The 72,089-nt window shown below is 35.8% G+C and overlaps 7 protein-coding genes across 10 annotated transcripts; 3 read left to right on the forward strand and 4 right to left on the reverse strand.

The window, feature by feature from the left end:
• Positions 1-21,545: 21,545 nt before the first annotated feature.
• Positions 21,546-25,747, reverse strand: LOC112289112 (elongation factor 2). The gene is made up of 3 exons (XM_024534062.3): positions 25,605-25,747; positions 25,044-25,131; positions 21,546-24,279 (listed from the first exon to the last, which is right to left on the reverse strand). Exons 1-3 carry the CDS (start codon positions 25,605-25,607, stop codon positions 21,839-21,841), a joined length of 2,532 nt encoding a protein of 843 aa, XP_024389830.3. The 5' UTR covers positions 25,608-25,747; the 3' UTR covers positions 21,546-21,838.
• A 2,818-nt stretch (positions 25,748-28,565) lies between these two features.
• LOC112288781 (uncharacterized) lies at positions 28,566-31,029 on the forward strand. The gene is made up of 7 exons (XM_024533331.3): positions 28,566-28,718; positions 28,884-29,049; positions 29,331-29,421; positions 29,580-29,699; positions 29,833-29,923; positions 30,223-30,299; positions 30,492-31,029. Exons 1-7 carry the CDS (start codon positions 28,691-28,693, stop codon positions 30,615-30,617), a joined length of 699 nt encoding a protein of 232 aa, XP_024389099.1. The 5' UTR covers positions 28,566-28,690; the 3' UTR covers positions 30,618-31,029.
• A 604-nt stretch (positions 31,030-31,633) lies between these two features.
• On the forward strand, positions 31,634-32,664 carry LOC112288782 (large ribosomal subunit protein uL6c). Its single transcript, XM_024533332.3, has 2 exons — positions 31,634-32,041; positions 32,203-32,664. Exons 1-2 carry the CDS (start codon positions 31,686-31,688, stop codon positions 32,537-32,539), a joined length of 693 nt encoding a protein of 230 aa, XP_024389100.1. The 5' UTR covers positions 31,634-31,685; the 3' UTR covers positions 32,540-32,664.
• A 15,977-nt stretch (positions 32,665-48,641) lies between these two features.
• On the forward strand, positions 48,642-52,830 carry LOC112288909 (elongation factor 2). Its single transcript, XM_024533643.3, has 3 exons — positions 48,642-48,777; positions 49,158-49,245; positions 50,134-52,830. The coding sequence occupies exons 1-3, from the start codon at positions 48,775-48,777 to the stop codon at positions 52,572-52,574; spliced, it is 2,532 nt and encodes an 843-aa protein (XP_024389411.1). The 5' UTR covers positions 48,642-48,774; the 3' UTR covers positions 52,575-52,830.
• Positions 52,831-54,168: 1,338 nt separating this feature from the next.
• LOC112288912 (nucleotide pyrophosphatase/phosphodiesterase 1) lies at positions 54,169-56,471 on the reverse strand. The gene is made up of 2 exons (XM_024533648.3): positions 56,453-56,471; positions 54,169-56,227 (listed from the first exon to the last, which is right to left on the reverse strand). Exon 2 carries the CDS (start codon positions 56,211-56,213, stop codon positions 54,777-54,779), a length of 1,437 nt encoding a protein of 478 aa, XP_024389416.1. The 5' UTR covers positions 56,214-56,227; positions 56,453-56,471; the 3' UTR covers positions 54,169-54,776.
• Positions 56,472-56,830: 359 nt separating this feature from the next.
• On the reverse strand, positions 56,831-60,452 carry LOC112288910 (calcium-dependent protein kinase 1). Of its 3 annotated transcripts, none has more exons than XM_024533646.3 (2): positions 59,440-60,452; positions 56,831-59,095 (listed from the first exon to the last, which is right to left on the reverse strand). In XM_024533646.3, exon 2 carries the CDS (start codon positions 59,054-59,056, stop codon positions 57,566-57,568), a length of 1,491 nt encoding a protein of 496 aa, XP_024389414.1. In that variant the 5' UTR covers positions 59,057-59,095; positions 59,440-60,452; the 3' UTR covers positions 56,831-57,565. The 3 variants fall into 3 exon arrangements, with proteins under 3 accessions (XP_024389414.1, XP_024389412.1, XP_024389413.1); XM_024533644.3 differs by having other exon boundaries at positions 56,831-59,148; XM_024533645.3 differs by having other exon boundaries at positions 56,831-59,159.
• A 2,759-nt stretch (positions 60,453-63,211) lies between these two features.
• Positions 63,212-69,026, reverse strand: LOC112288812 (uncharacterized). 2 transcript variants are annotated; one of them, XM_024533411.3, is made up of 9 exons: positions 68,074-69,026; positions 67,367-67,886; positions 66,460-67,216; positions 66,171-66,310; positions 65,371-65,707; positions 64,849-65,008; positions 64,422-64,595; positions 63,997-64,087; positions 63,212-63,785 (listed from the first exon to the last, which is right to left on the reverse strand). In XM_024533411.3, exons 1-9 carry the CDS (start codon positions 68,599-68,601, stop codon positions 63,529-63,531), a joined length of 2,964 nt encoding a protein of 987 aa, XP_024389179.1. In that variant the 5' UTR covers positions 68,602-69,026; the 3' UTR covers positions 63,212-63,528. The 2 variants fall into 2 exon arrangements, with proteins under 2 accessions (XP_024389179.1, XP_024389180.1); XM_024533412.3 differs by having other exon boundaries at positions 66,171-66,307; positions 68,074-68,999.
• Positions 69,027-72,089: the final 3,063 nt, after the last annotated feature.

Raw genomic sequence — 72,089 nt, forward strand, 5'->3', positions numbered from 1 at the left:
ATTCTCTATTGCTTTAGAGTTGTTTGGAATATCCTTATCTACTTGCTTGCATCTCTTTCAATTTCTTATATCATCAAATCCTTTTGTAGAATAGATAAGATTTTTCTATTTTATAATACCTAGTATGTAGGATTAACAGAAGCTAGTAAACTGATGAATGAATAGTTTAGAAGACAAAATAGATGATGTAATAAGAAAAAGTAGTTGTCATCGGTTATGTAGTGGTTGGCATTTTGAGAAAAGCATAAGTAGGTTGAAGAAGAAGTAGAACGGATTAGACTGTGATACTCATGAGCTAAGGTAAGCTTAGTGCTACCTCTTTGTTCTTTGTTTTATTTATAGAAGAAGAGTAATGGATAGTTTCTGAATAATGTGAAGTAAAATTTTGGAATGAAAGAAAGATTTGATATAGATGATGTCAAATGAGAAATTTAATTTATTACGTGGTGAATTATGAGTAGAAGATTAGAAAGTTGATAATAGAAGATATTTGTGAAGTATGGATATGACTGGAAGAATTATAATACATTAAATATTGAGATTTAAGAAGAAATTTATGGAATATGGAATTGTGTAAAGTAGAATACTGGGAATGACAGTTAGTTTAGAAAATTCTAGTGATTGGATTATAGAATGTTTTATGCAGTCTTTTAAGATAGTGTAGTATTACCTATTATTGTCATAAGTTTGGAGAGAAGAGGAGACAATGAATAAATAAGATAGAATTATTGATTATAATATTTTCTTTCATAGAATGCGGAAGATATATAGCATTCTTGGGTGTTTTAGTTGATCAAGAGATAGTTAATTATGTGACCCTAATATGAAAACTCATGCGGATAATCTTTTCCATGTTCAAATCTTCATATATATGTTTAATCCGATTAGATAAGTGTAGAGTAAGTAAAACAATAAATACACCTTCTAAATCATTGTGCTATACTTTGCTACTATATGTATATTATAATTACTAGTCTTTTTCTTCATGAAGTAGTACAAAAAAAAAATTCAATTCAAAAGAAAGAATTGAAAAAAAAAAAAAAAAAAAAAAAAAAAAAAATCATTCATTTATTAATAATATATATATATATATATATATATATATATATATATATGTGTGTGTGTGTGTGTGTGTGTGTATATATATATGTGTGTGTATGTATGTGTCTTTGTATCAAGAACAAGAACTCGATGAAAAAACAATCCAGACAAGTGAGCCTTCACTCAAAGAAAGGTAACAAAATATAAATAAATAAGTATGTATATTGAAAGAGAAACTAGAATGGCTATTACCAAAAGTCAAGAAAACTAGAGACCCTTGAAGCTAGATTAGAAGCAAGAAAGGAGTTGACAAGAGTGAAGAAGGCTTCACTCTTGTCTCTATATATACTATCTAACTAGGAGCTACGTGGCGACGTTCTATAGGACCTCCAATATGTATTGACTTTATAGGACACATGCCTTGACTTACAAGGCAAGTTTTTCTACGTGTGGGCCACATAGTTAACTTGATCTTCAAGCTAACAATATGTGTAGCACATGGCTAACTTGTTGACCACGTTTCTAATCCAAAAAATCAATTAAAGATACCTATGAAGTCAAAGTAGCGTCTATGAAGCTTCTAGAAAGCTTCCATATTAAATACTATAGAATTAACTTACTTTTACCTATTTTTACTTACTTCTATCTATTTGTATATGTAATTACTAGCTTACCTCAGTATATCCGTGACATTACCCCCCCTTCTAGAGACGAGTTCCACGAGGAGCTGTCACCATATGTTGAGGAAATCTATGATGTAACGAATTATATTCGCCACATACTCTGATCTTTGTTCTCTTCAAAGATGATTGATAGGGCCTTTCAACGATTGGTAGTATTCCATATCAGGGTGGGAAGTCCACCCAATTATTTGATCATTGTTGAGGCCTTCATAACTTCCTTCGAATAGAACATTTGAAACACCATCAAGAGTTGTTCCTACCTCTAGCAAAATCACCAAATATCGGGAGTCCCTTCCCAAATCGTGATACCAAACGCATTGTATCTCACCATCTATTCGAGGAAGAACATGTCATTCTTGAAGATCTTCATCTCGATTACGTCATCTTGAAGGTTGTGACAATCATAATGTCTCGTCTGGCAGGTCAACAAATGAAGGCTCTTGAGTCGAATCCACTGGTTGTTGATTCTCCATCTCCTGAACGTCACAACTACAAAGAAGCTACAAACAAGGATTGAAAGTAGAATGTTATCTTGCCTAGATGTTATTTCTTTTATAAAGAAGGTTTTCATCTTGATTTTGATGGATGTCGTCGATGAAAAGCCTCCACCGCCTTTACTGCATTTGCAAGATTCTTTATTGGCTCCCATTTGTTTTCACTAATACCATATCCGTGCCAATGGACAAGATATTCTAATTTATTTTGGTGCCGCCTTAAATCTAAGACTTCTTCTACTTCAAACTCTTCATTATTATCCACTTCTATAGGAGGAGGTGGAGCTTGTCGTCTTTTTGGTATGTCCACTGTCTTGTATGGTTCAAAAAGAGACACGTGGAATACTGGATGGATTTTCATTGACTCCGGTAGATGTAAACAATATGCAACTGGATTGATTTGTACAGAAATAGAAAATGGTCCCAGCCTTCGATAGTCCAACTTGTCACAAGGACGAGTGGTCTTGATATTGTGACGAAGTAGCCATACCTTATCACCCAAGAAGAATGGTGGTTGTTCCTTTCGATAGACATCCGCATTAACCTTTTGTTGTTCTTGAGCCTCTTTTAACTGCGCCTTCATCGTTGCATGTAGCTCTGATAAATGAATCGCCAAATCTTTTGTAACAGGATTATCAACTTTTAAAAAGTCAAAAGTATCAAATTATGGATGATAACCATAATTAGTAAAGAAAGGTGTTTGTTTTGTAGAAGAATGTACCGTATTATTGTAAGCAAACTCTGCCAATGGCAAAAGAGTTGTCCAATCATCTTGTTGGTAGTTAATGGTACATCTTAAATATTACTCCAAAACTTGATTAACACGCTCTGTTTGTCCATCAATTTGAGGATGGAATGTCGAAGATAGTTTTATATCCACTTTTAGAATCTTGAAAAGAGTCCAACAAAATCTTGATACAAATTGAGTTCTCCTATCTGATATAATATCCTTGGATAATCCATGATAGCGATAGATATTGTCAAGAAAGAGCTTAGTTGTTTCTTCACCTGTGATAGATTTTGTACATGGTACAAAATGTGCCATCTTGGTAAAACGATCTACTATCACGAATATAGAATCATAAGAACCTAAGATTGGAAGATCTGTAATGAAGTCCATAGAAACACAAGACCATGGTTGTTCTGGAATGGGTAATGGCTGAAGAAGTCCAAAAGGTTGATGACGAGGAGTTTTTGATCTTGAGCAAACATCATATGATTGTACAAAATCTTTGACTACCTTCTTTATTTGAAGCCACCAAAAATCCTTAGATATCAACTCCAAAGTCTTATTATATCCAAAATGTCCTACTGCTCGGAAGTCGTGACGAGCTTGAAGAACACATAAACATGCTTCTCCTTTTGGAACATATAGGTGTCCTTCGAAATAGAGTAGGTTGTTCTTGAATTCAAATTTAGAGGGATCATGAGATTTAGAAGAATTATTCTTGATATCATGAACAAGAGGGTCTGAAGACATACTTAACTCGACTTGCTTAAGAAAAGTTAAATCAACAATCAACGTTGATTTTATTGCTCAAAGATGAAATTACTCCGGCTTCAAGAGAACTGTTCTTTGTTGCTCAAAAGCTGCATCTCCTTTTTTTAGTATAAGATAAGAACGTCTAGACAAGGCATCGGACAAACCTTGTTGTTTTTTTGGCTGATAAGTGATGATGAACTCGAATCTTGATAAAGACATGCTCCAACGAGCTTGGTGACGATTTAATACGTGTGTTGACATAAAATATTCAAGGTTCTTGTGATCCGTATATATAGTGACTGGACTGGAAGCGCCTTCTAGATAATGACGCCATTCTTAAAAAGAATCCACAATTGCAAGAAGTTCTTTGTCATGGATCTCATAATTGATTTCTTCTGCTGAGAATTTTCTTGAATGAAAGGCTACTGGATGAAGTTTGTCATCTCTTCTCATTTGTGATAAAACCGCACCCAGAGCAAAGTCTGATGCATCTGTTTCGATAAAGAATGCTTTGAAAAAATCAATACGATACAAGATTGGTGTAGAAATAAATGCTATCTTCAAAGATTCAAAAGTAACTTTCGCTTCTTGATTCCATTGGAGTTTGTCTTTACAAGTCAAACATGTAAGTAGAGTTGCAACTCAAGAGAAGTCTTTGATGAAGATCCGATAGTAGTTGGCAAATCCCAAAAAATATTGGACATCTCTTACCGTTTTTGGGATCTTCCAATCTATAATAGTTTGAACTTTCTTAGGATCTATCATAAGTCCATCATTTGAAATGATGTAACCTAAGAAATCGACTTGAGTAGTGTGGAATACACACTTTTCTATCTTGGCATAGAATCCTACATCTCTTAATTTTTGTAACATACGACGAACATGAAGTTCATGTTCTTCTGGATTCTTAGAATAGATCAAGATGTCGTCTAGAAAACAGACCACAAAATCGTCCAAAAAATCTCAAAAAATATCATTCATTAAATGTTGAAAAGTTGTTGGTGCATTCGTAAGTCCAAAAGGCATGACGTTGTATTCAAAATGTCCATACCTAGTTCGAAACACAGTCTTCCATTCATCTCCTTTTTGATGTGTACTAGATTGTATGCTCCCCGAAGATCTATTTTTGTATAGATCTTAGCTTGATTCAGTTGATCAAGAAGTCCACATATTAAAGATAGTGGATACCTGTTTTTGATGGTAATCTTGTTGAGTCCTCGATAATCAACATACATCCGCAATGATCCATCTTTTTTCTTCACAAATAGAATTGGAGCTCTTGCTGGAGATTTAGAATGGCGTATGAAATTCTTGGCTAGATTTTCTTCAATATACTCCTTGAGTTCAGTCAACTCATTTTGTCATAAACTGTAGATTGGTCCGAATGGAGGTTGTGCTCTTTCTTGAAGGTCAATTGAGCAATCATAGGGACGATGTTTCGGGAGTGTATCTGCATTCTTTTTTTCGAATACATCTTGAAATTCTTGATATTGGCTTGGAATGCCACTTGAAGTCTTTTCACCAGTAGGAACAGGTGTGGCATAAATAATATATGGTGATTCTTTCATAACAGCATGTAAGAAAGCTTCTGCACCTATAAATACGGGTTTAATTGAACTGGACTTATGACTCTCTACTCGATTAACTACACTGTTAGTTATACTTTTAGAGAAAGTAAGAGTTCGGAAAATCCAATCTATTTGAAGGTTGTATTTTTCTAACCACGATAAAACTAAAATGACTAGATTAGAGGGAGATCTAATGATATTAAATACCACAAAACTATTATGACCATTGATTATTACTTCTATAGGAAGGGTTTTGTGAATAATATCTCTAGAAGACAATGGACGACCATCTATGACTTCTCCATGAACAGGTTTAGTTTTCTTTACTAAAGATATGCTATATCTTTTAGTAAATTCTTCATCTAAAAAACACACTGAGGCTCCCAAATCTAACAAGGTTGAGATTTTGTAATATTTAGGTCCTAAAATAATATTTAATGTAAAACAAAGAGAGGGCTCTGGTGAAAGAATAGGACCTTTATTAGATATTGTGCAAGGTTCCAGCCGCACGGTTCCTACTATAGCTGGACAAACTCGTTTTCCGACATATTGTCTTCTTTCATAGCCATACTCCTTATTTTGTGATTGCGACATTTCTTTGGATAATGTTGAACAGTGTGCTTTGATTCTCCACAATATAAACATAATCCTTCTTGACGACGACGAGTCTTTTCTTGCTCAATAAGAGGTTTGAAACGTAGTGCATCAATTTACATATCCTCTACTTCCAAATATATGTGTTGAAGAGGTATTGGTGTTGCCATTGAATTATAGTAATGTTGAGGTCTACTTGTACGGTTTTCAGATCGAAATTCAAAAAAGCGATTATCGCACTTCATAGCAAAGTCAATTGCTTGACTCAATGTTTGTGGATCAAGTAAGTTGAGCATTAATTTTTTTACCTCATATTGTAATCCATAGAAAAATTGACTAATAAGTGCAGCATCATCCCACTTGATATCAGTTACAAGTTGTTGAAATTGTGAAGCATACAACGTTACTGATCAATTGCCTTGTCGTAAAATACGGATCTTATTGGTTGCAACACAAAATGCATCATGTTCTCCATACATGGATCAAAACTCCACCAAAAAAGCCTCTAGATTATCCAATATTGGATCTCGTCATTCAAAAAAAGATGAAAATCACGATAGTGCTGAGCTTGAAAGAAGCGTACCAATGAATCTAACTTGCGATCCTAGAGTTGGATAGCTTTGGAGTTGAAGTTCAATCACAAGTTGTACTTGATTGATAAATCCTCGAAACTTAGATCTGGTGCCATCAAACTTCTCGGGTAGGGCAATTCTTGGTTCTCTAACATTGGAAGGACATTCCACCATAGGAGAAAGGACATGGTTTGGTGCAGATGTTGAAGCAGCTCCAAGCATTTCTATATCTTCACTTCCTGCCAATCTTGTTGCTCCTTGTGGTGGTAAATTGAGTTGATGCATTGCAAGCATTAACTCCCTCAATTGCTCTTGCATTTGTGCCATTGCATTCTTCATTTCAACAAGTTCTACAATGATAACACTTAAAAAAGATAAGATGTCTAATATCGCTCACGACAAATAAAAGAGAGGACTTGAGAACAAGGAAAATACTAAGGACAATATCAGTTTAGAAGAGGGTAATCCGCAACTTCTAATATGCTTATATCTTATGAAGAAAAAGGGGTAATCCACTCTTAATCAAGATTAGACAAAGCTCTGATATTCTAGGTGTACTCTTGTCAAGCTGTTAAGGACAAGAACTCGATAAAAAAACAATCCAAACAAGTGAGCCTTCACTCAAAGAAAGGTAACAAAATATAAATAAATAAGTATGTATATTGAAAGAGAAACTAGAATGGCTATTACCAAAAGCAAGAAAACTAGAGACCCTTGAAGCTAGATTAGAAGCAAGAAAGGAGTTGACAAGAGTGAAGAAGGCTTCACTCTTGTCTCTATATATACTATCTAACCAGGGGCTATGTGGCGACGTTCTATGGGACCTCTAATATGTCTTGACTTTGTAGAATACATGCCTTGACTTACAAAGCAAGTTTTTCTACGTGTGGGCCACATAGTTAGCTTGATCTTCAAGCTAACAACATGTGTGGCACATGGCCAACTTGTTGACCACATTTCTAATCCAAAAAGTCAATTAAAGAAACCTATAAAGTCAAAGTAGTATCTATGAAGCTTCTAGGAAGCTTCTATATTAAATACTAGAGAATTAACTTACTTCTACCTATTTGTATATATAATTACTAGCTTACATGAGTATATCCGTGACACTTAATATGTGTGTCTTTAATAAGAATAAACTATCTGAAGTAAAAGTAGCACTATAATTCTAGTATATAAATTAGTATAACATGCAATCTGAGAATAGGAGGGCATCAGATAAGTTGAGTGAAATTAAAGGCAACATTTGATAGCATAAAAGGTATTGAAAAAATTATGATATTATAGATATAAGAATTTAGAAGAAATATCTTTTAGATTGAAGAAATTCTTAAGTTAGAAGAATTGAAGTTTGCAATGTACAAGAAGTTAAAGATTGCATATGATGCATTTGAAGGATTGACATCATTAAACATATTAGATATAGGTGGATAAAAGCTATTAGAAGTTGTAGCAAGAAGTTTTCATCGTCTTATATGTCTTTAAGAATTATATTTCTATAATTACATCAACTTTAAGAAATTAGATGTAAAATATGATAGTATGAAAAATTTAAAAATATTATCATTTTATGGATGTGAAAATTTAGCAAAGATATCTTTAAAATTTAAGAAATTTTCTAAGCTATAAAATCAAGTCTTTAACCACTTTTTATATTTGCTGGATAAGTACAAAAAAGACATTCATCACCAAAAGGTTTTTTTAAAAAAAAAATAATTTCTCTATATATTAAACTAGAACTAAACACATCTTCTTTTAAAGCATCTACTTCTAGCAAGGATTTCTCAAATACATTATTTTTATAACTTGATGTGCTATATATCCAACAATATCTATATTTTTTTTTTCTTATAGATATTTGTAGAATGCTCTTCACTTCAATCTTTGAAATATCAAAATCAAGAAATTTCACACATACATATTTCTTACCAATAATTTTTAGAACATATATTAAATCTATAATAATATTATCAAACTTTAGGTCATGTTATACATAAAATATTATATATATTATGCATGTAACATATACCACTTATAATTTGTAGTATAATGTCTATTGAAATTTCTCATAGAAGTAAACCTCTTTCTTCCAATATTATAAATAAAGACATTTTTTTTGTTCCTTGACAAATTCAAACAAATTTTCCTCTTTAAAAAAATTACAACAAAAATCTTGATGTTATTTTGATGATTTAATCCACCAAAAATACCAAAATAAATTTAAATAAATTTTTTAGACTTTTTAAATAAATCAAAAGTAGAAATAATCTTATAATAAATATATGCATTAATTTCTTTTTTTTTTGAGCTTCACTTAATTGTACCTTCATTGTTGCATATAAATCCAATAAAAAATTTGTTAAATCTTCCATTGTAAGATTATTAACTTTTAAAAAATTAAAAGTATCAAATTATGGATTATAACCATAGTTAGCATATTATGCACAAAAATATCTAAGAAAATATTTGATTGAATCTAATTAAGAAATTTTGAATCAACAATCAATGTTTAATTTATTGCTAGAAGATGAAATTAACTTGGCTTAAAAAGAATTATTTGTTGTAAATCAAAATTTATATTTTCTTCTTTTGATCTAAGATAAGAATGTCTAGAAAGGTTGTCTAACAAACTTTGTTGTATTCTTAGCCAATAAGTGATATTGAATACAAATTTTAACAAAATCATGCTTTAACATGTTTAATGATAATTTAAAATAAGTATTGACATAAAATACTAAAGGTTCTTATCATATATATAAACAATCATTAGACTAAAATTGTTATTTGATACAAAATATAAATATCTAATTTTAGATTTACTTTAAAATAGATTCAAAATTCTTATACTTAGATCCAAATGTAATCTTCTATTTATTTCTTTCTTTTATGTTTATTAAGTTGTATGCTTCTTAGAGATTTATGTTTATATAGATCTTGCTTTTATTCAATTGATCATAAAATCTTGATATTAAAAATAAAAATTATCTATTCTTGATGATAATCTTGTTGAATTGACAATAATTTACACACATCTATATTGATCCATATATTTTCTTTACAAATAAGTTTGAGGCTCCAAACAAAGATTTTTAATTTCATACAAATTTCTTTGTCAAGTTATCATAATCATATTTCTTGAGAATAGCAAAATTATTTTGGAATAAGATGTAAATTGGAATCATTAACATACATAATTATCTAAATAAGAAGTATTAGATAGAAGGTAATTTTAGATCAATTTAATTAAATCTTATGGACGTAGATTTGACTTTATATGTGTTTGTGTAATTTTTAGGTTGAAAACTTGGCCAAAAAGGTGGCCACATATTGCACATGTTGATGATATTTATGGTAGATTTTTATCATGTGGCGCACAAATAAGAAACTTTTTTGCAAGTTAGACATGTTTCTTATAAGTTAAACACATGTCGGAGGTCTTATAGAATGTTGCTACATAGCTCTTGATTAAATATTATATATGGAGGTAAGATTGAAGCCTTCTTCATTCTTGTCAATACTTTTTTTACTCTTAGTCTTATTTCAAGAGTCTCTAATCTTCTTGTCTTTGGCAGTAGTCATTTTTATTCTAATATTATATAATAATTGAATAAATATATATTTTTTTTTCTAGTGACAAAAGAGAGCATTGAAGATTTTATTATGTGTGATTCTTATCTATAAAAATTGAACAAGGATATTAATTCATTTTCCTTGTTTTTTTAAGAAAATAAATTACCTTGCTTCTTTTTGTTATATTTTAAAGGTTGCAAATTATTCACCTTTAAACTATTTTTTTTTAATATTATTCTTTTTAAAAAAAATTAGACTATTTTTTTTTAAGAAAAAAAAAATTGATATTAGAAGTTGCAAATTATCTTCTTATTATTTGATTTATGAATTTATTAAAATAATTTGTTATAAAGATAGAAGAAAAAATTATGCATGTTATACTTAATAAAAGTGAGAATAGATTTGTAATTATTGTAAATCTTTAAAAGTTGGTTAATACTCTTAGGGTGAAAATATCACGTATTACTAATATCAACAACAAAGTTCAAAGTTTATACCAAGAAGTTTTAAAGTTGTAAAAAGCAAGTAAATCAATTTGGAAATTTAATCTAAAACATCTTATTACTACAAGTATAAAAGAAGTTAGAATAAGTATGCCAAAGAAGTTTGATAGAATGAGATCAAAATTTCAAAAATTCCTAAAACAAAAGAAGTTTTATCTAAGATTGCATCCTTCCTAATAACTCAATGGATTTACTCAAGTTAAATTCATAAGGACAATTCTATTTAAAAATGATTCCTTTTAGTTTGCACCTTTGATAAAAAAAGGATTCACTATTTATTTATGATAAAAATTTATTTTTAAAAGTGCTTACAACCACATTTTAAAAAAGTACTTAAGAAAGGATAGCAAAGATCAAACTTCAATCTTTACAATAAGAATCGCATTCAGCTACCATATAAGTTGTTGAATTTTAAAACCTTACTTACAACATGAATTAGAATAAGAAGGCCTTTATTAATCAATGTCAATATGGATTAAAAGATAATATCAAAGATTTATTATTGACAATGTCAAAATTAGATTCATTAGAATAATTTATTATCTAAGCTATTACATGTAACAATCAACTTGTTAAAAGATGCCAAGAACAAAGTTTTGGTTGAAGAAGTACAAATCAAGTCATGTGGAAAATTTTTAAGTTTTCATAAACTTATTCATCAAGGCCAAAATCAATGCAAATTAATACAATATATTTTAAATCTCTAACTGAGTAAGAAAAGACTCAATGTTGTTAAAAAGGATTATACTTATATTATGAAGAATCTAAAGATACTACAACATAATTACAAAATGAGGATTATGGTTGCTAAAGAGGTTAATGTATTAGACAATAAGTTTTTCTAGCCATAATAGGGACCTTAGGACTAAAATCTTTTGTAACATCCAATAAAGCTCATATTCTTTCTTAAAATCTTTTATCTTATTTTATAATAGATGTTTATTCAAGACCAAATAATTACACAATTTCTACTTTATTAGATTCAAGAATTTCAATTTGTATTATTGAAACAAACTTTGCTAAAAAAATATGAAATATCCTTCAAAAAAACTAAGCATATATATATATATATAGAAATCATAGATAGTAGTTTATTATCTTTTAAATATATTATTTATAAAATTATTTATTTAAATATGGTAATTAATGGATATAATAGCTTATTGATATTTAATATTATTATATTTTTATTAATTTAATAATTTTAGATTTATTATAGCTAAAAAAATATAATTCTTAAAAAGATTAGATTTTTAATAATCTTAATTTTTTCCATAGCCTAACCAAGACTTTTGTTAGAAAATCATAAGTTTATTTCAACCAAATTATTATTTAATAGATGCAAGAGCTTTTATACATACTACAAAAAAAATGGTCATTTTTTTATTTATTCTATATTTATTTTTGAAGAAGGCAAGACTTTAAGTGGCATACGAAGTCAATATGAAGATTTTAAAGATATTTTTCAAAAGAAAAATGCATATATTTGTCTAAAACATTAGCCTTTTGATTCTTGAGTTGATATTTAAGTAAAATATCAATTGTTATTTGAACCAATCTATGGCTTATTGCCAAATGAATTGCATCCACTCAACGACTACATAAACAAAAACTTGGTTAAAAATTTCAAATTCAATTCTAAATCTCTTATAGAATTTCTTATCTTATTTGTAAAGAAAAAAGATGTATCATTGCAAATATATGGATTATTGAGGATTCATGACAATCACTATCAAAAATAGGTATCATCTAATTTTAATATCAAAAACTTTTTGATCAATTGAATTAAGCAAAAATCTATATTAAAATAGATATACAAAGGGCACATATGGTACTCATTAAAGAAGAAGATTAATGAAAGATCCTATTTCAAACTAAAAATGCTTATTTTGAATATAGTATTATGGCTTTTGAACTCACAAATACAACATCTATGATTCAACATCTTATGAATGATATTTTTTGAAAGTTTTTAAATGATTTGATTTTTTATTATCTAAAAAATATTCTAATGTACTATAAAAATATAATAGAGCATAAACTTTATATTTTTTGTGTATTACAAAAGCTTTAAAATACATAATATTATACCAAAATAGAAAAATATGTATTTCATACCACTCATGTTGATTTCATATGATATGTTATTTCAAATGATAGACTTATGATAGATCTTAGAAAAGCTCAAGCTATCATAGATTGAAAGATTTTAATAGTAATATAAGTTTTTTAATGGTTTTTTAAAATTTTCTAATTATTATCAAATCTTTATTAATAACTTCTTTTAAGTTACAATTCCACTTACACGTTTGATTTGTAAAAACAAATTTGAATGGCATAAAGAAGTTGAAAGATTATTTGAAGCTTTGAAGAAAAATTTTACTTCTCCATCAATTCTATATCACGTCAACTTTTTAAGGCATTTTACATAAAAAAAAGATACATTGGATTTTGCTTTGAATGTAATATTGTTACAAGTGAAAGCAAATAAAAAACTTCATTTAATATTTTTTCTTTAAAAAATATTTAGCAATTAAGATCAATTATAAGATCTATGACAAAGAATTTCTTATAATTGTGGATTCATTTCAAGAATGATATCATAATTTTAAAAATTCTTTAAATCCTATCACTATATATAAAAATCACAAGATTTTTGAATATTTTAAATTAATAAATCTTCTAAATCATTTATAAGTTTATTAAAGCATATCTTTGCTATTATTTGAATTCAAAAATACTTATCAATTAAAAAAATAAACTTTTTGATATATACTTTTCAAATGGTCGTATCTTACATAAAAATAAAGAAATAGAATTTTTCATCAATAAAAAATAATTTTCTTCAAGCTAAAAAAATTATATTTTTAAGCAATCAAATATATTTTGACTATTGATTCAATCTTTTTAATCAAATTTAATCAAGTATGTCTTCGAATCTACTTATTTATGATATTAAAAATAATCTATCTAAATCTTATGATACTTCAAAGTTTGGATTCAAAAATAATCAACTCTATTATAACTTAATCTATGTAATTTTGATGTTTATGATTAAATTGATTTCTTCACAAATAAAAAATGGTCTAAGTCTATGATAATCTAACTTATTATAAGAGCAATTAATTTTGATATTATAAAAAAATGACCATACCTTCTTATCAACATAGAATTAAGGTAGTTCCTTGCCATAAGTAGTTGCTTTAATCTTATGTCATTTACAAGCTTCTTTTAATTACACCTTCATTGTAATATATAACTCTCACAAAAAAATCTTCAAATCTTATATTATAGGGTTATTAACTATTGAAACATCAAAAGTATCAAATTATAGATGATAAAAATAATTAATAAAGAAAGATGTTTGTTGAACAAAAAAAATGAACTATGATATTAGTAAACTTTATCAATAGCAAGAGAATTGTCCAATCATCTTGATTATAGCTCATAGTATATCTTAAATACAATTCAAAATTTGATTCATGTCAAAGACATAAATCTCAAATAAAGAAATCCTCAATACATTCTTATGTCACTCAAAAAGATTAGAATTATTCAAAGATGATATATTATTAAACTAGAATAACTATTGCCAAAGACAAAAAGATTAGAAAGTCTTAAAACAAGATTAAAGATTAGAAAGGCATTGATAAGAATAAAAAAGACTTCAGTCTTGCCTCCATATACACTCTTAATTAGGAGCTACATGGCAATGTCTTATAGGACCTCTAAAACATGTTGACTTTAAAAGACATGTATCTTAACTTCCAAGACAAGTTTTCTATATGTGCACCACATAATTAGCTTGTTTTGCAAGCTATTAACTTATCAATCAACTACAATCCCATGTAAAGTTAAAGCAACGTCTATGAAGCTTTTAGAAAGCTTTTTTAAAAAATATTATAAAATAAATCTACTTTTATGTACTTCTACTTAATCATACAAATAAATATTAGAAAAAATATGTATGTTTGTGATATTACCTTTCTTTTTAAGAACAAATTCTACAACAAGCGGTCATTGTCTTTTATAGATCTTGTAATTCTTCATCTTGGTTTTGATAGATATTGTTGATGAAAAGTTTCAACCCTCTTTGCTAAATTTGTAAGATTTTTTGCTTACTCCTGCGTGCATTCACTAATATTATATTTTTACCAATAAACAGGATATTTTAATTTAATTTGGTACCACCTTGAATCTAAGACTTCTTTTTTTTCAAATTCTTAATTATTATCTACTTCTATAAGAAGAGGTGGTATTTATCTTCTTTTTAAGATATTTATTGTTTTATAAGGCTCAAGAAGAGATACATAGAATATGGGATGGATCTTTATAGCCTTTGGTAGATGTTATTGATAAGAAATATAATTGACTTATTTACAAATAAGAAAAGGTCCAAGCCTATGATAGTCCAACTTATCTCAAAGACAAGTAATCTTGATATTGCATCAAAGTAGCTATACCTTGTCACCCACCTTAAATTGTGGTTGTTTCTTACAATATGCATTTTCTTTGATCTTTTGTTATCTTTGAGCTTCCTTTAACTATGCCTTTATTATTGCATATAGCTCTAACAAATAATTTGCCAAATATTTTGATATATGATTATCAACTTTTAAAAAGTCAAAAGTATCAAGTTGTAGATGATAACCATAATTGGCAAAGAAATTTATTTTTTGAGTATAAGAATGTACCAAATTATTATAAGCAAACTCTGCCAATGGCAAAAGAATTGTCCAATCATCTTAATAATAGTTGATAATATCCCTCAAGCACTACTTTAGAATTTTAATTCACATGTTCCATTTGTCCATTAATTTGAGGATGAAAAGCCAAAAAGAACTTTATATTGACCATTAAAATCTTAAAAAGAATTCTCCAAAATTTTAATACAAATTAAGCCCATTTATCTAATATAATATCTTTAGGTAATCTATGATAGTGATAGATGTTGTCAAAAAAAAACTTAGCTGGTTCTTTACATGTAATAGATTTTGTATATGATACAAAATATAGCATCTTGATAAAACAATCTACCATCACAAATATAGAATCATATGAATCTAAGATTAAAAGATTTATGATAAAATCAATAGAAATAAAAAAACCATAATTTTTTCGGAATAGGTAATCACTAAAGAAGTTTATAAGCTCAATAATGAAGAATTTTTTATCTTGGATAAATATCACATGATTTTATAAAGTCTTTAATTGCCTTTCATATTTGAGGCAACTAAAAATCTTTCAATATTAGCTCCAAAGTCTTATTATATTCAAAATATCTAGTTATTAGAAAGTCATGACAACTTTGAAAAACATGTAATTATGCTTCAACTTCTAAAATATATAATTGTCTCTCAAAACAAGATAGATTATTCTTAAATTTGAACTTGAAAGTATTATGAGACTTAGAAGATTTATTCTTGATATCATAAATAAGAAGATGTGATGACATATTCGATTGAATTTGCTTAACAAAGGTTGAATAAAAAGTCAATGTTGATTTTATTATTTGAAGATAAAAATGCTTCAACTTCAAAAGAATTATTTTTTGTTGATCAAAAGCACCATTTTTTTATGTATATGATAAAAATATCTAAAGATAATATTTAATAAATCTTATTATATTTTAAGTCAATAAATGGTCTAGAAATCAAATCTTGATAAAGACATGTTCCAACAAGCTTAATGACAATTCAAAACATGTGCTAACATCAAGTACTTGAAATTCTTGTGATCCATATATATGGTGACTAGACTAAAAGTACCTTCTAAATAATGATGCCTTTCTAAAAAAGAATCCATAATTGAAAAAATTTCTTTATTATAGATCTCATTGTTAATCTCAACTGCTAAAAAAAAATTTAAATAAAAAGCTACCAAGTATAGCTTATTATCCACTTCCATTGGAGACAAAACAGCACCTATGGCAAAGTCTGATGTATCTGTTTTCATAAAGAATGCTTTTGAAAAGTTGATGCAAAATAAATGTTGTCTTCAAGGCTTCAAAAAGATGCTTTATTTTCTTTATTCTACTCAAGTTTGTCTTTATATGTCAAGTGTATAAGAAGAGCCACAACTTCAAAAAAATTCTTGATGAAGATTTGATAATAATTGAAAAATCTCAAAAATTATTGCACATCTTTGATAGTTTTTGAAATCCTCCTATCTATGATACTTTGGATCTTCTTAGGATCCATCATAATACCATCATTTGAAATAATGTATCTTAAAAAGTCAACTTGAGGAGTGTAAAATATACACTTTTTTTTATCTTGGGATATAATCTTGCATCTCTTAGTTTTTATAACACATGACAAACATGAAGTTCATATTCTTTTGTGTTCTTAGAGTAGATCAAGATATCATTTAAATAATAGATAATAAAATCATCAAGAAACTTACAAAAAATATCATTTATTACATATTAAAAAGTAGCTAGCACATTCATGAGTCTAAAAGGCATGATATTATATTTGAAATGTCCATATCTAGTTCAAAATGTAGTTTTTTATTTGTCTTTTTCTTCAATGCATATCAGATCATATACTTCTTAGAGGTCTATTTTTGTATAGATCTTTGCTTGATTTAGTTGATCAAGAAGTTTTAAAATCAAGAATAGAAAGTACCTATTTTTGATGGTGATCTTTTTTAGTCCTCAATAATCTACACATGTTCGTAGAGATCTGTTTGTTGTCTTTACAAATAAGATAGGAGCCATAGTTGGAAATTTAGAATAGTATATAAAGTTTTTAGCTAAATTTTTATCAATGTATTCTTTGAATATAGCCAACTTGTAACTGATAGGCTATGCATTAGTCCAAATGGTGGTTGAGCTCCTTTTCAAAGATCAATGGAACAATCATAAAAATGATGCTCTAAAAGAATATATGCATTTTTTTTTTTCAAAGACGTCTTGAAAATCTTGATATTGGCTTAGAATGCCACTTAAAATCATTTCTCCATCAACAATAGATGTGGTGTATATAACAAAAGTTGACCCTTCTTTTGCAACATGTATGAAAGCTCTTGCACCAATCAATAATGGCTTGGATGTATCAATCTTATAGATTTCTATTTGCTTAATAGAATCTTAGACTTAACTATGGAAAAAATCAAAATTACAAGAAATCCAATCTATCTAAAAATTATACCTTTCTAATCAAAATAATATTAAAATAATTAGTTTAGAAAGAGATTTAATCACATTAAAAATTATTAAATTATTATGATAATTAATTGTTATTTCTATAGGAATAGTTTTATGTATAACATCTCCAAAAAATAATAAACAACCATCTATTACTTCTACATGCATAGGTTTGATTTTTTTAATTAAAGATATATCTTATTTTTTACAAAGTCTTTATCTATAAAAATGATTGAGGCTCTTAAATTCAACAAGGCTAAGACTTTGTAATTTTTTGGTCCTAAATAACTTCTATTATAAAATAAAATTTTATTATAAGATATCAAAGAAAAGAAGAAAATCTTTATTAGGATTTACATAAGATTCTAGCTGCACCATCCCTATTGTAGCTAAAGAGATTTAATTTTTGATATATTGATTTTTTTGGCAACCATACTCTTCATTTTGTGATTATGTTGCTTCTTTGGACAATATTAAGTAATATGCTTGGATTCTCCACAATATAGGTATAAACCTTCTTGATAATGACAAGTCTTTTCTTGCTTAATAAGAAGTTTAAAACATACCATATCAATTTACATTGGATTTGATCTTCAAAAATAAGTTTTTGAAAACTTGGAATGTATTGTTATTACTTGACTTGTTCCTCTCTAGCCAAATCTTTGTTCTTGACGCTTTTCAAATAACTGATTGTCACATGTAATGGCTAGAGTAATAAATTGTTCAAAATATTTTGCTTTTGGCATTGTCAATAATAAATCTTTGATATTATCCTTCAATCCATATTGAAATTGATTGATAAAGGCTTTGTCATTCCAATCCATGTCACAAGTGAAGTTTTGGAATTTAATGGCATATATGGTGTCTAATTGTGATCCTTATTGTAAAGATAAGAGCTTAGTCTCTCCTACTCTTTCTTGATTGCTTTCTTCAAATGTGGTCATAAACACTTCTAGGAATGAATTCCTATTATAATACGATCCTAAATCTTTTTCTATCAAAGGTGCAAACCAAGAGAGAATACTTCTAAATAGAAGTACTCATATAAATCCAACTTGAATAAATCCATCAGCATATTAGAAAGGATATAACCTTAGATAGAGCTTGATTTGTTACAAAAATCCTTGAAATTTTGATCTTGTTCCATCAAACTCCTTGGGCATATTATTCCTTATCCTTATTATACTTATAGAAGCAAAACTTCTTAAATTTGGTTGTGATGCCAATCTACTTGCTTCTTTTAACTATATAATTTTTTGATACAGATTGTAAACTTCTTCTATATGCATAGGATTATATGTTTTATAATTAACACTGATGATGCAAGAAATTTCAACCTTAAGAGTATTGAAAAATTTGTAAAGATTTGCAATAGTTGCAAATCTATTCTTACTTCTGCCAAGTCAAGCATTTATAATTTTTTCTTTTATTTCTAGCAACTTTACAAATTTATAAGTCAAATTAAAAGACGGTAATCTCTAATGTCAAAAGAGAGGTAATTTGCTCTTTTTAAGAAAATAAATATCAATATTAGAAAATTTAATAGTTTGTTTAAAGGTGGATAATCTCCAACCTTCAAAATACAACAATAGAAGTGGTGTAATCCACTCACTTTTAAAACAAGACAAGAACAATGAGTTAGCACTCTTGTGAAATTGCCCATGACATGAATCTTGAAGAACGAAGTCCTCAATATACTCTTATGTCACTCAAAAGGATTAGAAAATCAATCAAAGATGATATACTATTAAACTACAATGTCTATTGTCAAAGGTAAGATTAGAAAGTCTTAAAACAAGATTAACGACTAGAAAGGCATTAACAAGAATGAAGAAGGCTTCACTCTTGCCTCCATATATACTTTTAACTAAAAGCTACATGGTAATGTCCAATAGAATCTCCAAAATATGTTGACTTTGTGAAACACGTATCTTAACTTACAAGGCAAGTTTTTTATATGTGCGCAACATAATTAGCTTGCTCAGCAAGCTTCCAATATATTGTTAACTTATTGACCAAGTTTCTAACCTATCAATTAACTACAAACACATGTAAAGTCAAAGCAACATTTATGAAGCTTTGAAGAAGCTTCATTAGAAAATTTTATGAAATAAATGTAATTTTATTTACTACAACTTAATCATATAGATAAATATTAAAATAAATATGTATGTTCGTAACAATTCATTAGTTCCATTTCTCTATTAGTTTAAAAATAAAAAAAATTGAAGATAGATTTATATCTACTTTCATTATTTTAATATAAAGTTTCTAAAATCTAGATTCAAATTGATTCATATTACTAAATATAATATTCTATGTTGATCCATCATAGTAATAAGCATTCTAAAAGAAAAAATTAGTTGTTTTTATACCACTAATAATTCTTCAACTTCTATAATAACAATTGGAATAAATATCCATAACATCAAAGAATCTACCAATGATCACCTAAAGTAGTCAAAGTTCATAGATCCTATTCATTAGCAATTACTAGATTTGTAAGACCAACTATCTTGTCATGCTTAAATATTTTACAACTTTTAAGATTTATCTTCTTCAATCATGATGCATATAACACATTATTATAGGTTTCTATAAGTGCAACTCACTTTTTAGGGCCCACATTGTATCTTAATAGTCCACTTTATAAAATGGCATAAAACAAATTTAAAATGCCATCAATTCTATGATCCACCTTTAATAGTATCACCAAGCACTAAAACTCTATTCCAAGATTGTAATACTACATCTATTAGATTGTATAATCTAATTTAAAAAATGAACTTGAATTTTCTTTAAGATCTTCATTTTGACCTTAATCTTGTGAAAGTTCTAATCTAAGTACTTCATATGGCATTTTTATAGAAAGTTTTTTAAGTTAATATATTAGATAATACTATCTTCACTTACCAATTCTTCAATTGTTACCATACAATCTTCTTTGTTGTTCTCCTTCTATCGACAACTTCAATAAAACATTTGATTATAGTTTTGAATTATACAATCACCAACTAATCTACTCTAGAAAACTAACCACATTACATTTGATGATGAACTAACTCCTATCTTTGAATAATAAAAATTGAGTGCATCCAATCAAATTCTCTCATATCCTTGAGGATGATCCTTAGAGATTACAGCAATTTGTTCATTTTTCAAATCAAGAAAGCACAATTTCGCCCCATCGATAATACCCTTAGATTGTAACTGCATAGACGCACGAATAAAGAAGAACTATGATTTCAACAGTAAACCTCTTGATACAAAGTCATGAGCATGTGTATACATGCATGTATATCTCCTAGAGTATACTGGAAGTATTTGCACCACTGGGCAGATGCCAAGTAATAGATTGGACTCTCAAAGTATGAACACACGCATGTGTAGGTGCTCTTGCTACACTTGTGCCAGGAATACCTTCCATTTGTATTTCATCTCAATTCAAGAAAAATGCATGCAATCTTCGCATCCTTTCTCCTCTCTACTTCTACTACGAACAGTCAAAACTGAGCCAAGTCTAAACATAGGTGGCGCACATAGGATTTCTCAAATTTGGCATGTTTGCAGACAGAGAGCCAACTCAGCTTCACAACCGATCCAACCCTATAGAGAACCGTGCATTACATGGTTCATGGACACTACGAGCTGAAACCAATCCTGTCACCCTCAACTCATTAACTCTTCCAAAAACCTGTCCGCACAGTTTATCGAGCAGATGAGCTGAAGTCGCCTAAGGACCGTGCTACGCCCTACTCCCAAAACATGACAGGCTTAACGACCGAGCGGGTGAGGATGGCGCATTCCCAAAACCCATGCTCACGAACAGGCAATCAACTTGCACAAACGTCGCCAACCACACAAACCAGCAGGACAAGGCACCAGAGTTCGAAAACATCCAGGTCCATTCCATTAGATGAAAACATTCTGTCTGGTCCAGATATCTCAGCTACCACGAAGGTCCACATTCCCGGGTCACTCCCTCCAAGAATCCACACTTCCACGCCGCAGAATCAGCCGACTCCACAACTCAATGTCCCAGCTCAAACCGCTGCTATACCCTCACGCCCGTGCCTCTCCACTGCCCCCTAGCATACACCAACACTTACCTAAACACTACACCTTACTAACAAAATCCAACCAGAATATACCCTATCACACGCCCACCGCACCATCATCCCTACAACTTGTCCTCGAAATCCGACAATGGGGTCATCTGCTCCTTCAACCCCTTCCGCTTTCTGATGTCCGACACCAGGGTCGCCGCCTGAGTACCCGCCTCCAGTGGGTCGCTGTTCATCATCTCCCAGTGGTCGAACACGCACTGCGGGAACGCCTGCCCCGACGTCGCCGCTCGCAAGGTCCCCGAAAACCCGAACGACTCGATCACCGGCAAGTACGCCTTGATGTTGTACAGCGGCGTCCCCGGCCTCTGCACCTCCTCGAACACGTGACCGCGCTTCTGGTTCAGCACTCCGTAGATTCCTCCCAATGCACCCTCCGGCGCCTGGATCTCCACCAGGTACACCGGCTCCAGCAGCCGCGGCTTCGCCGTCAGCTGCGCCGCGTACATCACCCGCCGCGCCGTCGGGATGATCTGCCCTCCTCCGCGATGGATCGCGTCCGTGTGCAGCACCACGTCGCACACCTCGAACGCGATCCCGCGCATGTTCTCCTCCGCCATCGCACCCTCCTTCGTCGCCCACTGGAACGCCGCCACCACCGAGTCCTTGATCTCGTTCAGGTACTGCACTCCCTTACACATATCCACCACCATGTTCGGCCCCGTCGTCTCCGGCCCGAAACACCAGATCTTCTTCGCCAAATCCTTGTCCCACCCGAACTCCTGCGCCAGTATCTGCGACCGCACCTTCGGGTCGTCCCGCGGCCCGATCCGCCCGTCGTCGATCGCCTCCGACAGCCCCTCCTCCAACGGCCGCGCCTCGAAGTACAGCCTGTTGTGCTTGTTCGGCGACTTGCTCATCACCGTCCGCACCGACTTGTCCAACACCGTCTCCCGGAACGACACCACTGGGTCCGACACCACGATCTCCGCGCCCCCCATGAAGTCGTCCTGTAGATCCTTCAAACAGATCTCCAAATGCAGCTCTCCCGCCCCCGCGATGATGTGCTCCCCGCTCTCCTCGATCATGCACAACACCATCGGGTCCGACTTCGCCAGCCGCTTCAGCCCCTCCACCAGCTTCGGCAAGTCCGACGCGTGCTTGCACTGCACCGCCACCCGCACCACCGGCGACACCGAAAACTTCATCGCCCTGATCGGGTGCGCGTCCGTCTCCTTCTCCCCCGTCAGCGTCGCATTCTTCGTGATGAACTGGTCCAGTCCCACCATCGCCACCGTGTTCCCGCACGGCACGTCCTCCACCGACTCCTGCCTCCTCCCCATCCAGATCACCGTCCTCTGCACCGACTTCGTGTACAGGTCCTTCTTCCCCCCGGGCACGTAGTTCGGCCCCATGATCCGCACCTTCATTCCCGTCGACACCTTCCCCGCGAACACGCGCCCGAACGCGAAAAACCGCCCCTTGTCCGACGCCGGAATCATCTTCGACACGTACAGCATCAGCGGGCCGTTCGGGTCGCAGTTCCTGATCGCGTTCGCGTACTGGTCGTCCAGCGGCCCCTCGTACAAATTCTCCACCCTGTACCTCTGCGCCGTCGCCGGCGACGGCAAATGGTGAATCATCATCTCCAGCAGCGCGCTCGCCGCCGGCAGCCACGCCTGCATCGTCCTCTTCATCAGCGCCTTCCCCACCAGGTCCTTCTCGTCCGCCTTCAGCCCGCAGTTCAGCTTCGCCAGCATCGGCCACAGCTTCTCCTTCTGGTCGTTCATGCAGATGTTGATCACCTGCTTGATCGGGTTGTACACGAACTGCACGAACCCGCGCTGGCACGTCGCCGACCCCGTGTTCTTCGACGTCCACTTCTTCGTCGCCGGGTCGAAAAAGTTCTCCCCCCACAGCCTCTCCATCATCTTCTTCTCGTCCACCCCGAACTTCCCCGCGTACATCTTCGCGAAGTTCGTCAGCGTGAACGCCCACCCGTGCAGACCCGCCGAAAACGCCACCGTCCCCTTCTCCGGATACACCTGCACGTCCCCCAGCAGCGCGTCCTCGTACGTCGCCATGATCACGTTCGCGCTCTCGATCACCCGCTGGAACGTCTGGTACGCCTCCTCGCCCTCCACCTGCAGCTCCAAAAAGCACCTGTCCATCTTGTTCACAGTCAACACCGGCCTGATCCTCTCTCCCAGTGCCTGCCGCAGCACCGTCTCCGTCTGCACGCACACTCCCTCCACGCAGTCCACCACCACCAAAGCTCCGTCCGTGATCCGCAGCGCCGCCGTCACCTCCGACGAAAAGTCCACATGCCCGGGCGAGTCGATCAGGTTGATCAGGTAATCATGCCCGTCCTTCTCGCCCTTGTAGTCCTTCAGCGACTCCTCCGTCATCTCGTAGTACAGCGAGATACCGGTCGACTTGATGGTGATGCCACGGTCCGCCTCATCCTGCCGAGTGTCCGTCAGCCTCACATCTCCGGCGGTCTCCTGGGCAATGATTCCAGCAGCAGCCACCAGGGAATCCGTTAAAGTCGACTTTCCTGCAAACCACAACCAAACCCCCACACAGTCAGATTCATCTCATTGTCGGCCGTTGTTGCTCCTCACTCGTTTCCTTTATCTTCATAAAGTGTCGTCCAGGGCGTGAACGCCATCCAATGCAGTGGAACAACTCATGCCGGGCATTCAAAAAACACTAAGCTTGAGCGCATGGCTGTTAGTTCCCCACACAAGTTCACATCGATGGCTACGTCGCACACCATGCTAACGGATAACAACATCTAGCTCGATTTCTCGGCTTGAGGATCTCCACATACATGCGGAGCAACGGGCGAAAAGGGGTGCACTCTCTCACCGCCCGTGGGGACCTAGCATGAGCAATTTAAGGTCGTCCTGGTTTTCCCATCCACCCGCGTTTACCACACTCAAAGACCCACTCACGTAGACTCTGGCACTGAACCCCAACTCGGGTGTTGCAGCCTCACTTGCAATCGACCCTTGCTGTCCTCCCCCTTCAAACGGGGCAACGGCTACACATTACTACGACCATATCAGCGCAGACCTAGGGTCGTGCCCTGGGCTTTACAATGCCCTTCCCTCGCATTTCCCCCAATCAATCCTCCGCATAAGGAGGCTGAGGCGGTTACTTCGCCCCCGCCTTCAGATCTTCGAATGGCTCGCAGAAGTGCGAACATTTCGGGTCGGTTTCAAGCAGTCGCCCTTCCGATCATCGCACACTACAAACTCAAACCCTAGTCACCAGACCCAGACTACCACACTGCAGGAGACAGGGACTTCGACATACCGTGATCGACATGGGCGATGACGGACATGTTCCTGATGTTGTGCTTCTTGTCCATGATGGCGCGGAGCTCGTCCGCCGAAAACTTCACCTGTCACAACACGAGCGCACCAATCCATCAGAACATGAAACACTTCGCCCTAATAGGAAACCCCAATCGGACCAAAAACCCCACGATACCCACACCGCCTCGCCTGACTCCACCCACATCAAATCAGGGCAACCGTCAATCCCGAATGTTGTGTTTTATTTCTTAGAACCATGTCGTGATTGCATTCACTTATGGAGTGCAACTCATGCCGCTGTGATCGACACGTCGAATTAGCCTGTCGGATAATTGCAACGGGAAACCTAATGGTAGCATTTTTTACAATAATTCATTTGTTGGCTTCATCCTATCAGCGAAGCTATACATAGCGCTGAATCCATGCCATTCTAATCGCAACATCAAGCCCTTTCTAGCCAGCGCATGCGGGAGTTTTATCGATAAAAAGCAGTACTATCATATCTTACAATCAATTTTGAGAAATCACAATAAGCTAAGCACGGGGCATTGGAGGTTACCATCTTGTCAAGTTGTTGATGTTCTCGCCCTCAACGGCGCAGCGGAAGGAGGGATAGTGAAAAGAAATGATCAGCAGGCTGGGGGAAATGTGAGCATGCCGCCCCTATGTTGCCTTGGAAAAGACCTCAGACTGAGTCGTGCTGTGAGATATTATGGTCACTGTTGTTCGTGACAGTCGCCCTGTAATGCTACAGCTGCCATTCGCCTTAATCCGACGGTGATCCCGAAGGCTTGGATTAGGGCTGAAGTTTTTGTGGCTCGACATTCTAGGTCAATTATGTGTCACCTTTCTGTAGCCTGAGGTTATGCTTTATGGTGGAGATAACTTTTCTTTTACTACTGGCACTCCCGTTAAAGAACAGATCTATTAATAGCGTGTGCTATTCGCTTCTCTGAAAAAACTTGTCCTCTCCATTAGTGCGTGTATATGTTCTCTGTTTCTGGTTTTCTTTCTGAGGAGCTTCTACGCCTCGACCGAGCTATGACAATCTCGGCTCGCATTGAGTTTTGCCTTTCTGCTACGTTTGCTCATGTTAGATGTCGTGTCGAGGTCTGAAAGTTTACAGTATGTTTGTTCTAGCTAAATAGGAATATTTGGTTTTTTTGTTACTCTTGAGTGTGTTGATACAGTAGAGTTTCTGGGATTTTGCGCAGCATGTGTTTGTTGATTTTCGTTGTATAGGAGGCTTTCTTGTGAGAAACCACAGGCACGGATGCGTGTAATAACCTAAATGTCGCAGTGATAAAATATGCGAAATTAAGCATTGGTGTGTTAATCATAGCTATATTAGACAATCGCACGAGCCACGGGTAATATAATTGCTAGTCCATTTTTAACTCGTGCACATTTCAAGACTTGTAGACATCGTTCATGCTCTCCTCTATAACAATGGCTGGGTTGGAGAGATTTCTGATTCTTAACGGTGCCCACAGTTTTTATTTTCCTTGTTTTCTACGACTTAGTTTTCTTTTCAATTGTCGCACGCGATTACCTGATATTCAACCCAGCCATCGTTCCTACTTGGCAAATCCTGAAAACGATTTCATAGCAGCGCATCTCCATGTTTTACCTCTTCAAGCTTCTGATATCTATTCCTACAAGCTTTCTGCAATTAATTCTCAGTCTTGCTGGTTATAACACAATCTATGCAGTTGCTCATGATAGTGCTTGGGGGTAGCCAGTATTCTCACTGTTGATTCTCTGTGTGGGTGAAAGTTCAACTTCGGCTCTGGTGCAAAATTTTGTTGGGTGTTGTAGTATTGTCTGTTTTTTTAACAATGGCTCTTCAACTAATTTACTGTAATAACCATGTATTTTCCTTCCTTTTATTTCACCAACATAGATAGGTGTTTATGTTTTGTGCATGGATTTTGACCAGCAGGATTCTGGCTGTGTTTCGAAATACCAGCATTCGTATGTTTCATGATCGTTGAGTGTAGCTCCGGTTTCTGCATTGCTTCTCCAGCTTTCCATGAAAATTCGAAGTCACGTACATGAGAATCAAATGCACTTTAGATGTGGAGTTGGAGTTTTAATGAAGGGTTAACAAGAAGGGTCCACGAAAATGAAAAATCGTGATTGTCGGAGTATCAGTTTCATCTGATTGATCGAATAATATGGTTAATTACTCTATCAGGAGGTCAAAATTATTACTGTCCAGTAAACATGAACATTAGTTACAAATATGTGAGTGTTAGTGTATTTACATGTATATTGTGAGGACAAAAGACTTGATGAATGAAAGAAATCTCGATACCGTGTTGATCTTTATATAGATTTAATTTATAGTGAACTTTCTTGACAATTCGAAGCAACATCACACACGAACATAGTCGTGTAAATTTTTGAAACAAAAAAAAATTGTACAATCCAGGTTATAAAATACATTTTGAACATGCTTTACTGGTATTACATGACAAATAATAAAATATGATGTTAACAAGCCCTCCAAAACGTCTAATACTTATATATATATATATATATATATATATATGTACACATTTTTATTACATAAGTATGGTTAAATTCAACTTCATATATATGTATATATATACACTCTTGTGAAAACCTATGTTGATGGACACAAAAAAGAGAGATAAAAAATAAGAATCAAAATAGGAGAAGATGTCATCCTTGAGACATAAAATGATATGAATTTGATGCATGATTGGGAGCTTCCAAGCTCGATGTCTAGTGATCTTGCAGTGCTACTCTTGGCAATTTGTGGCATGTAAATTTTGATCCATGATTGATCAAAAGTTGATCACTTTTGCTTCACTTTTGATGAAAACAATGAAATATGTAACCAATTAAAGATGGTTTTGATTCCTATAGTTTATGCCAATGGTTTATCCCCCAAGTTGTTTTAAATAAGCAATATACTTACATACATACATGTGTGAAGTTATGGAAATATATGATGTTTTTACAAGTAATGGCATTTCTAAAAAAAAAGAGTAAAATATATAATATATATAATTTTAATATTTTAATAATATATGTTTTACATAAAAGATATGGTTTTTATTTTTTTAATTTTTGGCTCAGGTTCACATAATTTCAACTATATGTTTGAGATACACTTATCAAAATTATATTTTGATGGATATTCCAATCCTAATTTATTTTTCAATGCATGTGCTTTCTATTAATATTAAATAAGATTGCAAACTTATACATATTTCATGCAGGCTTAAAATAAGTGAAAAATAAAAAATCGTATTATTTAATTTCAAAATATAAATATTTTATAAATTAAACTTACAAACATGTAAAAAAAGCGCAATAATAATGAAACGGTTAATTGAGATGAATACACTCTGTGTCATCGGAGTGACAATCTTGTCAGGACGTAACGTTGGAAAGACGATATCTGGAAGCGGCATTGTTTGGCATGTCGAATGATGGCCCCTGAAATTCAATTCCTGCCCTCATTAGGGCTTAAGCTCCAGAACCACCTCCCGTTAGGGTTTAACGTCACAGCCATTTCTGTCGAGCTCCAGGTTTTGTTGTCATCGATTCTTACTCTACGCTCTCGAGTTCTGCTGATTCTTTGCAGCTTTTTGTACTGCCAGTGTTTCCATTATGCCGAAGTCGAAGAGGAATAAGCTCGGTGAGGACAAGCAACTTGGAACGCCCATGTGTATTTTTGAAAGGAACCCGAGAATATCGTTTGGCTCATATTGTTGTTGTCGTTGTTATCGTCTCTGTCGGACTTTTGTGCGAGGGTCGTGTGTTATGTGATGCTGAATTCGGATTTTGCCTGGTTATGATTCAGTGACTCTATCCAAGACAAAGAAGAAGGACAAGGAGCAGAAAGAGTCCCTCGTGAAGTCTGTCCGCGACTGTCTCGATCAGTACACGTCTCTTTACATCTTCTCGTTTGAGAACATGCGAAACATCAAGTTTAAAGAATTCAAGGAAAAACTTAAGTCTAGTTCCAGGTATTTTTCATTTCCGCTTCATCTTCTGTTGAACTGTCTACTCCGTGGAATAAGTACGAGTTACTTCAGGTGTCTTGGCTTTTCTGTTACGAGGTTCATGTTGCAGCCTGAGTGGGAGGTAATGACCGTACTAGGTTTAGGTTTTCTCACTCGTCTCCTTCAGTTTAGCTTGGAGAAGGTTCTCGTGCTGTCTGCTTCTAACAATGGTTCAAAAGTTGAGATTGTTTCTGTTGCTCAGTTACAGTTTGTGGTTGCCTGAGTGTGGGACCTTGATTGGTTAGGTTCTTTTTAGGAGGGAACAAAGTGCTGCAGATTGCTCTGGGGAAATCAGAAGCTGAAGAGCAAAAGGAAGGATTGCACCAAGCCAGCGAGGTATTGTAAATCTGTGGAAACCTACTAACTGTATGCTATACATGAATCTAGTTTGGAGGCACATTCCTTAATTTTTTTCACTGGAATTGAACTCGACGACTTGGAAGTGGACGTCAGTGATGTGGGATAACTAGAAACGTCTCTGTGTCGGGCTGCAGTTAATACATGGATTCTGCGGACTGTTCTTCACGAATCTTCCCAAGTCAGAGGTCATTAGGGGATTTCAAGAGTTTGAAGAGCTTGATTTTGCACGGACTGGTAGCGTTGCGACTGAGACGGTAAGGGTTCGGTTCTACTTGCGTTCAGCAGGTTACTAGGTATTATATTATTCTTTCCGATCTTTTTCTTGCTAGGTTTTTGCACAAGATATGTCACGAACTTGAACTAAATTACAGTTGTCACTGATGACAGGTGGAACTTCAAGAAGGACCTCTAGAGCAATTTTCACATGATATGGAACCATTTCTTCGCAAGCAAGGAATGCCTGTTCGTCTTAACAGGGGTATACTATTTTTTCTTGTTCCTTTTACTGACCTTAGAATGAGTTGCGCACAGGTGGAGACAACAATCCTACTGTTACTATATGTTGCAAACTGGTCTTACAGCATGAAAATGATCTTGGCATGAAGGACACCCTGAAGTTTAAAAACTGAATTGCATTACCAGGAACGCGTGTGTAGTTGTTGCATAGAAATTTGTTACACCATGGCCCCTCCTTTTGTTTCTTTACGTTCCAATTTCTTCATAATCTAGACAATTATTCTTGGTTCACGACTTATGTATTTATTTATCCTTGAGCAGGCGTTGTAGAGCTTGTTGCGGACTATACTGTCTGTACGGAGGGCGAGAACATCTCACCCCAGGCCTCAAGAATATTGGTACTATCTCTTTCTATGTCTTTTGGCGGTCTTTATACATTTTTCCGTGATGATTGGACTCGAGTCATATTCAGTAAACGCATACGTTTAAATAGCCCTATTCTTTCGGCGGCGCTTCTACAACGTACTTACTGCTTCGTACTTGGAGTATTATTGAAAAGAACTCTGATTTAACTTCCTGTTCGGTTGCAGAGGTTGCTAGGTGTTCAAATGGCTGCTTTCAAGATGCACCTGCGATGTCGTTGGACACCTAATGAATTCGAAGTTTTTGAAACAGAAGAAAAAATGCAACTAGGCAATCCTTCAGATGGCTCTTAGGCTTGCATTCTCTCGGCATAGGCACTTGCTGAGCACTGCTTGATAACTCAAACGATGGGGTGTTAAAGTAGTTCACAGTTTGTTTATCCATCATCTTTTGAACAACCTTCTGATGATGCTTCTGCTGTAATTTGAGATATTGGAACTCCTAGACAGGCGCCGCGGCGAGAGGGAATGTGAACTTGTAGAAAAATGACACTGTTAGGCAGGATATGAGGGTATTATGTTTCTCTCGACTCTTTATTAACTTGAGCTACGAGAATAGAAGGGAACAAAAGATTAGTAGGTGATTCAATCTATCTTTAGCATGGACTGCAATGTACCACCTGCTCTTAAAAGAGTCCAACAGAACGGATTCTAGTGGCACTTTCATTCTATTCAGATTGACCATATCCTGTACCAGCGGGCGAAATTGATCTCGCATCCTGTATGCTCTCAATACTGAATGCTCTCAGTCCTGAAATCGTCATCCAACATTGATACCGGTCTTTCAAGTCACGATATTGACATTGTGTCGCAGTGCTTGTTGAACAATAACGGATAATTTTATGGAACACAATCTGAAAACCTCCGCAGTGGATTAGGACATTGTTGTCCACACATAGACTTTTGTTCGCAAAAGAATCCAAATGTTGAAATGGCATTTCTTCAGTAACGGTCGATGTAGTCTAAGAAGAGAGAGAAATGGAAATTTTTAACTCGTAATCTGCATAACTAGTCAATAACTGTACATTGGAAATACATCAAAAACTTGGGTCTGCTTGCTGTCTTATCGCTCATGCAAATACCAATTGCTGTGGACATTTAATGTAGTTTGGATGATTCTTTAGTGCATGGCCTCTAGCAGCTGAGAAGATAAACCTTAAGCCGGTTTTCAACCATACACAAGTTGGATGGATGAGGATATATTCGAACCAAGAACATCACTCACTTGGATGGTGATTCTGGGTGAGATGAATGTAACCACGGCAGCCATATCCACTATCTCACCATGACGCAGCAGTATACCGCTTCCTCTTGTTGCTCGGAGACGGGCAGTTGTTTTGAGTGACCCTAGATTGTGCAGCGATGGCGTCCTTGGCGTGCTCTCTATCAGCTCCTTGCAGCTCGTCTCTGCGTAGCAGCTTCCAAGGAGAGTCTCTCGTTACGGGCAATCCCTCCTCCTCGTACCAGGTGCAGCAGCAGCAGGGCAAGGGCGCTCTCAGAATCAAAGCTAAGGAGTCGAGGATCGGGAAGGCACCAATTCCCGTGCCGAAGGGTGTGACGATTAACCTTGAAGGCCAGAGCTTGACTGTGAAAGGGCCTCTCGGAGAGCTCGCGAGGACGTACCCCCGGGAGGTGAAGCTCACCAATGCGGGTGATGTACTAACCGTAGAAAGGGCTGTCGAGTCCAGGAGAGCTCGCCAAATGCACGGTCTGTTCAGGTAAGCTGAATTCATTCAATTGGGTTGCATTCCTTCATATTTTCGCAATGTACGAGTATTTTGAAATGAGGCAAGAATCGTTACCTTATTGAGCAGAATTTTAAATCTAAGAATTCTCGGAGTGGAGAAATCGAACTCGACATTTGTCTCGTTTTTTGTAGGACATTGACGGACAACATGGTCATCGGAGTCAGCAAGGGTTTTGAGAAGAGGCTCCAGCTTATCGGTGTGGGATACAGAGCTGCCGTTGAGAAGGACGAGCTAGCCCTAAATTTGGGATTCTCTCACCAAGTGCGAATGAAAATTCCCGAGGACATTACCGTGAAGGTGGAGGAGAACACGAGGGTGTTAATCTCGGGGAAAGATAAGTGCTCCGTGGGAGATTTCTCTGCGGCGGTCAGGAAATGGAGGCCTCCGGAACCGTACAAGGGTAAAGGTATCAAGTACTCTGACGAGGTTATTCGCCGTAAGGAGGGCAAGGTCGGCAAGAAAAAGTAGAGGGTCTCCCCCAACGGAATATTTTCATAGTCGTAGCTTTTACCTCACCCTCTGGTTTCTGGAGGTGGAATGTCTGGGCTGGCTCAAATTGGATGCTACAATGGATATTGACGTACATTTTTTGATTTCTCAGCTCCTATACATCGCTAATTTAGCGGCGTTATACAGTTTCGTTATCTATACCTGCATTCTTTCTGTCCCCTCCATTGCACTAATGCCATCTCCATTCCAAGGTTTCGTGACTGGTTTGGAACACTAGTTGTCGCTGTTATCATAGTGGAGCGGTTTTTAGTGAAATCAAACCCGGTAAGGAAAGATGGAAACAATCATTATCAATTACAGATACGTATCTTAAAGAGGGTTCTATGCTATCTTCGATGTGGCACAGGTTTGCATGAGGAACGCGTACAGATCCTGCCTATGAATTGATTCGAACCCATCGTGTTCCTGGTACCTATGAATATCCACATCCAGTATTTTACTGTATTCTTGGGCTCCTCCTGCAAGTTCGAAGTGCTTGATACCATCAGGAACTAGTCAGTGTATGAACATTCTGTACCCAAATGAGCAATGATATCAGCCCGAACACACTGCCCATTGTGAATCTGAACATAACCGTCTACATGGTCGACGAACCGGTTGTTACTCCTGTAGAAGGTGGTGCCTAGCTGCTTCGATACCCAAATAGGATTCACACACAACTCTTTCTTCCTTAAATCATAACAAAACTTTTACACAAGCAAAAAGTCTTCTTTCAAAGCAACATTCAAAATTACGAAAATCGTGCACACCGACGCAAAAGATAAAATACATGTGCCATCCAACTGAATCAATTTTTGATGTATGCTCCACAATTGGTCTGCTTCAATTGCAAAATAGTTACATTCTATCTCACGTCTGTTATGGATAGGCACGTCTCAAAACATGCGTGTTCTCCGAATTATGTGTAGTCATCAGGGTCTCCTTCCTCAAATATCATGTAACTTTCGATTCCGTTTGTCTTCTTCAAGGTTCAAGATAACATGGTTTCATGATGCATGTCAAGCATGACAGTCCCTTCATGCAATACACTTCCAGGATTCGGAAGATTTAGGATATTGCGAAGCTGCTGCACCAAGTAGGGGGTGCCCGAGAGTCTAACCACGACCATCACTACCTTCACCTGCCACATTTGATCAGTTGGATTGAGATCGGCTTGAGATCGACGACGAGATCGAAGTGGTAGCATATGTCAGGTACCGAGAGCTCGATCTCGTCGCATAAGCTCACGGTTGCTCACGGTTGCGTGGCGCCTAACTCGGTTGTAGTGAGCTTTCCAAGTGCGAAGGATGGTTGTTTGAGCCAGTACTCATCCAAACAAAGAGGTTAGGCATGTTTGGTATTTTTTAACTTGTCCATTTTGTTTGGTAGCTCATGACTGAAGACCACCCCAAGAGAAGGTAGTCTATGGAGGTTGAGGCAAAAGAGGACCTAGATTGGGCTTTTATTGGGATTGATTCCATCCATCTCGCACAACCTCGTCCCTGCTTTAGCTCTGCCCTGGTTTAGAGGTCCTGTTCCTTTCTGTGCTCTGTCCAAGGCTTGCCGATGTACTCAATTTGGGCCAATTTTTTTGCACAATTTAATAAAATGTGTATTTTAACTTGCAAAAATTGAGTTAAGGCAAGTAGATGCCAGGCGGCTAAGGCAAAGGGGAGAGAGTTGGAAAAGTGACCACGTACCAAGACAAAAAGCAAACTAAGGTCACATCAATGGCGGTTGAGATCAAATTTGAGACATACCATTGTAGTTAAAATCTACAACCATTGCATTAATCTTTCCAAATCTCAAATTGTACCACAAGGCAAATTGTAGTTAAAATCTACAACCATTGCATTAATCTTTCCAAATCTCAAATTGTATCACAAAGCAACTGATGGAGGATAGCCCATGGAATCTAAGATGACTAACAAGTTAGCTTGGAGGCTCCATGAAACTTAGAGCCAACCTTTGACCTAAATCCATAATTCTAGGAATACTATTACAAGAAAGATTTGAATGTTGAGCAAGGTTTTTTTTATTATGCAATATCATCATTGTTGTGAAGTATATCAATAGTAGAACATTTTTTACCCAATATTAGTCAATTCAATTAGAATAGATACAAATTTAGTAGTTGATTGGACCAAAGCTTTATTGAAAGGCAAGTCTATTGCCACTCACACAATAACAAGGCTATCAAAATACATAAAAGAAAGAATATTGGAAGAGAAATCAATGTCAATATATGAATCCACTATGAGCAAAAGAGCATTCATTAACTATTCAAACATCATATCTAGATCCAACTTATAAAGAGCTTTGATACATGCACATACTTGTAGTATCAACAAGAAGATATAATCAATGAAGAAGTACCATTTGACTGACCCAATATACATAACTAATACATCAAAATATTGTACCATGATTAGTTTTCAAGTAAATCCTAATCCTTCCCCTTAATTATTACATATATTAGTTAGTTTGAAAGATGTAAAATTTCATACTTTCATCCAAGATATATAATTATTGGTGGTCTAATCTTTTTCATATACATGGTCTGTCATGACAACCCTAATATCTCTCTTTAATAAAGGAGATTGCAATCTTTTGAATATAAAGGCAACATACACGTCAAAATCTTCTAAGATATTTTGAACCAAATACAAAGGAGGCAACTTATAAGGCAACATCTACTTAAGAAATATCTACATATGGATCTTGCCTTCATCAATATGGAATATAACAAAGTTATAGCCTTAGTCATTGGAATAACTTTGGACCTTACAAGATTATTACAAACATATTACTTCCAACATCACTAAAACTGTAGCTTGCTAATACATGAGAATTATAAACTTTTGAAGGACCTACTTTGTATTGCAAAGAAAGTCTCTTATTCTCTATAACTCCAACTGATCTTTAATAGCCAACTATCCAAAGAATCAATAAAAAGATTAAATTTCAAAGAAGAAAACAAGGTTTTAAGAGCCACAAAATTGTCTCTATGGACCAAAATAAACTTTCACAAGTCTTTTCATTAATTGATGATCAAATCTAATAACTATTTTGAAATCCAATTTATACAAAAAAAATACAAAAGATATACATTAGGAGAACCAAGTTACATTCTAAAAAGAGACAACATTATCTTTTATAATTGGTCGTCTTATTTTAACTCAGACCTACTTGTCAAAAAATCTTATGTCAAAGTTGGAGCTTGGACCTAAATATGTGAGCTTCTACCATTTATTAAAACTCAAGAATTCCTATAAAAAAAACTTTGAAGTATTTTTCAAAATAATCTTTGTTGAGAATGCTAATACTTATTTATTGAGATAATCTAGTCTAAGAGTTTGCATTCTAATAGATAACATGAAGTTCTTTTATCAATTAATCTTACTACCTAAGTAATATGAAGAAAAGGATATTGAATATGCATTAAAATATAATGATCTCATTTCTCAATGTAGTCATTGTTGCTCTTTTAACTATACTATCTAAATGTATTATGTCTCCAAAAGACCAACCATTGAATATCTTAACAATAAAGACATCGATAGAAGACAAACAATTTTTGTCTCTTTGAGTGGAATTGGACAAGTTCCAAAACTTCAAGCATTGAAATATCCAACTCAATCCAAAGACAATATCTCCAAAATACAAAACTTCTTCTACCAATAAAAAAGAAATCAATATAATAGCCATTTTTTGTCCCTACATAGCCATTGATAAGAATACAAGACTACATTATATTATGTATATATATATCAGCTTCTAATCAATGCTTCTTCTTGACAAGATTTTAGAAGAATCAATGTTCTTAGTAGGTATCTTCCCCTCTTTCTATTGATGTAAAGAGGGCTTTTAGAAGCTCTTATCAATTCATTTGTATCAATTGATAGGCTACTTATAGATTTTTAATTAATACAAGAACTAAAAGAAAAAGCTTCGATTTCAACTTTATTACAAATTCACCTTATTAATAAAATTATGCTACACTTCTAAGAAAATATAATTTGAAACAAAAACTCATAATCCACCTAAATCATTAGAAGATGCAAATTGGTTATACTTCCAAATGCAATTAATCTCTTACAAGTTACTATGTACTATTAATGACTTTATTAGCTATAATAAAGACATATATATACCAACAGATCTGAGTGGAGTACAATAGACAATCTTTTCTTTGATTCTATAGAAACATCTATCATACTACTTATAACACCAAATATAAGCATAGAACATTGAATCCAACTATCTATCTTTTTTTTAAGGATGTAATCTAATATGACTACTAGTGGATTCCAATCTTCACCCACATGTCTTTTTACTACCTACTTCTAATGAAGACAATGATGGAGAGTCCAAGATCTTAAAAATGGATATTCCAAATCAATGATCATCTTATCCTTGCATTACTTAATATACAAGAATTTGGATGAAATATCACATATGTATATAAATGATTTGAGGTTAGGGATATCTTACAAAAATCTCATTTTTGACTAAAAATTCTTTTTATCTAAAAATAAAAAAATTCTTTAAAAAAAGAGAAGAACTATACTAAATAAGTCAAATTTAAAAAAGGTCTCTCTCTCTCTCTCTCTAAAATAAAGTCACCTACTCTGCCAACAAGGATAGTTTTAAAAGTAAAACAAGCATCCTCCCCTTGATTAAGTTTGCAAGCCTTATATACAAACATATGATGATTATAAAAGACAAGGCTTAATATGTCATCCTTCAATGGAGCTTCTACATTAAAATAATGATTATTAATATCTATGTCTTTAATTACATAAAATCAAAGATATAACTATGGAACAAGTTCCACCAATACTAGCTTCTACAAATCAATTGGATTCTTATATGAGACTTTAATATGATTGAACAACTTAAAGACAAGCAAGGTGGCCAATCTACTATTAATTAAGGACAAAGAGAGCTAATAGCATGGAGTAACATCTTCTTATTCTTTGGCTAACAAGATTATTTTTGAGAAGATAAATTAAAAAAGGCCTTTTTAAAACATTTTTTATGAAATAATAAATGTATTATATCTAATATGATATGCTCCAATATTGACATGTTTTTAATAAATCAAATTCTGATTTAGATCAAAGATCAAATTTTTATTTGATCTTCTTTAGCTCATATCTTAGATCATGTGGCCATCTTTGTATATTTGCAAGCTTGCCGCAAGAAGATTCAAAATATGTCAACATTCTATTGATACTTATTTACAAGTAACATAGAAAAATCTCTCTTATTAGCCAAATGATATAAGTCTATAAAACAGACACTCTTAAGTTCTAAAATGCATATTTTGTAGAAGCCTTCAAAGTGTTTAAAAAATATAATAATAAGAAGGTATCCTCCCATAGAGCCAAATATTAGGAAATCTTTGAAGCCAAGTTCACTTTAATCTTTGAAGCTAAATTGGCCTTCTTGAAAAATTCAAACAACTAGAATGCTTGAGGCAAATTTAATTTAGTATTTATTGTATTATACAACCACCAATAGTAGATGTTAGAAGCCAAACATGACAATTACATGTTTGAATAGACCATAATAGGACACAAATGTAATTGCAAATTCTTTGAATTCCAAAATTAAATAAAAAAATCCACAATCATACAAGAATTTAATGAAGAAGGAAAGATGCTTACTAATCATAGAAACATACAAAAATATGTCAATTCTTACTATACACAATTATATTTATAAAATGATATAATAGAGATAAATGATTAAGATTGACAAAACTACTTTTGAAGTATAATAGCATGTGTCGTAAGAAAACATGGAGCAACTTTCATCAAGAGCTCTTTACACCAAGAAACCATTGATATCATCAAAAGACTTCTTCATGGTAAAATTAGTCATAGACTAGATAGTAGAAAATAACCAATCTTTAATCTTTTTTCTATTTGACTTTAAATAAGATTACAATTGGATTAGTTGGACTTTTTTCCAAGAAGCTATAGTACACATGGATTTTTTCAAGGAATGGATGGCTCTTATGATGAATTTATATATTAAAGCTATCACTTAGGTCAAATTTAACAATACTCCTAAAAAATAGTCATCTTTCCAAAGGTTAGTGAGATAAGAGTGGATATTAACACCTTACATTTATTTTTTAGTAAGTAACATTTTAAGAAATTTGTAAGCTAATCTAACCAAATTTTTGGCTAGCCTTGCTCTCTTTAAAGATTAATATATAAATATAAATATAAATATATATATATATATATATTTATATATATATATATATATTTATATATATATTTATATTTATATTTATATATATATTTATATTTATATATATATTCAATTCAATCTTATATATCCAAAAAAACAAAATCAATTTAGATGCAATAATGAACATACTTAAAATATTGATATCTAGTGATCATATTACTCTCATATGTAATAATGGACAAAGGACCTAAAATTGAATTAGTTACCTTTGAACAACATGATTAGATGTTTTGATTTTTCTATTGGCTTTATGGCACTATAGAAGATTTTATTAGAAATATCATTCAAAGCCTAACAAATGGCTTCAATATTTGGAATTTACAATGACTATCTTTACAAGAAAAATAATGATGATAAATGAAGCCAATTTTACAAATATATAGTTCTTCTATTCTTATTTAACAATTACTAATCTCATTTTTAAAAGTATAAGAGTACTCATCTATAACTAAATATAAGAGGCTAAGAATGGTAATACCACAAAGACAAAAATCAATTGGAGAATGCTTATCAAAATATCAAATTTTAGAGAATCCAAAGTAATAGATCTTAGATTACAAATACATGCACTAATTACAAAATTGATGGCCATGAATCTTAAATCAAGGTATGAATTGTAAAAAATACTTATGAATTACCGCTTGGATCATATTAAATCCACTAGAATAGGAAGATAGTCCCCCTATCATATTATGTGTATTTTTACTTGATAATGCATCTAATACCTAGTTGTAGAAGGTAAGTAGAAATGCAACAACAATCCTATTAAATCTACTAGAATATTTATTAAAATTTAAATAAACCTTAATAATCCTAATCAAACTTTAATCAATCTAAAATTAATTTAAAAGAAGTTACAAAAGAAATACAAAAGAGTCTTAAATTAATCTTAAAAAAGAATCAAAAATAAAAAAATATTAAAAAAACATAAAAATAAACCTTCAAAAAAATAACAATAATCTTAAAGAAATATTAAAAATATAAAATTTTAAAAAATTAAATACTAAAAATAGATATTCTAAATAAATCCTAAATAAATCCTAAATAAATCCTAATCAAACTTTAATTAAATTTTAATTAAAATCCTAATGAATCTTAACCAAATCTTAAGTCAAATTCTAATTAAAATCTTAATGGATCTTAAATAAATCCTAAATTAAATCCTAATAATATCCTAAAAAAATCTTAAATCTTAAATCAATTTTAATAAAATCTACTAAAATCTCATATAAATCGTAGATAAATCTTAATCAAGCTATAGTCAAATCTTAATCATATTTTAATTAAATCTTAATCAAATCCAAATAAAATTCTAATTCTTAATCAAAACTTAGATCTTAAATCAATCCTAATCAATCCTAATCAATCCTTAATTAAATTATAAATCTTAAATAAAAATCTAAACAATCCTATAACAGATTAGAAATTTAATAAAAATTTATTAAACTATTGATTTTGATTCAAATTTGCACACCTTATAATAACTAAGATAAAAACAAACATACATTTTTTGATAAATATTATACATACCAAATAGATGGTAAATCCTAAAATTTGCTTAGGTATTGGCTAGCCTCCTTCTCCCATCTTCAAGTTGATCTTGTTAAGCCAAAACCTCTTAATTCAACCATTAAATACCTCTCTCTCTCTCTCTCTCTCTCTCTCTCTCTCTCTCTATATATATATATATATATATACTAAATCAAGTATACTACCTATATACACAAATTTTATCTCAATTTAATTAGAAAATTATTAAAAATCTTAGAAACCCTTATTGACCTTCAAATCTCATTTCCAAGACCTCAACCTTTTTAAATTTCAATAACCTTTAATAACCTTCAATCTAACCATTCAATTAAGCTCAAATTTACAACATGCAATAAAAATAACTATAATCACAAACCCACAAGTTATGATTCATAGTCCTATGACTAAAATCATAAAAAATTTCAAAATATAAACTTTTTTTTATTTTACAAAACCAGATTCACCAAAAACAGCCCTAACTTTGCAAAGTTTTTACAAAGTCATTACAAACTAAAATTGCCCAAAACCAATATTCAAAGAAATACAATCCTAAAGACTATAAAAGACAACATTTTTTTTGTAGAAGCATAAATGAGTCAAATCAAAGTAAATGAAATAAGAAATTGATATAAATATATTTAGAAGAAAATTAATAATAAATTAAAGGAAAATTTACTTCAAGTTATCAAAAATTGATACTAAAAAAGGATTAGTTGTCAAATTAGATTGAAATTAGACTCCTAAGATCTCTTTTGCATAAAGGGTCTAAAAGTGAGTTGCTTTTATAAAATGATATGAATTAATTTCATAAAAAATAAACATATAAAATTATAATATTATTGATGTGATTTAAATTAATCATTCTTAAGACATAGTAGAATATTTTTGTTATATTATGCAATCTCTTTAGTCACATTTACAATTCAAAGTATATGAGTATTTATTATAAATATGGTACCATCTTTTGTAAATTATCTAAAAAAAGAATAATATTTTTTATTTTATTTTTTAACATCTACAAATAATAATTGATGAAATAAGCTTAAAAAATATTCAATAAAAAGTTACAAATTTTGTATCAAATTTTATGGATTTTTTATTATAAAATTATCTTAAATTTCATATTATTTATTATAAGAAATTAATAAGAAATTATATATTTAAAACTATAGAAAATAAATTCTAAAAATTAGTATTTATTCTCATAAATAATTTGAATAAGTCTAAAAATTCCTAATATACTTATATAAGTTGATAGTCAAAAGATAATAAGTATAGTCTAAGAAAAATATAGAGTGGTAAAAGAATTATTTGCTAAAAATACTTCTTAAAAATAAACCTTATTATATTTAAAAAATTTCTATGGTATAAAAATTATAAGTAATAGATGTTATTTAAAATCAAATACAAGTCTTAATGATTGAAATAAGACACTTTAATCATTATTATTAGTCTTTGATGCACATGTTATCATAGACATATATATTTATTCCAATAGTTACTTATATGATTACATAAAAGTAAGTAATTGTGAATTAATTTCATAATATCTTCTAAAAAAGCTTTTTAGAAGCTTCATAGATATGGTTTTGACTTTAGACATATTTATAGTTGATTGATAGGTTAAAAACTTGGTCAACAAGCTAACCATGTATCACAAATATTAATAGCTTGTGAAATAAGTTAATTATGTAGCTCACATATAGATGACATACCTTACAAGTTAAGTCATGTGTTTTACAAAATCAACATGTAGAAGAGGTCTTATAGAATATTGCCATATAAATCCTAGTTAGACAATATATATATAGAGACAAGAATAAAGCCTTTTTCACTCTTATCAATGCCATTCTAGTGATGTTTTTCAAGACTTTCTCTTCTTATTCTCTTTGGCAATAGCTATTCTAATTTAATGATATATCAACTTTGAGTGATTTTTTTTTAATTCTTTTGAGTAATATAAGAATATACTAAAGATTTTTTTCTTCAAGATTTATGTCCTTGATAATTTGACAAGAGTGCTAATTTATTTTTCTTGTTGTGTTTTAGAAGTGAGTAGATTATCTCACTTTTATTATTATATTTTAAAGGTTACAAATTATCCATTTTAAAAAAAAATATTTAGTTTTTTAACATTTATTTTTTTTTCAAAAAAAATGGATTATCTTTCTTTTTGGAAATTTTCATTTGATATTAAAGGTTGCAAATTACCAACTTCTAATTTGACTTCTAAATTTGTTAAATTATTTGAAATAGAAGAAAAAATTATGGATGCTATATTTGGTGGAAGTAAGAATAGATTTGCAACTACTGCAGATCTTCACAAACTTGTCAACATTCTTTGAATGAAAATTTCATGCATCATTAGCACCAACCATAGAAACACTAATCCTACACCTATGAAAGAAGTTCAGAGTCTATGTCAAAAAGTTGTGCAATTGAAAGAACTAAGTAGATCAACCTCACAACCAAATCCAAAAAGTTTTGCTTGTACAAATACAAGAGGGACAATGATTAGTATGCCCAAGAAGTTTGATGGAATAAGATTAAAATTTTAAGATTTTTACAAAAAGTCAAATTCTACCTAAGATTATATTCTTTCTAATCTCTTGATAGATTATTTTAGTTGGATTCATAGGTGCACTTCTATTTAGGAGTATTCTTTCTTAGTTTGCACATTTGAAAGAAAAAGTTTCATGACTCTTTTATGATTTAAATTCCTTTTTAAAAGTATTTATGGCTATATTTAGATAAAGTGATCGAGAAAGAATAGCAAAGATCAAGCTCTTATCTTTATGACAAGAATCATAATCAACCACCATATATGCTGCTGAATTCTAAAACCTTGCTTGCAATGTGGACTAAAATGACAAAGTCCTTATCAATCAATTTTGATATAGATTGAAGTTAAAAATCAAAGATTTATTATTAACAAATTAAAAGTAAAATCTTTGCAATAATTCATTGCTCAAGTCATTATATGTGAAAATAAATTATTTAAAAGGTATCAAGAGCAAAGACTTGGTTGAAGAGGAACAAGTCAAGTAATGACGGTACCTTTCAAGTTTTTAGAAATTTATTCATAAAGGCTAGAATCAATAAAAATTGATGTAGTACGTTTTAAATCCCTCAAAGAGTAGAAAAAGACAAGATGTCATTAAGAAAATTATGCTTATATTATGGAGAAACTAAGCATATTACTCAACATTCTCCAAAAAAGCAATGCAATCACAAAATGAAGAACACAATTGCCAAAGAAGAAAATGTATCAAAAAACAAATTTTTTAGCTATAATAGGAATTATGCAGTTGGAATCATATACAATACCTAGTAAAGGTCTTATTCTCTTATCAAATCTCTTAGCTTGTTTTTATAATAGATGTGTATTTAGTACCTAAAAATTTTAAAATCTTTGTATTATTAAATTTAAGAGCCTTTACTTCTTTTATAGACAAAGACTTTATCAAAAAATAAAAAATATCTTCATTCAAAAAAACTAAATTCATACATACAGAAGTCATAGTTGGTCATTTATTGTCTTTTGAGATGTTATACATGAGATTGTTCTTTAAAATGTAGCAATTAAAGATTATAATAGCATAATAATATTTAAAGTGATAAGATCATCTTCTAATCCAATTATTTAGGATTATTGTGGTTAAAAAAATATAATGTTCAAATAGATTAAATTTCTTATAATTTTTATTTTTTTGATAGTTTAATCCAAAATCTTGTTAGTCAAGTAGAAATATATAAATCTAGTACATCCAACTTAATATTAGTAGATGTAAGAACTTTCATATATGCCACAAAAAAAGTCTTATCTTTTGCTATATATGCCATGTCCATTTTTGATCATAAAAAGACGTCAAGTGATATTTCTAGCCAATATCAAGATTTCTAGGATATTTTTGAAAAGAAAAATGTATATATTCTTCTAAAGCATCAACCTTATGATTTTTCAATTGATCTTCAAGAAGGAGCTCAACCACCATTCAAACTAATTTACAACTTATTACAAAATGAGTTGGCTACATTAAAGGAATACATTAATGAGAACTTAACTAAGACCTTTATATATTATTTGAAATATCTAGCAAGAGCTCCTATTTTATTTGTGAAGAAAAAAGATGGACTTCTATGGATGTACATAGACTATCAAGGATTTAACAAAATCACCATCAAAAATAGATATCTCATACTTATAATTTCAAGTCTTTTTAACCAATTCAATCAAGTAAAGATCTACATAAAGATAGATCTATGAAGAGCATACAACTTGGTCTATATTAAAGAAAGAGATGAATAGAAGATTGCTTATTAAACTAGATATGGATATTTTGAATATAATGTCATGCCTTTGGAATTCACCAATGCACAAGCTGTTTTTTAACATCACATGAATGATATTTTTTTGTAAGTTTCTTGATAATTTTGTTATCTATTATATAGATGATATTCTAATTTACTCTAAGAATACACAAAAACATGAACTTTGTGTTTGTTATGTATTACAAAAACTTAAAGATAGAAGATTATATACCAAGATAAAAAAGTGTATATTCCACATTACTCAAGTTGATTTTTTAAGATATATTACTTCCAACAAAAGACTAATGATGGATCCAAAAAAAGTCCAAATTATTATAGATTGGAAGATTTCAAAAATAGTGAGAGATGTGTAATATTTTTTAAAATTTGCAAATTATTATTAGATCTTCATTAAGAACTTCTTTCAAGTTGTGACTCTTCTTATACATATGAAATGTAAAGACAAACTTGAGTAGAACAAAGAAATTGAAGCATCTTTTGAAGCCTTGAAGATACCATTTATTTTTGCACCAATTTTATATTGAATAAATTTTTCATATGCATTTTTTATGAAAAAAAATACATTAGACTTTGTTATAAGTATTATTTTGGAAAAAATAGAAGTAGATGATAAGTTACATCTAATACAACCATAGTTACCTATTCCAAAACAACCATGGTAATTTGTTTTTATAGATTTTATTATAGATCTTTTAGTCTTAGGTTTGTATAATTCTATATTCATGATAGTAGATTATTTTACTAAGATATCACATTTTGTATCATATACTAAATCTATTATTGATGAAAAAATGGCTAAGTTTTTTTGGACAACATCTATCACTATTATGGATTACCTAAAGATATTATATTGGATAAAGATATTCAATTTATATCAAGATTTTGAAGAATCATTTTTAAGATTTTAAAAGTAGATTTGAAGCTCTCTTTGGCTTTTTATCTTGAAATTGATAGACAAAAAAAATGGATGAATCAAGTTTTGAAGTAAGTATTTGAGATATTTCATCAACTATCATCAAGATGATTGAATAATTCTTTTGCTATTTATAGATTTTACATATAATAATTTAATATATTTGTCTACTTAATAAACATCTTTTTTTGCCAATTATACTTATCATCCATGACTTGATACTTTTGACTTTTCAAAAGTTGATAATCCTATGGCAAAAGATTTGACAAATTATTTTTTTGAGCTATATGCAACAATAAAGAAAAAATTAAAAGAAGTTCAAGATCGACAAAAGATCAAAGTAAATGCCTATTATAAGGAACAACCATAATCCAATGTACTTGACAAGGTATGATTATTTTGTCATAATATCAAGATTACTTGTCTTTGTAATAAGTTGGACTATCATAGGCTTAGACCTTTTGCTATTTGTAAAGAAGTCAATCTTGTTGCTTGTTGATTACATGTATCAAAGTCTATGAAGATCCATTTTGTACTCTATGTGTCTTTTTTTGAGCCATATAAGATAGTGAATATCTCGTAAAGAAGACAAATGCTACTTCTTTTTATAGAAGTAGATAATAATTAAAAGTTTCAGGTAGAAGAAGTCTTAGATTCAAAGTAGTGCCAAAATAGATTGAAATATCTTATTCATTGGTGCAGATATGATATTAATGAATGCATATGAGAACCAATAAAGAATCTTGTAAATGCAACAAAGAAAGTTGAGGCTTTTTATTAACAACTTCCATCAAAATTAAGATAAAAAATTACAAGAACTGTAAAAGATGATGATCGCTCTTTGAGGAATTTGTCTCTAGAAAGGAAGATAATGTCACAAATATAAACATTTATTTCAATAATAACTTATATTATTAGATAGAAGTAATAAATGTAGATTAATTTCATAATATCTTCTAGACTTAATTTTGACTTTAGATATGTTTCTAGTTAATTGGTAGATTAGAAACTTGGTCAACAAGCTAATCACATATCATATGTATTGGTAGCTTGTGGAATAAGTTAACTATAAAGGTATACATATAGATGACTTTCTTTATAAGTTAAGTCATGTATGTAACAAAGTCAACACGTATTAGAGGTCTTATAGAATATTTCCATATAGCTCTTAATTAAAAAGTATATATAGAGGCAAGGGTGAAGCCTTCTTTACTCTTGTCAACTCCTTTCTAGTCTTTATTCTTATTTCAAGATTTTTTAGTCTTCTTATCTTTGGCAATAGTCATATTAATTTAATGATATATCATCTTTAAATGATTTTTTTAATTCTTTTGAATGACATAAGAATGTATTGAAGATTTCTTTCTTTGAGATTCATGTCCTTGATATATGTTGATATATATATATATATATATATATCAGATTCAAATCCAAATATGTTATTTATCTATTATACAATCATTATTTTAAATTTGAATCAATTGGTTGGTAGTAGATATTGTGAGTTACAGAACTCACTCACTTAGATATTTAGTGTAAAAAAATACACTTATAGTGAATAAAGTCACTAATTTAGTGAATTAGTGTAGGAATTTTGAGATAAATAGCAAAAAAATATGATGTTTGTTCAAGAAAGAATTTCTTGTGGAGCTTCTTTGATAAAGATTTTAAAATAAATATTTTTTCTTTTATTTAGCTAATATAGGTTTATGATTTCTTAATATTAGTTTATTGTCATTAAAATTTTAATTGGATTAGAAACTAAAAATAATCTTCATCTAATCAATTCAAAAAAAAATAGACAAAGATAAAATAAAAGAAGAGAGAAAATGAATATAAAAAAAGAATAAAATAAAATAAAATAAATGAATTAGAAGAAAAGATGATGAGAAAGGCGAGAGGCTGCCCAAGATTAGATCTTGTAAAGGCATAAGGATTGAGATCAGGTGAACTGAAAGGGAAGGAGATGAAATGAGCAGCACGTGATCATTACTGTGGAGGTGACATGTCTGACATTGTTCTACTAATTCATCTCAATTGGAACAAAGACTCAGCAATTCTATGTTGTGCGAAAGGTTGGTCGTGGCATGTGGAGCAATAGTTGATAGCGACCTGATGAATTGCTCTAGTCGTTTTGGTGGTGCTTAACAAAATATAGCATTGCAAAATTAGATCCTTTCCAAAAATTAAATCTAGCAAGGAATGGCCATTTTACAAGGTTGTAATACACAACACAAACTAAACACAACAAATTCAATAATTTAAGAATGATAGATCATAATATTTTGACAATACTTAGAAATTAAATAAATAAAAAATAAATTCTACATCTAAATTTTATTATTATTTGAATGTAAATAATTAAATATTAAAAAATTAAATTAATATTAAAAGTATTTTTTTATTATAAAATAAGGTTTAAAGGATTTAAATACCATTGGACTTGTTGAGAGCATTAAATATAGCGGGCACACTCTGTAACATTTACTGTAGTTATAGTAAATAATGTAGATACAATGTTTAGAATGTAGTGGGGAGAAAATGCTTATCTTTTCTTCCTTCTCTTTGTATACAAGTGAGACAACCACACCAATACAGAGTTTTTTTTTGTTTAGAAGCTCTCTCCTTCTTTTATGTACTCTCTTGTGTGCACATTATTTCTCGCTACTATTGTGTCTCTCTCTAAAACATTCTCAACAGGACTCAAACTCAGTTCCTCGATTGGAAAGCACACTGGCGGCCAACATTCGTTTTGCATGAGCTGTGATGGATGATAAATGACAACATCATGTGACGACGACCATGGTTCTGTCAAACGAAAAATATAAAGAATGCTGAAATCAGTAAAATAAAAAGAAGGGAGTGGGACAAGGCATGCGAACTCGACGAAAAAGATTTAGAAAGCCAAGTGTAAAGACAGGCAGGCACCCCAAGACGAACCTCAGCGCCGATCTTCTCACCGTCAGATCCTCGGGTCTGCAGATCTGAACCTTCAGATCCAGCCCAAGGCTGGTGTCACTATGTCACAGTGAGCCGTGAGGGCCATGCTTGGTTTTCGAGGTTAGGCTAGAGTTGCCTCTCCTCTCTCTCTCTCTCACTCTCAGTTGCTCTTCCTTTCCTCTTCCTCAGTTCTCTATTGCCCGGTGGGCGAGGGTCTCTCAATCTCGCCAACATGGTTCGTTTTCCGCTCCCGTACTCCCGTGTGATTTCTTTTCGTGCATGGTTTTGTGGGTTTTTAGTATTGCAAGTTTTAGGGGTTTGAGTGGTCAGACGGTAGGTTAGTCCGTCTTGTATTGTATGGTGAGAGTGGCTGGGTTTTTCGGTTCGGATCCGCTACGAATTTGGGTCCGGAAGATAGAAATCGATTGTGGGTTCTATCAAATATGTGGGGGCTGCTACCGATTTCAATGGGTGCCCCTTTTATTTAAAAAAATCCCCCATGTTATTCTTTGTCTTCTTGTATCTTTGGGCGTTGGATCGGTGTCGGAGGGTTGATGTTCCAGTTTAGGGCAGGTTGGCGCGTGTGCTGATGTATTTGTTTTTATCGTGCTGCAGGTGAAGTTTTCAGCTGATGAGCTCCGTGCTATCATGGACAAGAAGCACAATATTAGGAACATGTCAGTTATTGCCCATGTGGATCACGGTACGTTTATTTCACCTTTCTTCTAGTTGCGTTTGGTTTACGGTGTTCTGTTGTTGTTTTCTTGGTTCTGGAACGTGCCCCGAATTGTGCAACTGATTATTGACTTCAAATCTGGTACAAGTCTTCGTAGGTTGTATTTCGATAATTATTCATCTGGAGTTGCAGATGTGGTTTTTGCGTTATTACTGTTGCGCTCGAGTCATTAGTTGAAAAAGCAGATTGAGATGATGGTGAACTCTCGAAACAACTAACCAAATGTGTCCCGTCTCACGATGATAAACTGCTGGTAATCTGGCTCTAGTTTGTTTAAAGCTATCTTCATTTAGATGTCGATTTCATAATCACATCGATATCGGCTGTAGACATCGAAAAAGATAATAATTTGATTGTCGTTTGTGTTAAGTAAACTAGTGGGAATTCTTCTTTTAGTCTCAAGGTTCGACTCCTAAACTTGCATTCTTGAAAAGCACAATACAGTAAACACTCAGAATTCCAAGGGCGAACTTGGTCCGATGAATCCCTTGCACATGAGCTGAGTGATTCTATTTATGCTGCATACTGACTGAATTAGTGGTTTAGTCCGAATCTCTGATACTTGATAATATTTTCAGACGATACATAAACTTGTTTATACAGAGGTCCATTTATAAGTTTGAGTCTGTAATCATGGAGAATTCTCACTGTTTCAAGTTGTGGCACATAGACTTCTCAGGCAAAAGTCAATCTAAATGATCATCTTGTCTCCTCGCAAAAGAATATCAGCGACTCTGTCTCCGAGTTGGTAGCTCGAAAGACTTATAGCAGTGGTAACAAATCTAAAGAATAGGATTGACGACAATGAACGTGAAGGTCAAGTTGACGATCATGAGATTTGGTTGTGGTTTGCAGGAAAGTCGACTTTGACGGATTCCCTGGTGGCTGCTGCTGGAATCATTGCCCAGGAGACCGCCGGAGATGTGAGGCTGACGGACACTCGGCAGGATGAGGCGGACCGTGGCATCACCATCAAGTCGACCGGTATCTCGCTGTACTACGAGATGACGGAGGAGTCGCTGAAGGACTACAAGGGCGAGAAGGACGGGCATGATTACCTGATCAACCTGATCGACTCGCCCGGGCATGTGGACTTTTCGTCGGAGGTGACGGCGGCGCTGCGGATCACGGACGGAGCTTTGGTGGTGGTGGACTGCGTGGAGGGAGTGTGCGTGCAGACGGAGACGGTGCTGCGGCAGGCACTGGGAGAGAGGATCAGGCCGGTGTTGACTGTGAACAAGATGGACAGGTGCTTTTTGGAGCTGCAGGTGGAGGGCGAGGAGGCGTACCAGACGTTCCAGCGGGTGATCGAGAGCGCGAACGTGATCATGGCGACGTACGAGGACGCGCTGCTGGGGGACGTGCAGGTGTATCCGGAGAAGGGGACGGTGGCGTTTTCGGCGGGTCTGCACGGGTGGGCGTTCACGCTGACGAACTTCGCGAAGATGTACGCGGGGAAGTTCGGGGTGGACGAGAAGAAGATGATGGAGAGGCTGTGGGGGGAGAACTTTTTCGACCCGGCGACGAAGAAGTGGACGTCGAAGAACACGGGGTCGGCGACGTGCCAGCGCGGGTTCGTGCAGTTCGTGTACAACCCGATCAAGCAGGTGATCAACATCTGCATGAACGACCAGAAGGAGAAGCTGTGGCCGATGCTGGCGAAGCTGAACTGCGGGCTGAAGGCGGACGAGAAGGACCTGGTGGGGAAGGCGCTGATGAAGAGGACGATGCAGGCGTGGCTGCCGGCGGCGAGCGCGCTGCTGGAGATGATGATTCACCATTTGCCGTCGCCGGCGACGGCGCAGAGGTACAGGGTGGAGAATTTGTACGAGGGGCCGCTGGACGACCAGTACGCGAACGCGATCAGGAACTGCGACCCGAACGGCCCGCTGATGCTGTACGTGTCGAAGATGATTCCGGCGTCGGACAAGGGGCGGTTTTTCGCGTTCGGGCGCGTGTTCGCGGGGAAGGTGTCGACGGGAATGAAGGTGCGGATCATGGGGCCGAACTACGTGCCCGGGGGGAAGAAGGACCTGTACACGAAGTCGGTGCAGAGGACGGTGATCTGGATGGGGAGGAGGCAGGAGTCGGTGGAGGACGTGCCGTGCGGGAACACGGTGGCGATGGTGGGACTGGACCAGTTCATCACGAAGAATGCGACGCTGACGGGGGAGAAGGAGACGGACGCGCACCCGATCAGGGCGATGAAGTTTTCGGTGTCGCCGGTGGTGCGGGTGGCGGTGCAGTGCAAGCACGCGTCGGACTTGCCGAAGCTGGTGGAGGGGCTGAAGCGGCTGGCGAAGTCGGACCCGATGGTGTTGTGCATGATCGAGGAGAGCGGGGAGCACATCATCGCGGGGGCGGGAGAGCTGCATTTGGAGATCTGTTTGAAGGATCTACAGGACGACTTCATGGGGGGCGCGGAGATCGTGGTGTCGGACCCAGTGGTGTCGTTCCGGGAGACGGTGTTGGACAAGTCGGTGCGGACGGTGATGAGCAAGTCGCCGAACAAGCACAACAGGCTGTACTTCGAGGCGCGGCCGTTGGAGGAGGGGCTGTCGGAGGCGATCGACGACGGGCGGATCGGGCCGCGGGACGACCCGAAGGTGCGGTCGCAGATACTGGCGCAGGAGTTCGGGTGGGACAAGGATTTGGCGAAGAAGATCTGGTGTTTCGGGCCGGAGACGACGGGGCCGAACATGGTGGTGGATATGTGTAAGGGAGTGCAGTACCTGAACGAGATCAAGGACTCGGTGGTGGCGGCGTTCCAGTGGGCGACGAAGGAGGGTGCGATGGCGGAGGAGAACATGCGCGGGATCGCGTTCGAGGTGTGCGACGTGGTGCTGCACACGGACGCGATCCATCGCGGAGGAGGGCAGATCATCCCGACGGCGCGGCGGGTGATGTACGCGGCGCAGCTGACGGCGAAGCCGCGGCTGCTGGAGCCGGTGTACCTGGTGGAGATCCAGGCGCCGGAGGGTGCATTGGGAGGAATCTACGGAGTGCTGAACCAGAAGCGCGGTCACGTGTTCGAGGAGGTGCAGAGGCCGGGGACGCCGCTGTACAACATCAAGGCGTACTTGCCGGTGATCGAGTCGTTCGGGTTTTCGGGGACCTTGCGAGCGGCGACGTCGGGGCAGGCGTTCCCGCAGTGCGTGTTCGACCACTGGGAGATGATGAACAGCGACCCACTGGAGGCGGGTACTCAGGCGGCGACCCTGGTGTCGGACATCAGAAAGCGGAAGGGGTTGAAGGAGCAGATGACCCCATTGTCGGATTTCGAGGACAAGTTGTAGGGATTGTGCTGTGTTATGTTGTCATTATCATTTAGATAGGTATTTCTGAGTTCAGGAGACATGGACGAGAGGTTATTGAAGTACATGCGGATAGTATGTAGTCAGTTTGAGGAGTTGGTTGTGCTTCATGGAATTTTATTCAATGTGCTGGATTATCTCAGAGGCATTTTCATTGACAAGCCGCTTGGCTTTTGTCTTCTCTTAAATTATATCAATATTTGCTATTTTTGCCGTGAGCAGATATTTTTGGCAGTTATCTTTTCTTTCTGCAACGACTAATTGTTGCTTCCTTTCTTTGTTGTTCAATAGCCTAATTGTTGTGACTAATTGTTGCTTCCTTTCTTTATAGAAACTGCTATAAAAGAATTATTTAATAAATAGGTAATAATCTATTTATTATTTTTTATGATTGTCGAAGTCAGTATATGAGTTGACCAATTAAACCTTGTCATAAAATATGATTTGGTTTATTCCATGGTCTCTTTTCACTTTTGAATACATTCAAAGGTCATGGTTTCTAAAAAACCCCGTAATTTATAGTTCATTTTGTGTACATATTGTTATATATCTATAACTCTATCTATGTATTAGGAGTTAGTTGCGAAGTGTTATAAATGGAAAAAGAATGAAGTTTTGGAGGATGCATAACTCTATATATCTATAAGAATTTAGTTGCAAAGTGTTATAAATGGAAAAAGAATGAAGTTTTGGAGGATGCATAACTCTCTATATCTATAAGAATTTAGTTGCAAAGTGTTATAATGGAAAAAGAATGAAGTTTTAAAGGATGCATTACTCTATCTATCTGTAAGAAGTTAGTTGCGAAGTGTTATAAATGGAAATAGAATGAAGTTTTGGAGGATACTTCTAAAAATTAATGTGAAGTAACTAAGGTAGTGAAAAAGTTTTAATTTCTTTAATTATGATTTTATCATCTTTGTCAAGAATACAATACTTAATTACAACATATCTCCATGCATCAAGTATGTCAAATATTCTATATATCTTTTTTTTTATTTGTCTATTTTAATTTATTCTAATGATTTCTCTTATTTAATCTATCTTGGCTAACACCAACAATTATTGGTTTTGACCATTATAGATACTTAGATAGTTAGACCTCAATGTTTGGTATATAATATTTGGTTTAATTTTTTTCAATTCTTTTGGAATACTCTCTAACCTTCAAATACTCATAATTTTTGCACAAACACATGAGTAATTTGGATCTTAAAAAATTACAAGATCTTCATCAAGTCAAACTAGCTTAATGCTAAGATTTATGCCTCATTTTGCACGGCAATATTAAATATGATAAACTACACTAGTCCAAAATATATATATTTATATAATTTCAAAAAAATCTCAGTTGTCCTACAACCAAATAAAACGATATCCTTAAAGTTTGAGCAATTTTAGAATTAGAAAAAGAAACAAAATTAAACGGAGGATTCTTCACCTAATATTTCATTGTAACTGAACCCAGGCTCTCTTTTCAAATTATAATTTATCCTCCTGGTTCCTTTTTCCAATTACAATCTATTCTTCAAATAGCAAAGAGATGCATATCACAGCTTATTTTTTAGAGATCATATGTGTATGTATATGTATATACATATTGTAACATGTATACACAGAATGCCAATGTTGATATATACAGTCATGTCTCAACAAATATTTGACCTAAAAATAACCGTAACCTCCAATAGTCAATAGAATCCTTGATACTACAACCCAACAGAGAACCAATCGAAGGTGTGAATGTCCACAGTAAGCTGTTCCAGAATCCCTCAGCTGTGCAGAGTTTTCGGCAAATTGACATACTGGAGCTACTTTTTTCTACAGCAACAAATCACCGACACCAATCAAACACTTCCATTTGATGAAAATGGATGGAGTAAAATCCGATGGCCAAGGATGAGACTGCTATATATCAGTTTGCACATTCTAGCGTTGCAATGGTAAGTTGAATGAACATACAAACAAAACATGGCATTTGAGAAAGATGAGAAGAATGGGCACTTAACAAGAAAAAGAAGAAGGCTATATGTTTTGTGAGGTAGAAGAGACTGCCAGATCAATCATCTGTTGAAGCATCTTCACACCAACCACATTGCCATCACCTGTAAGGACAACAAATTTCCGTTCTGGAGAGGATCGGTGCAACGGAGCAGCTCGAAACTTTCCTTAGCTCAGAAGGGTTTAAGGTTTCGGCAGCAGAACAGATTCTACGAATGAAGGAGTGCCGTTGTTAGGAGCGCCGGAGATACCCAGAATGGACGTCATCACATTATACAGCTGCACTATCTCAAACGACGGCACCTTCCTGCCTCTCTCAAATTGGGGGCCGTGTCCGAAGAAAATTGTCCGCATGGAGAGGTAAGCATTGTCGTAGCCGTGAGCTCCCCCACACATGGACTCGTTCGTCCTCTTGGCAACCAACTTGTAGCCCTCAGCCACCATTCCGATAATCGGCTGAATCCTGTCGCTTGCGGAGAAATGCAGCCGAGCGGGCAAATCCTCCTTCAGGTACATCTTCACAAAGTCGGCATTCTCCACTTTTCCGGAGGCTAACCCGTCCGTGATGTTCTTGAGAACAGACTGCACATCCACTTCCGGCGGTGGTCGAATTGACAGAACAGGATAGTATGTGTCAATCCACTCATCGGGGATATCGATCCACGGATGCAAATCTTCAAGGTATATCATCTTGTCTTGGCAATATCCTACCATACCGTGATCTCCAACCATGATTATCGTGACATCATCTAGGATCCCTCTCTCTCCCAGCCCGTCCATAAGCCTCCCAATCATTTGATCAACACGAACAACTTGATCAGTGATCTGCGGGGCGTCAGGCCCGTAGATGTGGCCCTCCTCGTCGGGCTCCTGGAAGTAGAGAGCGATCAGGCTAGGCCTCAGCTCAGAGGGCAAATCCACATAACTTAACACGGTATCCACGCGTTCCTCGAAAGGCACCGACCCATTGTATTTCGGACAAAAGAGCCGAGGACAAGTCCATGACCCTTTTACAACTTCGGACCCTGGCCAGAAATATACCGCCGCACTCATACCGCTCTTCACCACCGTTTCCCAAATGGGCTCCCCGAGCCACCACTTAGGGTTATGGTTGTGCATGTTGAATCTATCCGTGCTGTTGGGGTCTGGATCACTGAAGTGGTTGCCGATAACCCCATGCCATGCAGGATACAGCCCTGTAACAATGGAGTAATGGTTTGGGAAGGTTAGCGATGGATACACGGGGATCATCCCCGTTTCCGCTTCGGTACCATTCAACCGCAGCCTGTCGATGTTTGGTGTCGGTGCCTTATGGTTGTATCCCCACCTGAACCCATCCGAGCTTATCAAGATAATCATCGGCTTGTCCAATTTCTTCAACGCCCGAGCCGCGCCCCATGATCTGTTGCAGCCCTCCCCGATCCCCGTATCTCGAAACGAGCTCATCACCAGCCATACCACCAACCCATTGAGAAAAGGAAATGTCGTCGCCCACAGCAGCCAATTCCGCCTGATGTAACGATTTGTGCTTTCTTTTGCAGTCTGTGGGTATAACTCCGGCAGGAGAGGCTCACTGTGATGAGCATTGCTCAAGCTGGGCTTTGCCTTGGAGATCGCCATTGGTAACGTTACCCCTGCAAATAAACTCACAACCTAGCGAATTCAGTGGGGTTTAAAAGAAGTAGATGAGGCTTAAAAAGCATGATGGAAAACGTACACATCACTCAAATTCAAGTCTGCTGATGCTGCCGTAACAAACAAAACACGCATTCCGCATCATAAAAACCTTATCTCGCAGAACATGAAGGACTACACGGTGTTCGGTTGTCAATTGAACAGTGATGCTCTCATTCAAGTACCATTACGGAATAAAATGCATCCCAGTTTAGACAGTGTACAACAGTATATGGACTAAATTTGGCCATCGTTCGTAGCTTTCTGGCAAACTCTTGTACATCACTGAGTGCGTCTGCTACGTTTGTGGGAAAGAATTATTTATCTCTTCAGTTAGAGGCAAATATTTTCGTCGGGAATCATACCAAAAACAAATTACTGAAACCAAGTACTGATTGGAAAGGGAAGTTCCATGATTCACCACGTCTGAGAGTTTAAGCAGGAAATTTTCAACAAGATGGGACAAAATAGAACAATGTGTAAGCGGAATGGTAAATCGTCTTGCAGTATGTGCAGACGACACCCTAAAACAAAAGATAGGAATTTGTAGAATTTAACAAGTGTAAATAAAGTGCAAGACTGACAGGCATTTCAAAATCAGGCCACTCTTGCATAGATTTCGTAAGATTTAGGTGTGAACAACGCCACCACATTAGCCGATACATTACACTCAAGCTTCAAACAAGACTACATACTCTTATAGGTCCATCTGTTCTTCAGCCCTCCGAAGCAGAAGGATTGCCATAGAAGGGCTTCACGGACACGAGTAATTTAGAAATACAAAGCATATCCAGAGTATAGAGAGCACCTCCACCACTGGTTACAAAACAAAACTACATCCAAGTCATCCAAAAACGAACGACAGGTATCTACTTCAACCTTTTAGCTACTTATTTCTACAGTAGGAAAAGCTCTCCTCCAGAGTACAATAGAACACGCTCAGTGGAGATGACGAGAAGCTCCGCTGTAGTCTACCCTCCTTAACGGCTTCCAACTTTGAATCATTCGTGTCTCAGCAACTGCAACTGAGTAATTAGGGCTAAAGCATCCATCTCTATTCGGCAACGCAATTACACATTAAGCTCAATGTCCGACGTCGACTCATCATCCCCCTCATTCGACTCCTGACCGGCTTTGATGCTTTGTCTTTCTATAGTATTTATCAAAACTGTAGGAGTATAGGAGGTCCTTTTCCGAGTTTTTGTATAGCTGTTTTTTACTTTTTCTGAAATTTCCTCCAAATTACAAGCCACCCACATCCTAATAAGTTCCATGGCACTCAAAAGAGAAAAAAGTGACTAGTACTGCTCCTCTAGTGTCAGAACGTCTGTGATGCCCAGGGTACACCGCAGATTCTGATGACCCATGCCGCCATTGCACTTGCGCATCATGGTCACGAACATCTTGTAGTCAATACTACCGTCTGCGCCAATGCTCACGTCATGTAAAAGATCCTCCAAGCGTACGTCCTCCATGTGAAATTCGAAGCAGACAGCGAGGAGCTCATCGGTGGTGATATATCCGCTACCGCTCTTATCGAGATACTGAAAGGCCGCCATGAGATTCTCCTCCAATTCAATGTGATTAAGGCTCAGAGTGGCAGCTAGAAATTCCCCGCAATCAATCATGCCATCGTGGTCGACATCTGCAGCATCCATAAGGTCGAATAGCTCAGCGTCCTTGAGGGATGTCCCCACCCTGAGCAGACCCGCTTTCAGCTCCTCGAAGCTTATGGCACCATCGTTGTCGCTATCCATCTCGGTGAAAATTTCCTTTAAATTTGCTATCTCCTCCTCCGAGAGCGTCTCGGCAATGATCCGAATTGCCAGTTTCTTCAGCTTGTTCATCGCAGCGAATTGCTTCATCCGGAACTGGACGAGGGACGCGATAGGCTTCTTAGGCGCCACACCATCCTCACGAATCCAAGGGTGATTCAAAACCTCGTGGGCTTTAAGCCGCTTTTCTGGATTGGGATCCAACATCTTTCGGATCAAATCCTTCGCCACCTCCGAAATGTTCGGCCAAGGATCGGCGGTAAAGGTCGGGGGTTCCCCCTCCATGACTTTCTCGAATATACCCTGCACTGTCTCTGCCCAAAACGGTGGAGCACCGCTCAACAAAATGTACAACATAACCCCAGCACTCCAGATGTCAGCTTCTGGCCCGTAATGCCGATCCAAGACCTCCGGCGCAACATAGTAGGGGCTTCCGACAATATCAGTAAACACATCTCCCGGCTCGAAAAACCTAGCCGAGCCAAAATCCGCAGCCTTCAAAACAGAATCGTCTTCCTTGGTCTTGAATAGAAAATTTTCCGGCTTCAGATCCCGGTGCACAACACCAGATTTGTGACACGCTTCGACGACGCTAACTATTGTTCTTGTCAGACGAGCAGCTTCTGCTTCCGTGTAAGTCCCGCGTTCAATAATACGATCGAAAAGCTCCCCACCCTCGCAAAGCTCCATCACCAAGTAGACATTGGTGGCATCCTCGTATGCACCCTTGAGGGTGACGATGTTAGGGTGGCCAGAGAGGTGATACATAACCTCGACCTCCCGGCCGACATCTTCGATTTCCTCTGAGGAGATGAGTTTTCGCTTGGGAATGCACTTGCAAGCGAATTGTAACCCTGTCGCACGCTCGGTGCAGAGATACGTAGTTCCAAATTGACCCTCTCCCAGTTTCTTCCCGAGAGAATATAGTTTCTCTAGATCATCCGTCGCGTTTTGCAACAGCGCAGGGAGGGGCACATGCTCCTGGAAGCCGACCAATACTTCAAAATCCGCCATAGAAACAAGCTCCGATAGACACAGAGAACCTCCAAACTACTGCAAATGAAATTCGATTGATTAATGTGGCACTTAACCAGTGAGCACTGAACCTGCAAGAAAACTACGCGACTTGTTAAAATTTAAATTTAAAAGCCAAGGCACCGGGACACTCCCTAACCACACTACTGCAATATGCTCGAAATGTAACACTGCTCACACGCGCTGAAAGCGGATTTTGAATGTGGCACAGGTCGAGAAAATACTTCTAAGACCCGGCATTGACACGACATGCTGTTGCTGCCAACAATCGACGACTTCCAAGGGTTGTGTGAATGTCAAAGATTCCCATTGAAATCTTCACGGCACGGTAAAGAAAAGGGCGAGAATGATCAGCAACTCACCAAAGAATGAGGATGTGGCCGATAATATGCTCAAGGGTCACCGGTGTTCGACATCCACACAGCCATTACCGGCATGCGACGCATATAGAACCCCGCTCAAAACTCTAAAACAGAGTGTCAGCCCGAGCGTAGTTGCGAAATCAATTATCCAACATCCGAGGCGCTGGTCATGTTCCCCCGACCGAGAACGCGTATGGCCGAAAAGTGTGCCCAAGTATGCTTCACCAACGAGAAAGGTTTTTTTCTCTACGGTCCGAAGTCCTCTCCCTGCTTCAGAAACTTATTCATTCTCGGTGGAGGACCAACTTCGGCGCGGCGGCGAAAGAAAAACTGAGAAGAGGCAGAGGGCAAGCAATACTCCTTCCTCCAAACTTCCGAACTCCGACTCGAAGACACAACTAGACGCCTAAGGCTCGTATCGAAGATATCGGCGAAAATTACAACTTGCATTAAGACTCCTCACACTAGCAAACTCTGTTAACGATAATGAACGATATGTGAGTGATTCGCAAACTCTGCACTCACTCTGATAACGAGAACTATCACCAACCTGCACTTGAAACAACCTCTCCCAAACCCTTCCAAGAAAGGATCTCACGTCTCGACCGGCAAACCTTACGTACACCGGCCTACACTACCCCTGCACACAACAAAGGGCTGCAACTAAAAACATAAAAAAAACACTAAGTAGGCTATTCATTCCAAACCCTTACCACGGCACCCGCTGTATGTGTGTATGAATGTATCTTTGTATGTACGAGGCTATTGATCTCCGCCCTCGACGTCCACTCACGCGACCAATCGACAAGCAAAACCCTTGAACTTAGAAGGAAACGCCGCGCAGAACAATGCGCTGGAACACAAAGCAGCGACACCGTGGTCAGCCTCTGAATCACAGGAATGCGCACCCTAGACGATGCAACCGCCCCACGACTGCGTGTAAATGAAAGAACCCCTACGCCACACAAACAGTGTGTGTCGATACAACGGCGACGGGGCCAGGCAGGCGCACTTAGACAAACCCCAGTGGCGTGCTGGGAGCGGAGGCGCTCAAGTACTCATCTACTGCAGCTGCTGCTGGCGGGCTCCATCACCATCGCTGATGGCGGCAATTGCAGGATGGAAGCGACTAGAAGCAGCTCGGTGGAACTAACTCGGCTGCGGGGAAGGGAGACTGGTACGGTTGTCGATGTCAGGTGACGATTCACAGCACATCGCCGCCGTTGGCACACAACGACGATTGACCGCCGGACATTACGATGAGATCTCGTCGTATGGATGGATCAGCGTCGATTTTGAATGTCCAGTCCCTCTGGGTTGTCCCCAGTCGGAGTGGACATAGACGACACCAATTCCTGACAGAATTGTCGTTGCGGCGAAGACTGAGGTTGCTGAATCGGACGTCCACAACGAGAAAACCCTTCTTCACTCTCTTTTACTTTCTCTCCATTTACTTTCTCTCCCCTACTTTTCCGTTTCCTTTCTTTCCCTCATTTTACTTTATCTATTTTTATCTTTCCCAGTTTCCCTGTTCACTCGTTAATCAGTTTGCTTTCCAATAATACTTATTTTAAATAGGAAAGAAAGAGAAAAAGGTGGAGTTCCAGATTCCGAGTTCGAATCCTCATGATTAGGAGGTTTCGCAAACAACAGGACATTTTATCCACGCCAATGCCACCTGCGATCCCTGAATTCCAAATGGATGAACGCAAGGATGGATGAATAGTAGAAGCTTTGTGGGATGAGGCAAGCTCTTTTAAAAAGGATTTGGCCAATAGAGATCCGGTTGATGACGTGACCCTATCCATGCGAGCCCCAATGTGGTGAACATGTGTCTACTAACTACCCTTCGAGGAATCCTTTTGTGAGGAGCCAATGAAGAAGTTAAGAGGGGGGCGAAAGGTGGTTTCGAGATCCTTTTTCACACTGTTATTCTTTTTTCTCATATTTTTATTTCGGATTGTGACTCTCCGTTGGAGTTAAGAGTATGTTGTACGGTTGGACGGCTGCCAAGCATGAATGTTGTGAGCGTGATGGATGAAAATTGATTGTTTGTGGATGGCAATAGATGAAAAAGAAGTGTATTCTTTCTAAAACTGTTTCTTTTATTTATTTATTTATTTTTATTGCCGTCAAGTTTAAAGGGGTGCGTGAAATTATAAAAGATGGAGCGTGATGTATTGAAAATTAGTTGTAATCAAAGTATTGTATATATTTATACCTATTTCATGTTAGATTGAATACAGATAGCTCAATGCTAAGAAATATCTGTTTGTTTTTATTTAATCAAAGAATATTACCTTTTGAAGTTGTGATCTACCATAGAATGATACACAGATCTTGTAAGAAATTGACTTTGAGCATTTTTAAATGTGGCTAAAAAAAAAAAAATTATGAAATATTCTTGCTTTATTTTTATTTTTTACTTATTATGCTGAATAATAAGAACCTATATTTAATACAACAATAAAAAGACTTGATTTTTTATGTTGTTTATACATTATTAAGATACAAATTTTAAAAATTAAATGACTTATTATGACTTATGTATATGTGGACATATATATATATATATATATGTAAACATATGCGTGCTTTTGTAGATATTATACTGTGAACATGCATTGCAATTATTCTCTTACGACTTGAAAGCCATATATCAGGGGACACCTAGAAAATGCTTCTGAGATTGCAAAACTTCAGAAGAAAAAAAAGAATGAAAGAAGGAGAATTTTATTTATAAATAAATAAAATAAATAAAAAAGCATCATTTACGCAAAGAGAAAGAAGTTGAGTTGTTTCTTCCGATGCAGACTCTAAGTTCGACAAGGGCCACGATTGTCCCTAGATGCAACACAACAAAAAGCACTGCCTTGTGAACACAGATGCAGCACCCACCACACCTTTTTTAACCTATCGGTGAAACTTCGACATCAACAAGCGTAAACTTTATTGCACAACAATTTGACTCTACATGGCCACGATTATAAAAACTCACACTCCATCCTCCTCCTCCCCCTCTACCACCCACTATTATATTACATCTTAAAGTAACCCAGCTGCAATTGTGGTGCTACTTCAGCACAGTTGAAGCTGCTTTGGGAAGCATAGCGTAGACTCAAGTACACTTTCGTGTTCCAGATCACTTGTGGGTTGCGTGAGCAGATGGATCATCTCACAGAAGAAAGGACTGCACATACGAACATTTGAAAAAGCCAAAAAAAAAGTAAAAAATCACCAGGAATCTGTGCTTGAGGGATGCATGAAAGACATTCTTCGGCGGCATTCTTATGAACCTTATACAGTGACTTGGAACAGTCCCAGTAGTTTTGTATTGATAGCAGAGTAACGCATGGCATGCTTCCACTGGTGATGAAGCATGGTGAATGATCCATGATTCCAGGGGGTGTTCTTCGAGAACCTCCACAGTTTCGCTTACTCGCATGTTTTCCATGTTTTGTTGGAGGTTGGAGGCAGAATTGAGTTAATGGACTTTCATGACACGATCATGTGCAAAGATCACAGTTTTAATGTTTCAAGGAATATTGCCGTCTGTTGGGCTAAGGGAGCATGCAGCATTTCGCCACTGTATCGTTCTTTAGTGAAACTGATACTGCAAAGAAAGGTAGGTGCTGTGGCAAATGCTCCCGAGCTGTGATCTATTCGAAAGTTCTTGGAACGGTCGAAAGTTTGTTGCAGGAAAAGACGACGGCAGGGTGCTATAATCCGAGACGCATGACATAGAGCATCCCGAACACAACGAATTCATGCATATCGTCAAGCATTTTTCGCACGAGACTTTGATTTCATGAAAGCAGCTACAAACAATTATATGTTGTCATCCATATAAGGGCGAATGGAGCTTCACTGTGGCCCTCAGTACACAAGTGCGTTGTAAGCTGATTGACTTTCTCGTGTATAATCGTTACTGAATGTTGCTCGACATGTTTTCAGTTTGAAGATTAAATGAGGACAATAGAGTGATGACTCGTGTTGCTACATTCTAAGCTGACCTTTAGGGGGAAAAGAAAAGGAAAGAAAACATAGTACAAGTTTATGTAAAACACGTAGAGGCAGTATTAGGGCGACTCAACTCCACCAGTCCAATAACCCTCTTGAGTTTGGTGCCTTTCTGGACTCCCTCGGCTCTTCCTCGTATTCCTGAAGTCTCTTCAACTCCACTGTAGACGCTGCTACAGCCCCTCTGGCCTGACCATAGTTGGGGTCCAGACGAAGAGCTTCTTCGAAGATCTCTTTCGCCTGAGCCATTATCTTTCGCCGGTCTTTGCTTCCCAAAGGTCGAAGACGGGAACGGTCGCGCATAGCTAATCCCCAATTTAGCAAAGCTGCGGAATAACATCAAATAAATGTAAGAAAGGACATATTCGATGAGGGGCTGGGAAAAAAATCGTGACCACACCTGTGCTGGGACGGCTCTTAGAACTAATCGCCTAATTACATTAACAACCAAAAATGGAAAGAAAAGTGTCCACACTTGCATAGAATAGATGTCCAGGTGTCAGCAGTAGGCTCATGAAATCGTTCTGGATTACTTACCCCCTGCGGCATACTCGTCACTGAGACCCATCATTGCTTCGAATTTGTCAATGGCAGCTAAGAAGACTTTATCTGCATCTTGAGCAGCTGTCTGAAACACAGCAAAATATGAAGCAAAACCAGGTGTGTGAGTTTCCATCACCTTTGATGACATTATAACACATGATACGAACTGGATAATAGAGTTTATGCTGTTCTTGCTCAACAGTTCGCTGTTTCGATAAATAAATTAAACTAAAAATAAAATAAAACAAAATAAAATAAAAACCGTGGTCAAGGCCTCTGGATTGCACCTATATATTCTATTTCCATACATTCAGGGGGAATCCAACTTATCTAGCAACAGATGATTCACTGGGTTGCTGGATGGCCATGGAGGAAGTAAAAAATAAAATAAAATAAAAATAAAAATAAAAAATAAAAACCTCTCCGCCTTCTTCAGCAATGAGTTGGCCGCGATAGCATAGGGCTAGCCCCCAGTTGTAAAGAGCACGCATGTCCGTCCGGTCCATAGAAAGTGCTAGACGATATTTTCGACCAGCCTCTACAAGCAGTTGCTCGCACTCTTCGCAAACATCTTGTAAGGTTGCTTCCAATTCCTGTAGCCACAACCCACATTTAATAAACGGTGAGATACATGAGCGGATTAAATTTCGGAATTTAAATTACAGCGAAAAATAAATCCAGCGTGAACAAACAGCGATCGCAGAAAATGTAAATCCAATTTATAATTTTGGATGTGCATGACTGAAGTCACAGTGCCGATAATCTACAAAACAAACATTCGCTTGGTGAGCTTGAGAATGCATGGAAGACATAATCAATCTGGAATGAGGCAGGGCCGGAACTAACCAGTCTCTCCTCCTCAGCTTCCCTAAATTCTCGTCTGTTCAATGACTTCGAGGGGGGGTCAGGTAGCATGCTTCGAAGATTCTGGCTAAACCGCAACTTGAGCTCTCCATGAAGTAAGAGTGTATTTCCCCATAAGCCCACCGCTATGAGACTGGAAGGCCTGCGCAGCAACAAACATGTGGCTAATTTCAGTGGCAATCAATGAAGAGTTCTAAACATTGAACAAAATATATTAAAGACATGACGTGTTAAGTGCACTTGCTCTATGAAGAGTGGGATTTCGCTAAACATGTGGGATAGAGTCCACGAAGTGATGGTACTTCAAAATATTACAGACGTAAAATGAGCGAGTCTTGATACTGTAAATGTAGGTAAACAGAATGCCTTACTAAGATAATTCATGCTTGAGATGACTTTACTGAAGTAAAGCACTTCTTCCACTCTAATCTCCGAAGATCTTATGAAAGAAACAGCATATGACACATTTAGGGTTACTAAATTGAAGGTAATAAAAGTATATACCTCATCTCAAAGGCCTTTGCACAGAGATTGGCAGCTTCGTATAGCATGCGATCTGCTACATCCACTTCAATACGACCTTCAAGGCCCTCCCTTCCCTCCTTCAACAAAGCCTCGACTTCATCAATTATTTGTCGGAATGCTTCATCTCCTGGCTTTGGGGAGTTTGGCCCAGGGAGGTTTTGGTATGAGTCAGTTCGTTCTGAAGGATACGACGGACCTGCAGGAGGCGGTCTTTTATCTTGAGAAGTGGGTGATTCTGCCCCACTGTCTCCACCCGAATCATAATCCAAATCTGAGTTTCGAAAGGAGGCCTGTCGTCTCTTGCTACCATTACCCCCTGTAAAATTTGCCTCGTTAAAATCAAGCAGAGTCCTATTGTGCAAAATTGAAGTTGGGTCTAGTATATGACATGTCCTGCACAATATCTAAGGAGGTAGAGGACATAACAGCAATGACAATAGAAGTGGGTGAGAGGAGACGCCGCGTTCCGAAACACGCTATTCTCAACAAAAAAGGGAACTAGTCTCCCATACCTCAAATACGTTTAAAAATTCTTGACAGACGTAATTGATCTAAAAATGATGGTATTGAACACTGCATCTACGCATTCCAGGCAGCACTCTAGATGCAAACTCTTTCATGAGGCATTTCCTTGCCTGTTTCTTTTGATTTTTTGTTTTAAATTTGAAATTAGCAGAGGATACTTCAGATTACAGCTTCAGGATACTAGTGCTTATACAGCATGCCAGAGCATTCTGTGGCAAACCAACTTTCAGTATCATATTCGGAAATCTTAGTACCTTTATCAGTGTCACTAGAACTGCCATTACCACCGAAGTCCGCACCTACGGAATCGGAAGGACTTTCACGCCGCCGACTTTGACCATAATCGGTCTTGCTGGAAGATCTTTCTTCACCTTGAGAGCGTGTCGTTCCTCTGCTGTTGAAAGAATCACCAGGTCACTACGTGTTTGTTCAAAAATGCAACTTACATGAAGTCAATAAGCCTTACAGAACTTCCCTCCAGAGCGGGAATCTCACAAAAGTTGAAGGTACAAAACAAGCTCAACATAGTTGTAGAAAACTAACCTGCCGACACCTGAACGGTCATTCGCTTCATAATCATCCCACCCAGCATCTGATTGTGAGGCTCGTACCACCAAACTCTCCGCAGGTTTAGGTTTTGTTTTGGGCAGAGTCACAGCGTATACAGCAGATGGATCTGTGCCATTCATAATCCTCTTTAGCCTTTGAATATTTGGTCGTGAAACAGTAATAGGAACTGCTCTATAGTTTTCCGAGCTCTCCATTACGTATTCGCTTGACCTGCTAGTTGCGATCCTCATAGCTTTTCCATCTGACGTATCTTGCCTCTGACCATCAAACTTGCTATACACTGTTTCCATTCCCTGTGCAGACTTGCCCCTAACAACAGTATCCTCTTCAACTCTGTTACGAACTGAAGAAGAAAGTCTAGATTTCGTAACTGCTGGCTGGACTACGGTTTCCGCACCATTCCTTGTAGTTTTGGGTATTTCTACAGCTGTGATATTCTGCTTTGACTGCATTGGCTCTTCAGTTGTAGTTGCAACATCTTCTTGTGGAACCCTAACTCCAGCATCTTGAAAGAACAATTCCATCGAAGTATCTCCAACCTGTGTATTGGAAAATTTGAATAGAGTAGGTTGACTGAGGCTCATCCTGCTGCTTTCAGCTCCATTCGGGACCGCCATAAAATTACTTTCTACTAACGAAACTTGGTCTTCTCTAACGTTACTGTCATACTCCGAAGGTAAAATTACATCGACTCTGTTCGACGTCAGCGGGGTCTTTGAAGATTGAAAACCTGGCACATCAAATGTACAAATAGCTTGGGATACTGAGCTTTATATTTGTAGACATAATACGGATTGTTTCTGCAATCATCACAGCCAAGTTAACTGATAGCTAAATTGTCAAGATATAATGATCACCTGAAACAACACTGTAATCTCACCTTCGAAAACTTGCGATTTGACTTGATTTATATTCTCGTCCTTGATCACCGCCTCTTCCCACTTCAACTGAGCTCCGCTTCCGTTAACAATCAAATCCTCATTCCTATATGCTCCATTCTGCAGTGGCTCAGTATTAGTAAAGTATGCAGTCGAAGTATTTCCAACCTGTTCCATAAAAGGCTTAGACTCTTCCGAGCATTCTTCTAAAACCCTTGTTGTGTCTTCCTCCACGAACTTATTACGTTTCGAGTAACCAAGAGTGAGAATTTCAATCTTAGCCGCATTATCAGAAGCAACTTTCTCCATACTTGATATTTTGTTGTCTAGGTTTGCAACAACCATAGCCAGCTGAGCAACAGATTTGGATATGTCCAACAAGGTTGTCTCTATTTCTAAAGATTTCATTTCATTTGTTTCCTCCCTACGGTTTTCTTCCTGACTCCTTTGAGAATGCTGGGTTGCCGGAACCGAGGCTGATTCACCGTCACGGATGGTAACCGTAGCGCCATTTCCTGTTCCCTGCATTAAAAGGCATTTCAAACTAAAAGTAAGAAGACCTAATGTGGGGATATGCAGTTCAAGAATCTAGAATTCATCTCGAACAACATTTCGATGCACGTCTCCAGAAACCAAGAATGTAGCCAGATTACATGTTCTCCAATTTTCAAGTATGCCGACCAAGATGAGATGCAAGAAATTTTCTTACCCAAACTAATACATTGCTACGGATGCTTGAAAGTTGGATAGCCAAGGCTTCTTGCACGGCATTGAACTGCGCCAACAGTGACTCACAGCGATTCGCAATTTGATTGCGAAGTGCAATGCAAGTTGCTGTGAGAAACGCACAAGAGAGAAATCCTAGTGAAACCCCTGTAGCACCGTTCCTGCAAACTGCCAACGAAACAGAAACCAAAACACCTAACGCCATAGCCAGAAGCTCGAGACCTCCTTCCGGTTGCAGGAACCCACTCCGTGACCAAGTCGAATCCTCTTCGTAAGACTCTGTCTCCCAACTCTCGTAGGGCCATGATACGGATGCGGGGCAAAGAGGCTGAGTGTAGGGTATGTTCCGCAAGTATTGAGATTGTCTAAGATTTTTTAGAATCAAGGAATTCGACTCTGAAAATCTGTGTGCACTCAATCCTGGAAAGTCAGGAATTCGCGAGGAGCGAAACTTTCTGGCGAACTGAGATTGCAGGATTGTAAGACCAAGCGTCCCAGTGAGAGTCCCCATCGCCAGGGATCCCTAGAAAATACCCCCAGAGCCCCAAATTGATAATTACTCCTCACTACCTGACTAGAGCTTTCCGGCGAAGGCTAACATGGCCGACGTTACACTAGAAGCACTAAATCCACTCCACTGGAAAACAACAACTTCCAATCTTCCAAATTCCCCTATCCTCAATTAAGAAATTCACATACAAATCGTCCAACTCACCAACTCCACACCCTAGTTTCAAAATTTTGTAGAAACCCAACGGAGCCTGATCACAGAAGCACCACAACCTCTGGATTATTGCACAAAATTCATGCTCCTTTAACGTGAGCTGGAGCCAGCAGCCTCAATCCTCAAGTAGCGACGTCCTTCGAAGAACCGCAAGTGCTGAGGGACGTATGTTTAAACACATAAAAAAAAATCTATTCAGACAAAAGGATGGCCGACGATAAGTAACAAGAGATTGCTGCTGCAGATGGAAAGAGGTGGGAGTGGTTGGGATTGGTGCCCACAAGGCTTACGGAAATCGGGAACAAGTGGAAACAGAGCAGCTGTGGTGTGGACAAGCTCCTGGAAATCCAACATTTTCGCATTCACACACACACACACAAAGTCACTTGGTTGTGGGTGTTCACTATTTTAAGGACCCTTTGTTGTCCCTCTTTCTCCTTCGGATTTTTGTTTTCATTTTCTGCCCTGCAGCTGACATTGAATTTCGTCGCAGAAAATGCAGTTAAATGTGCACTGGGTCACGATTGTTTCGTGTATATTCTCAACGAGCCTTAGGTGATGATGCACTGTGAAGTTTGTTCCTGTGGTTTACAGTGGAAGAGGTCGTGTCATTGAAGACAGCAACTGCTAGCTTTGAATTTGAAAGACGATGTGCAATTGGAGAAGTCCATATTAGGGTTGGCAGCTGTAGGGGTTCCAACTAAAGGTGGGGAGATGAAGAAGGGATGGCACGCCGTATTGCTTAGCCCTAGTGACTCAAGGCTTACATCCGAACCAATCGATTCATCAAGTTCAATAGGATTGATGTTGATACCTTGAGTAACCAATCTTGTAGTTCTAATTAGTTTTGTGAGGACAATGTGAGGTAAGGCAAGTTCCATTGCAATTGCCACAACCATGGGATTTATCATTATTATAATTATTATTTTGACACGCCAAGGAAGTTAATCTCTTGGGCAAGAGTTTCCATTAAGCATAGAGGGAATTTTACTGCTCGAGATCAAACCACCAACCTCAGCATTCACTTTTGGTACCTCAATGCCATCACAAGGTCTAAATGACATAGGGTCATCTTAGACCTTCATGGGGGAATTTGGAGGATTGGAATCTCATCTAACATTAGCATAGATATTTTAAACATATGTTTATTGGAATGAAGAGTTGGATATGTTTAAAGAAAATTAGATTGCTTGTTTAAGTTGTTAATCTAAGAGTGATAAAAGTGGCACAAGATAGTCGAAAGAAAGATGCTATATTTTAAAATAAAATGGTGTAGTTTGATAGTTTAAAGCAATAAAAAGGTTAAACTTATTGACTTTATTTAGAAATGAGTCTAGTACACTATGGATATTAGAGCTTCATTTACTATATGGCATAGGCTTTGTAGCATACATTCTATTTTTAAAAGCATAGAAATAGTTGTTTTAATAAAAGATTATGTCCTTGCTTAATACTCCCCTCTTAATACTAACTTGATGTTTGCTTGTTTGCCTTTGAGTATTATATTCATCTATAAGTTAGAATTAAAGATCCTTTTACAAAATTGATTGTTTGCTACATGTAGGTTTTATAGCTCTCATTTTATACTACTTTGTTCTATTAGATAGTGCTAAAGTTCTTTCATTGTGGCAACTGTGTTGGTGGTGAACATACACCATTAAGAATTTCAAGTATAATATAGTATAATAGATTTTAGTTTTATTTTTTCTTATTTTTTGGATTTTATAAACATCAAAAAATTCTATAATTTTTTCTAAATTATTATCCTAATTTTTTATTAAAATATTCTATTTTTAGTATCGTAAGTAAATAAATAATTACAAAGAGACAATAGAATTCATAAATATTTAATTAAAAACTTTGTCAAGAAAGAATATTTGATCTCATCAAATAAATAAATTGGAACATCTGTCCAACATCATCTTATTTACACTACAACATATATATTTAGCTCGGATAAGAAATTGACACCTCTTAAACTTAGATCTTAATACTATTTTTGCATATATATATAAAGATATAGATATATATTTACAAAATTTGCTACAATAATATGTTGAAGTCAAAAGGCTTGAGATTCCATAGGCATAGTTAAAACATAGAAATGTTACATAATGTTTTTAAAAAAATAGTTGAAAGCAAATAAATCATCCATCTTAATTTTGGTTGGATCTCTTCTATTAACAAACAATATACAAAAGGTGCTATCTTATAGACAATAAAAATTGAAGTTAGTCCAAAAATGGACAAAAACAAATTTTGACAACCTAAAGAATATAAAAAAATAAAAAATATAATTTTAAATGACAAATAAAAACCTATATTATAATTTAGCCTATTTATGAAATTAATATAAAATTAAGAGTCATCTTACATAACAAGTAAGAACTAAATATTTGTATTAAATTAAATATATCTATATATAAGTTGTATAGTAATATTTGTGACATTGATATCTTCTACATTTAAGAGCACAACATATAAGAGAAAAAAAACTGAGAATTAAAAATAAAAATTAGAAAAATCGAAATGAATTTTTATTTTAAGATTATAAATAATTTAAAGACAAGTAGAAATATAATAGCTATGTGGATCATTTCAAGATTGTCTCAATAAATTTGCGAGAATAAAAAAATTCAATTAGGATGCATATAATAGGTTTGTTCTTTAAAACTATTGCAAAAAGATGTTTGGTTTGTATGCTCCAAAATCAATTAATAACCAATGATTATTATAGAATAAATTTTTAGGAATTGCATATAAATCAATGTTAAGAATTAGAATTTTATTGAAAGAGTATCTATAATATTTATTTCTAAAAATAATAATTAGCAATTAGACATAAAAGAATTATAGATATTTTAGACAAAATTTCTATATATATATTTTTACTATTAACATACATACAAATTATAGTGTATTAAGAAATAGGTTATATGTCAACTGTCTCTTTGTTTAGAGAATCATTAATATTAAACACAAAACAATGCATATTTTAATATATAAAGATTATTTATTAAAAGATGCCACAATGTAAAAGCTTATAAAAGAGCTATGTATGTATGTGTATATATATATATATATATATAATTTTAGTAAATTATAAATATACTTCAAAAAAATTAGATAAATAAAAAATCTCTAATTTGAAAAAATAATATTGTATGGCTTATTAAAATGAAACAGCAAAGTTACAAACTTATGCAATATTACAATTAAAACTCAAGTAGAAATATATGCTAATGTATTTTACAAACTTAAGTTGGTTAAAATAA

Source organism: Physcomitrium patens, chromosome 11 (assembly GCF_059467195.1).
Source record: "Physcomitrium patens ecotype Gransden chromosome 11, ASM5946719v1, whole genome shotgun sequence".
NCBI classification, from domain to species: Eukaryota; Viridiplantae; Streptophyta; class Bryopsida; order Funariales; family Funariaceae; genus Physcomitrium; species Physcomitrium patens.

Coding starts and splice junctions, on each gene's coding strand:
- LOC112289112 (XM_024534062.3), bottom strand. Junction 24,280..25,043: donor CATCGCCCATGTCGATCACG/GTATGTCGAAGT, acceptor TGTGGTTTGCAG/GAAAGTCGACTTTAACGGAT.
- LOC112288781 (XM_024533331.3), top strand. CDS start 28,691: ATGCCGAAGTCGAAGAGGAATAAGCTCG. Junction 29,050..29,330: donor AAACTTAAGTCTAGTTCCAG/GTATTTTTCATT, acceptor TTGATTGGTTAG/GTTCTTTTTAGGAGGGAACA. Junction 29,700..29,832: donor GTAGCGTTGCGACTGAGACG/GTAAGGGTTCGG, acceptor CACTGATGACAG/GTGGAACTTCAAGAAGGACC.
- LOC112288782 (XM_024533332.3), top strand. CDS start 31,686: ATGGCGTCCTTGGCGTGCTCTCTATCAGCTCCTTGCAGCTCGTCTCTG. Junction 32,042..32,202: donor CAAATGCACGGTCTGTTCAG/GTAAGCTGAATT, acceptor CGTTTTTTGTAG/GACATTGACGGACAACATGG.
- LOC112288909 (XM_024533643.3), top strand. Junction 49,246..50,133: donor TATTGCCCATGTGGATCACG/GTACGTTTATTT, acceptor TGTGGTTTGCAG/GAAAGTCGACTTTGACGGAT.
- LOC112288912 (XM_024533648.3), bottom strand. CDS start 56,213: ATGGCGATCTCCAAGGCAAAGCCCAGCTTGAGCAATGCTCATCACAGT.
- LOC112288910 (XM_024533646.3), bottom strand. CDS start 59,056: ATGGCGGATTTTGAAGTATTGGTCGGCTTCCAGGAGCATGTGCCCCTC.
- LOC112288812 (XM_024533411.3), bottom strand. CDS start 68,601: ATGGGGACTCTCACTGGGACGCTTGGTCTTACAATCCTGCAATCTCAG. Junction 66,311..66,459: donor GACCGTTCAGGTGTCGGCAG/GTTAGTTTTCTA, acceptor TTCTTTCAACAG/CAGAGGAACGACACGCTCTC. Junction 64,088..64,421: donor TTGCTGAAGAAGGCGGAGAG/GTTTTTATTTTT, acceptor GCTGTGTTTCAG/ACAGCTGCTCAAGATGCAGA.